At 38.7% G+C, this 72,089-nt stretch overlaps 2 protein-coding genes across 2 annotated transcripts; both read left to right on the top strand.

Annotated features, from left to right (window-relative positions):
* Nucleotides 1-39,761: 39,761 nt before the first annotated feature.
* LOC114823225 (uncharacterized) lies at nt 39,762-44,339 on the top strand. The gene is made up of 3 exons (XM_029098681.2): nt 39,762-42,074; nt 43,438-43,634; nt 44,078-44,339. The coding sequence occupies exons 1-3, from the start codon at nt 39,927-39,929 to the stop codon at nt 44,235-44,237; spliced, it is 2,505 nt and encodes an 834-aa protein (XP_028954514.1). The 5' UTR covers nt 39,762-39,926; the 3' UTR covers nt 44,238-44,339.
* A 6,671-nt stretch (nt 44,340-51,010) lies between these two features.
* On the top strand, nt 51,011-51,690 carry LOC139196261 (uncharacterized). Its single transcript, XM_070821942.1, has 2 exons — nt 51,011-51,578; nt 51,674-51,690. The coding sequence occupies exons 1-2, from the start codon at nt 51,011-51,013 to the stop codon at nt 51,688-51,690; spliced, it is 585 nt and encodes a 194-aa protein (XP_070678043.1).
* The last annotated feature ends 20,399 nt before the right edge of the window (nt 51,691-72,089 follow it).

Genomic DNA, 72,089 nt, shown 5'->3' with positions numbered 1-72,089 from the left:
ACAGTCACCACTTACAAGTTCACATTTAACCAATTAAAACGATGTTTTGAATGTAGTAACATGCCTTAGAGAAATTTCTCAATTCCTTACAAGATACTCTCTATTTTCACACATTTTCTTACTACACACCCTACACTAGTTATATGTGAGAAGATTGATGTAAACATGAAAACGAACACTCACATATATGTATAACAAAGAAAGCAATTTTCTGGAGTTATTAAGCGTGTTTAGATATGATCTCATGAATGGAATGCTACTACTTAGATGCAAGAACCAGTGACACCATATGCTCAAACCAATTCCAAACTCCACATATTGAAACACATAACACTCAAGATAAAGTTAAGGGTTGTAACGGGGTTTAAGGGTAATAGCTAACAAAAAATGGATAAGGATAACAAACGTTCTGAGAGCAATAGCAAGCAAAGTAATGAAATAGACACTTGGAATTCACTTAATAATGCAGAAATTAACTTTTAAACACAAAGGGAAGATTCAAACAACACTTAGGGCCGAATTCAATGTTTTGGACCCTTTCTTCAACAAACAACGCTTTAGAGCTCTTTTTTCACATATTTTTCAACTCTTTTTCACTCTTTTCACAACTTTTCCTCTTTTCATTCTATTTTCCACGAATGTTTCTTTTTTTCTTTATTAAGGACTTTGGCACACACACACACACAAGAATCACTTCCCCCACACTTGTTTTTCTGCAAAAGTTCAACAAAAGGAATTCCTTCTAAATTATGTTTAACTATGCTTCAAGAACAAGGGTATGGATGGTCCTAATCTAGGCTAGGTGAGGATAGTGTGGGTTAACAAAGAACATACGCTACAGAAGGCTCAACGGGGTTAAACTTAAACACATAATGAAATAGGGCTTGGCAATTTGGCTGTGGTGGTCACTACACAACTTCATCTTGAATATGTGTTATGCAAATCAATAGCATGCTTTGAATGAAATAGGCATGAGTTCTAACATTTGGAACTAAATGATGAAATGCCTTCTAAATAGCAACCAAGCAAAGAATAATGAGATCATGCAACGACTTTAGAAAACAATAGTGCACAAATTATTAACTCTCCAAATAAACATTTAGGCTCAAGTCTCACAAGGTTGTAGCGTTCATTTGAGTTCCTTCCTTCAAGCATGTTACAAAAATTGATTTTTCCTTTATGATTGCATGTGAATTCATAAATTATAACCACAACCAAGCATACACCAAAGAGTAAATCAAATTTTCATCCAGATTTATAACTCTCTTTAACAGCCATGTAATTAAAAGCCAAATCCTCATCATTGTGTTGGAAGGTACCCTAAGACACAAATAAACATACAAAAACAACTCATTTAGGGTTTTTCAAAACAATTTTTCAAATTTTTATGAGATTTTCAGATTTTTATGTCAAAACACACTGAAACACTCCAAAACAGCTTAAAAACACTTAAAACAGCAAGGAACAACACTAGAAGTAATGGGTGATAAACTCCTACGAATTTCATGCAAAACAATGGTTACCCCCCCCCCCCCCACACTTAAATCAAACATTGTCCTCAATGTTTCAAGCATAAACTCACACAAAAACAAGCAAATAAACAAACAACGAATAAACATGACAAGTATAGCAAAGTAAAAAAAAAAATACACAGAGTAGAGTTTAAGAACACAAATATGGTTTTGGAGATAGATGATCTTGTTGACTTTCCACAGCTTTGATCTCGAATTGGTTTGGAATTCTGAGCGAGGAATATCAGAGTTCCTTGGTTTCAAATCAGACTCCTTCTGCTGGGTTGATTTGATTGTGCAATCTGCATTCTTCTCTGCTTATTTCCTCTGCACGGTGGGCAGGCACGAGGTAGAGGTGTTGGTCTGTTTCTTTCTTCAATCTTTCCAAGTGCCCACCTCTTGCTTTCTTTCTCCTTATCCCTAGCTGAGGATGAATTGGCAAATTGTCTCCACATGCTTCGAGGTATCATTTTCACTTCCCTTATCTGTTCCCCAGGCAGATGTGGTAGACGAAGAGGAAGCATAAAATGATGAAGATGAGTACTTGAGAGCAGCTAGGTAAGCAATCAGGAAGGGGTTCCAGGCAGTCGGTTCTAGATCGGAAGATTGATACCAAGTGCTGGCTGATTGCTCTCTTTCTCCTTGTCCCAAAACAGCGACAAGGAAAAGGACAGGGAGAAAGCATGATATGAGATACTCTTGCTTTCAAGCTTCATGATATGAAATACTTTTTCTTTGGATGAGTTGTTTGCAGAGGTACCCCAAGGAATAAGGAACACTGAGTGACTCGAGAGGGTTTGTTGGAAAGGCATTCTCGGATAAGAAGAAGGGTTATGTATGTTTGCCTTGCAATGGAGGGTGAAGGGTGACATTTATAGGAATTAATAACGGGTACTATTCTTTCACTCTTGTCAGCAACCGTTGGATAATTTAATAGTAAACTTCATGTGCTTTCTACTTCATAAGAGATTTTCGACAGATTGCCCGTAATTTTCGCAAAGCTGACTGTGCATGTGACAGGCGCTGATACGTCTGGAAAAGCAAGTGCCTCTTCGATATCTGGAATCAGCGCTTCGAAAAACTTCCCGTGATTTCTGCAAAGCTGACTCTGCATGTGACAGATGTTGACACGTCTGGAAAAGTAGATGGTTGGAATCGGCGCTTCGACAAACTGCCCGTGATTTCTTCAAAGCTTACTTTGCATGTGACAGATGCTGACACGTCTGGAAAAGCAGATGCCTCTTCGATATCTGGAATTGCCTCTTCGATCTCTGAAATCCCGTCGAGTGCAGAGGTTGCATGTGACAAGTGCGGACAAATCTGGAAAAGAAGATTGACTGTGGTTTCTGAGCAAGACCAGCTTTTGAGAAAGCTAGTGCCTCTTTGATTTTTGAGTTGGCCTCTTGGATTTCTGAGCTCGCCTCTTCGATCTCTGAAATCCTATCGCGTGCTGATTTTTATAGAGGTACACAGGACGTTCAAAGCACACTTGAATTACTGCCTGTAAAAACTCCCTTCTTGCACTTCTACGATCTTGACTTGTCCGACCTCTTCTTTCTTTAACACCTCTGAAAATGTCTGGCCCCTCCGATCATCGTTTTGACTTGAACCTTGGTGAAGAGGCAGTCCCGCCTTCTCTAGACAACATCTGGCGCCCATCCTTCATATCCCTTACTGGTCCCCTTACCGTTGGGGATTCGGTGATAAAGAATGATATGACAGCTACAGTGGTGGCCAGGAACCTTGTCACTCCCAAAGATAACATACTACTTGCCAAACGGTCTGATGAGTTCGCTGTTAAGGATTCTCTGGCTCTCAGTGTGCAGTGCGCAGGTTCCGTGTCTAATATGGCCCAACGCCTATTTGCCCGAACCCGTCAAGTTGAATCATTGGCGGCTGAAGTGATGAGTCTCAAGCAAGAGATTAGAGGGCTTAAGCATGAGAATAAACAGTTGCACAGGCTCGCACATAACTATGCTACAAACATGAAGAGGAAGATTGACCAGATGCAGGAATCTGATGGTCAGATTTTACTTGATCATCAGAGGTTTGTGGGTTTGTTCGAACAACATTTGCCTTCGTCTTTTGGGGCTGTACCGCGTAATGAAGCTCGAAATGATCAACTTCCGATGCCTCCTCCTTCTGGGGCTCCGCCGACTTCTGAGGCTCTGCCGACTACTGAGACTCTTCCTAAGCAGCCTTTGTGAAGGCTCCCTCTTGTATTTTCTGCTTAATGTTCCTTTTTTTTCATGAAAATGAATGTAAAAATACCTTGCATAACTGTCAGTGTTTCAAAAATAAACCCACACCAAAAACAATTAAACAAGCAACAAATAAAAATGACAATCATGGCAAAATAAAACTGCAGAAAAGGGAAGGTTTTTAGAAATGCAAAACTGATTGTGGAGCAATTCAACAATCTTCCTTATTTGAATACATAGGTTGCCTCCTAAGAAGTGCTTGCTTTAACGTCTTCCAGCCGAACGAAACTTCCTTCTAAACTTGGATAGGGCCCATAGCATGGAAGTGATCCTTGAATGGACGGTGATACTTTATGTGATCGGGCAATGGTTTAAATTCTAGTGTAGGTGCCTGAATCATCAAAATCAGCAAGTTAGTATATACTAAAATCGAAGTTGGAGAAGATGGCTTACTTGCTTGCTCCAACACAAACTCAATTACAAACACCACATCTTTGAAGGTTGCAAGGATATGGGACTTGGCCAGATTTGGTGTTTTGAGAGTTATGACTTGTCCCGTGTCATAAAATCCAACTTATTTGGGAATTTCGTGTCAAGTGTATCTTCTTTGATGAATTCTAGACATTCCCCATCCGCTTCTTGCTCTTGATTCTTTGGAAAGGTTTCGAAGATGCCTTTCTCACCTTCTTCTTCCTTGGATTGCATGATCCTGCAAGGAATAAGGACATTTGGTGAAACGGGGTCAGGACAAATTGAATTTAGGCTTACCTTGGTTGTAGTGGACGATATAGATGGCATATGGGGCTGCGGCAAGGGTGGTTTTTCCCTTGCCGTGGCCTTGTTATTCTCCTCTTTTTCGAGCAGCAGCTGTTCATCAATGTTTTGGCTTGGTTTGGATGTCTTCGGTTCACCTCCAACCTCCATAGCACTTCCTAAAGTGACAGCATCATGGATTTCAAAATCTTCCTTCAAATTTTCAATAATTGAGTTGGAGTGTTCACTTTGCTCTTGAATTTGTGCCATGAACTCCATAATCTGCCCAATTTGCTTATCCAATTCTCCCGTCTTCTTGGCTTGATTTTGCATCTCTTTGTTTCCATTTTCTACTTCCTGGTTCAAAGAGGTGAGTAACTTATTAAACATATCATTATCCAAAGACGTACCTGAATTGAATTGGGCAGATTGTTGTGGTGGCTGCATAGGGCTTGAATAAAATTCCTCTTCTTGCTGCCAATACCCATCTTGTTGGAATTGTTAAGGTTCTCCCCACATGTAATCTAAATAATCTCTCCAATCTGAATTGTAAGCGTTGGAAAACATGTTGTCCCCTGATTGGCTATGGCCTTGATAACCTCAAGCATATTCATTCGCAGTGAATTGAGAACATTGATGAGTTGGATATCCTTGCCCATAGGACACACCATCTGTAGGGACACTTTGCATTGTGGTCCTTTCGGCATATTATGACAATTGAGAAGTAAGTTTTGCCAATTGAGCTTGAATGGTAGCAAAATCCATGTCTTACTTCTCTAGTACTTGAAATCAAGGAAACAAAACTAAATCAAATATTATAAGTAAAAATAAAAGACACAAATAGAAACAAAGTCAGTAACTTCAACAAAAAACATTAAAAAGAAACAACGGGGGATTAGCAAAGTTGCTAATCCCCGGCAATGGCACCAAAAATTTGATGCAATGAAAGTTAAGCACTCAAATTAAACCCTCTTTTGACAATTGTAGTATATGTATAAGTAGGGATCATTCTGGACCGGGGATTAGGAGGGACTGCTAATCTAAACTAAAATGACTTACAAAAAGAAACTTAAAAAACACTTAACTAGACTTTATAGATTCAAAACACTTAAAAAGACAAACTAAAATAGATTCTAACTAATTAGACACACTAAAGTAAAGGGGGATTGGGTTTTGGATGAAAATAAAGTAAAACAAAACAGAAACTAGAACTAAACAAATTTGCACGAAATTGGTTGTTTTGGATGGATGATGGGCTAGCTAGAAGGTCTTTCTCCACACATGACACACTTGCATACAAATCAATCTCCAATTGCTTTTCAATAAACTATGATGCTCAACACCCCAGATTAACCGTGATACACAAATTAACCCTCAGATTTTCCTTTACTCATTGAATTGGATGAATGCATGCGACAACTCAATTCATTCTCTAAAAGTCCCCTATATGAATGCATAATAGAGATACAATTAAAGATCATTACGTTCCATGAAAATCATAAGCGTTGACAAGGCGATTGTAACTATGAATGCATGATACGTTTGCCAAGAATTCAATTAACGCGATTGTGACAAGCAACCTTCACCACTCATGAATATAAACTTGTAACGAATAGGTGAAACTTATTTATGTCCTAGCATCAAATTCATGCATGAAAACTAAGTATGCATCCTTAATAAACATACACAAATCCGTTATGAATAAAATAGATAATTGAATTGCAATCACAACTTATCAAATCACAATTGGAAGAAATCAATTCATATTGCAAATATATTCATGGTTTCGAATTCTCCTCTAGCCAAAAGAGGTTTAGTTCCTCATACTTGCAATTAAACAGAAACAATTGAAATTAAACATTGAAAACCAAAGTAGAATACACCTAGAATGCTCTAGCAATGCAAATTGAATGACTAGCACAACTCCAAGCAATCCTTCTTCCTTGCAAATATGCGGCACCAAGGTGTGAGTGGTGAATGGATGGTCTCTTGTGGTGGTGGATGGATATAGGTGAGTTATGGTGAAGGGTGAAGAGTTGTGTAGATGATGTGGTGTCTTTGGATGATGGGCCCCCTTTAGGAAGGGGAATGGTGAATGTATTTATAGGCTAGGGAGAGGATAGTGTATGTTGTGGTAATGAGTGGATGTAATGGGTGTAGTGGGTGAGTGTTGTGGTAATGAGTGGATGTAATGGGTGTAGTGGGTGAGTGTTTCTAGCCTCTTTTGACTTCAAATTCATCCATCCATCTTGCTCCATGCATAAGCTATCCAATCTTGGCCAAAAACTGCTCCAAATTGCTCTAAATTGCACTTTCTTGCCAACTTTGCCATTAGGACCTACAAACACACGAAAATAGCTTAAAACATTCTTATAAGCAATAACTAACTAAGTAAGTGCAAGAAAACATGTTAACTAAGTCGCATAAATATGCTCCTATCAACGATTCTTAATTCACTCTACTGTACTTGTTTATGCTCTAATGTCACGTGTAAAGTGGGTTCATTCCCGCTCACCAGCTTATTTTGGTATTTACGCACTCTTAGGTTTAAATTTATTCACATTTTTCCACATCATCACACTTTATGGCTTCGTCATCCTCCAGGTGTCGGCCAACACAGCTCGATTCGGAGTCCTAGTAGACCTCTCGGGTCGGGGTGTGTCATCTAGAATTAGAAGATATAGACCATAGTCAATCTAAAGATGATTTAAGTTCTAATTTGTCTTCTTCCAACAAATTGTCAAGTGGTCTATCATCCCCAGATATTAGGATAGGATATACTAATACTTGTTGTAATAACATTTCAGTCCTCAATAAACAAGAAGAACGAGAAGATCTTCTTATTGAATTAATCAGTAAAGTTGATGATCCTGAGTTAAAATCATTCTACCTAAAAAAGCTTAAAAAACTAGTCTCTCAAGAAGAAGCCAGTACTAGTCAACCCCAATCATTTAAAAAAAATAGTCTTAGCACAACATTAAAACTGTTCAATAATCCCAAGAAGGAAATCACAGTGAAGGATTTACAGAGAGAAGTTAATAAAATCAAAGAAGAAATTAGGTTCATAAAATCAGAAAACCTAGAAATACGTACACAACTCAGTAGAGTTCAAACATAAAAGATTACAAACCTTCGTAATGAAGAGCATAATAGTTCTTCTTCAAGTCATAACTCAGACTCCCAGTCTGAAGAAAGTCCACAGAAAATTTAATATTAAGTTTATTAGACAAGATAAGAATCCAAAAATGGTATTCTAAGATCAAAATAATAATTGAAGACTTCCATATAGACACAATTGCTTTGATTGATTCAGGTGCAAACTTGAATTGTATTCAAGAAGGATTAATTCCTACTAAGTATTTTCATAAATCATCAGAAATACTTAGTGCTGCAAACCATTCACCAATGCAGTTGAAATATGAAATTCGGAAAGCCCAGGATTAATTCCTACTAAGTATTTTCATAAATCATCAGAAATACTTAGTGCTGCAAACCATTGACCAATGCAGTTGAAATATGAAATTCCGAAAGCCCATGTTTGTCAAAATAATATTTGTTTTGAAACCCCCTTTGTCTTGATTAAAAACATTTTTGATCCAATCATTTTAGGTCTCCCCTTTCTAGCCCTTCTATATCCTTTTAAGGTTCACCATAATCGCATAACCGCTAGGATGTTAGGACAAAAAATAGCATTTGAATTCTGTACAGAGACAAACCTTAGAAAATTAAGACAACTCCAGAAAGATAGTATATCTAAATCCATCAATCTTATTACCAAAAAATCACAACAAATTAGTTTCTTAAAAGAAGAAATTAATTACAAACGAATTGAAGAACATTTAACAAACAAATCTTTGTTACAAAGCATTGACAATTTTCAAAAGAAACTTGTTAATGAAATTTGTTCAAATATTCCCAATGCCTTTTGGCACAGAAAACAACACATTGTTAAACTTCCTTACATTAAGGAATTTAATGAAAGAAAAATACCAACAAAAGCCAGACCAATCCAAATGAGTCAAGAAGTTATGGAATTTTGCAAAAAAGAAATCCAAGAACTTCTCAATAAAGGAATCATTAGAAAAAGCAAATCACCATGGCCTTGTCCTGCTTTTTATGTCCAGAAAAATGATGAATTAGAAAGAGGAACTCCCAGGTTAGTGATTAATTACAAATCTCTTAATGAAGTCTTGGAATGGATACGGTATCCAATTCCCAACAAAAGAGATTTAATTAAGAGATTTAGTCAAGCTATAATCTTCTCAAAATTTGACATAAAGTCTAGATTTTGGAAAATCCAAATTCATGAGGAGGATAAATAGAAAACAACATTTGTTACTCCTTTTGGTCATTATGAATGGAATGTGATGCCATTCGGTCTTAAAAATGCACCCAGTGAATTTCAGAATATCATGAATGAAATATTTAATCAATACAGTCATTTCTCAATTGTTTACATTGATGATGTTCTCATTTATTCCAAATCGATAGATGAGCATTGGAAACACTTAAACATGTTTGCTAGGATAATTAAGTCAAAAGGATTAGTTGTCTTAGCAACTAAAATTAAGTTATTCCAAACCAAAATTAGGTTTTTAGGATACAATATCCACAGTCAACCATTCAACCAATAGATAGAGTAATTCGATTTGCAGAAAAGTTTCCAAATGAAACCACTGACAAAACTCAATTACAGAGATTTCTAGGATCCTTAAATTATGTTGCAGAATTTTATCCACATCTTAGACAACAATGCAAACGCTTGTTTGATCGTCTAAAAGAAAATCCCTCACCATGGTCCAATACTTTACTTCCATAGTCAAACAAATCAAATCACATGTTAAGACTTTACCCTATCTTGGCATTCCAGCTCCTAATTCCTTCAAAATTGTTGAAACTAATGCTTCTGAAATTGGTTACGGGGGTATTCTCAAACAGTCAATTTCTTCCGGATCTCCTGAACAAATTGTTTGTTTCCATTCAAGAGTATGGAATCCAGCACAAAGTAATTATAATACTATTAAGAAAGAAATATTATCTATAGTAGTATGCATTAGCAAATTTCAAGATGATTTATTAAATCAAAATTTTTTAGTCAGAATCGATTGCAAGTTTGCAAAACATGTTTTACAAAAAGATGTTCAAAACATTGCATCAAAACAGATTTTTGCACGATAGCAAGCCATATTAAGTACTTTTGATTTTGACATTGAATATATTAAAGGCAGCCAAAATTGCATCCCTGATTTCCTAACCAGAGAATTTTTGCAAGGGAAGAATGATAGGAAAAAGAACCGATCAGAGGAGGCTTCTAGCCACTCTACCACCACCACCACTAAAACAAGAATCAAGCCCATATTCTTCATCGGCCTTAGCCATTACAAACCGTTTCACCCCCTTAGGTTCCATAATAGGAAACCTCATACCAAATTACCAAACACCACATCCCAAATACCAAACGGCATTAGTCAGTCAATATGACCCTTATTCAACTCAGCCATATCATTCATCATCATCATCTCAATCAGCTAGCTATACCAAAACATCCCCATATGTTAAGAAAAATCCAGATGAATATCTTTTTAGCATTCCCTTCAACATTCATCAAGAACTAGCCCCAGAAAAAATTGCCAAAACAGTTTTTCCACCCAATTTTCATTATCAACCTACTGAATCTTACAAAAATCTCAAATATTATCAAGCCATCCTCGGTGAAACTGAGTCCATTTAAATCAAATCTCTCTACAGTAAAACCCATGAAAACAAAATCATTTACCATTCTCTTTACATTGGAAAGTTTTTAACTAAATCAGAATGGGGACTCCCCCTTTATCAAACCAAGCCTCTTCATTCACAAAATGCTCTTATTCCCAATAATCATTATAATTATTTCGATTATATCCAAGCATGGACTAACATCTTTCTCCATCAGACAAAAGACTTTAGTCATTCATGGTTTATTAATTTGGACAAAAGTTTTAGACTAAATTTTCCTGCATGGTTCCCAAAATAGTGGTCAGTTCACGGCCCAACAGCCAGTCTCCTACCAGATGAACTTATGCAAGTCCTCTCAGCTAGTTTCCAGCAAAAATTTGACAGAAGTCGATTCAACTACAGGATTACACTTCTTCTATTATTCATGGCCAAGTACAAAGTCCCGTGGATTATAAAGTGGAATTATGAAGTCAAAGCAGGTGAATTTTACCGTTCAAGATCAGTCAAATGGTGGGATAAATTTAACCATCAAAAGATCATCAATTTGGTCCTCTCGGAGTTTTCCATCACTCCAGCTCCAACTATCCGAGCAACTCTAGTTCCAGCAATTCTAGTTCAATAAAAAATGGCACAGCCAATCATCCCATAACAATCTCTATCAGACATTAGTCCTTCATCATCTCTCAAAGGTACAACCAAGTCATCCAAGACATCAAGTTCAAAAAAGAAGGAAAAATCTACCCAGCTAAAAGACCAAACCCAACAATTACTTGCAGAAGCAATGATGCTCCACACAGAAGACTCAGACTTGGAATCTTCAGATGCATCCTCATAGAAACCAGCCAACTCAGCAATTCAGAATGGTAAGTAGGCAGATTATCAGGATTCTCATGACCCATTTGAATTGTAACCAACCCATGTGAACAAACAGTTACTCGGTATGTGATTCCAATAAGAAATGCGTCAAAATCAGCACCGAAAGCAGTAGCAATCATCAACAATCATTCCAGACAAGACACTATTCATGAATAGTAAAATCACTTTTTACTATTCATCCATCATTTGGTTCCCCAATTATGGCCGCATGTTCCTACAGTAATCAACTTTAGCATTTTTCTAGCTACAATGAAGGTGGATTTCCCGCTTTATTCATCAACCATCTTCTGTCTATTTAAGAGAAAGCCTTCATCGGAATGAGGGGAAGTTGAATGATGCGAAAATTAACTAACACATAAATTAAACCCTCTTATTGACAATTATAGTAAAGATGTAAGTAGGGATCGTTCTGGACCGGGGATTAGGAGGGATTGCTAATCTATGCTAAACTGACTTTAAAACCCAAAACTAAACTTGAAAACACTTAACTAGACTCAAAGAATGGAAAACTAGACTCTAATACACTAAAACAACTCAAATGACTCAAAACAGCACAAAACAAGCTAATTGATTCTAAACAGACACTAAGAGTGAATTTGGACGAAAATTGGTTTTACCTTGACTCAAAACACTTAAAAACATAGACTAAAATAGTTTCTAAATAATATGACTCAACAAAGTAAAGGGGGATTTGGTTTTGACGAATTTGAAGCAAACAAACAAATTGTAAAACTAAACAGATTGTAAAATGAATTTTGGGAAATAAGATGGTTGATGGATTAGCTAGAGGTTCATTTTTCACACATGACACTCTTGTACATGAATCGATTTCCAATTGCTTTTCAATAAATTATGAAGCTCAACACCCCAGATTAATCGTGATGCACTAATTCACCCTTAGATTTTCCTTTACTCATTGAATTGGATGAATGCATGCGACAACCCAAATCATTCTCCAAAGGTCCCCTACATGAATGCATAATAGAGATACAATCAGAGATCATTACGTTCCATGAAAATCATAAGTGTTGATAAGACATTCGTAACTATGAATGCATGATACGTTTGCCAAGAATTCAATTAACGCTATTATGACTAGCAACCTTCACTACTCATGAATATAAATCTGTAACGATTAGGTGAAACTCATTTATATTCTAGCATCAAATTCATGCATGAAAACTAAGTATGCATCCTTAATCAACATACAAGAATCAGTTTTGAAGAAAACAGTTAATTGAATTGCATTCACAACTTATCAAATCACAATTGGAAGAAATCAATTCATATCTCAAGGATGTTCATGGCTTCGAACTTCCCCCTAGCTAAGTAGAGGTTTAGCCACTCATAGTTACAACAAAATAAGAGAATAATAAAGTAGACATTGAAAACAAGAACAAAGTACACCTAAAACACTCCAATCCTCAAGCTTGAAGCGTCAAAAGCCCTTCTTCTTCCCCACTTTGTTGCGGCACAAGTGACTATGGATGTTTATGGCTGAATGAAGGGGTGAGAGATGTGTAAAGGTTGAATGGGGTTGCGGCAAGGAAAGGAGAATGGCTGGAATTGTGTAGAATGGTGAATGATCAATGAAATGCATGGCAATGGTATTTATAGGGAGAGGATGGATTAGGTGAGTTAGGTGAGTGCACATTCCATTCAATTTCTGGTAGGTTAGGTGAGTGCACCAACAACTCAAATTTTGGTAGGTTAAATGAGTGCACCATCCATTCAATTTCTGGTAGGTTAAATGAGTGCACCAACAATTCAATTTCTGGTAGGTTAGATGAGTGCACCAACCATTCTTGCAACTTGCATTTGTTTCTCCAGATTTTTAGCATGTTCCTAGCCGCATTTAGGCACCAAAAACATCCATCTAACTTGCACCACATGCATGCACTCCAATTCAGCCCAAAACTACACCAAAATGCATTTTCTTGCCAACTTTGTCATTTGAACCTACAAACACACGAAAATAGCTTAAATCACTATAATAAGTAGAAACTAACTAAATAAATGCCAAAAAACAAGCTAACTGAGTCGCATAAATATGCTCCTATCATTGAACCTTCTGCGTATTCACAAGAACATAAGACAATTTCAACTATCAATTTCCCAGTTAAAAATTATAAACACTTTTAGTTCTAAGTGAAGGAAATTTTGTGAAAAACATGTTCATTTGAGCAACATCTATGGCATGCAATTAACATTTAAAAGGCGAAATCATGTTTGTATGCACTCAAAAACAAAACATTACCCATGAAATTCAAAGCCTAGTAGAAAGGTGAACCAAGACTCAACTCAAGAACAAAGTGAGTTGAGAGATTTTATACCTTTGTTGATTCCTCTTTGCATAAGCAAAGGCTAATCATCCAAGGAGAGGGCCTTCATTCCTTGCTTCTTAGATCCATGGATTTCTTGGATGAGGATGGTTGAAAGGATTCTCCAAGTTCCCAAAGTTGAGAACCTCTAATTTTTCCACACCAAGGATGGACTTGAAGAAGAGATAAGTGACCTTGGAGGATGAGAGATTGCTCACTAATCTCCTCCAAGGGGGCCGGCCTCTTAGAGAGAAAAGGAGAGCATTGTGTTCTCATCCTTTCCCCAAAAGAAAAACCCTAAAGATGAAATGGCTATAAAGTTTCCTTTATACCACCTCACAATGGAGTGGCAAACTTGCAATTAAAGCAAGTTCACTACCCTCCTCTATTTGGTCGGCCTTACGGGTTTATTGGGCTTTCAAGCCCTTTGTTTATTCAAGTTGTCATACAAGTTGAGTTAATGGGCTTGACATTCAAATCCCATTGGGCCTTGCGGCCCAAAACTAACCCGAGGTCTTTAACGAACATTATTCGTTTGATTAATTAACATATTAATTAATCCTTGCCATAAATAATTAAACCATTTAATTATCCTTACTCATTTCCGTTGTTTCTTCAATCTCAACCTTACACGGTGTACGATCCATTAGGTTCCTTTTAGCGAGGTAGTGGGTGATTAGAACTCTTTCAAATCGATTGTGAATTGAAACTTACTTTCAATTCTCCCTTTAGTGATTATACACGTTTAGGGCTTCCACAAACCATGAGTGACACCTAGCAATATGTCATGGTTACCCAAGCAAATCAAAAGAGGTGGAGAACCTATTCAGTTTAGGATTACAATGCAATACAATACTCTTGACCACATTGTTTGGTTTGATAGTTTAATCATGTCTACTATCCAATGTGATTCGTGTGCTTATATGATTACCTTGAATGTGATTTGGAACGACTTGAAGGTTAGAGATCCCTTGTTGCGCATTCACTTGCCTCCATGGCTAAGTGATGAAGGATGATTTTGTGAAAACATGTTCATTTGAATAACATCTATAGCATGCATTTAACAATTAAAAGGCGGAATCATGCTTGCATGCATTCAAAAACAAAACATTACCCATGAAATTCAAAGCCTAGTAGATTGGTGAACCATTAATCAACTCAAAACAAAGTGAGTTGAGATTTATACCTTTGTAGATTCCTCTTTGCATAAGCAAAGGCTAATCACCCAAAGAGAGGGCCTTCATTCCTTGCATCTTAAATCTATGGATTTGGATGGATGAAAAGGTTTCTCCAAGTTCCCAAAATTGAGAACCTCTAAGTCTCTTCACCAAGGTTAGATTGGAGAAGAAATGAGTGACCTTGGAGTAGTGGGATTGCTAGATGCACCCTCCAAGGGGCCGGCCTCTTTAGAGAGAAATGGAGAGACATGTTCTCTCCAATTTTCTCCAAAACAAACCCTTAATGAATTTTGGCTATAAAGTCATATTTATACCTTTATTCATTTGAGTGGCAAACTTGTAAATAAGTCCATGTTCACTACCCTTAACAATATGGCCGGCCTTAGGGTGTATTTGGGTTTTTGGGTCTTAGTGAATTAAGTTGTCATACAACTTAAGTCAATGGACTTGACGTTCGAAGCCCATTGGGCCTTAAGGTCCAAAACTATCCCGAGGTCTTTAACGAACTTATTCGTTTGATTAATTAACATATTAATTAATCCTTGCCATAAATAAATAATTAAACCATTTAATCATTCTTACTCATCTCCATTGTTTCTTCAATCTCCACCTTACACGGTGTGCGATCCATTGGGTTCCTTTTAGCGAGGCAGTGGGCGATTAAAACCATTTCACATCGATTGTGAATTGAAACTTACTTTCAATTCTCCCTTTAGTGATTATACACGTTTAGGGCTTCCACAAACCATGAGTGACACCTAGCAGCATATCACGGTTACCCAATCTAATCAGAAGAGGTGGAGAACCTATTCAGTTTAGGATTACAAATGCAATACGGTCTTTCTCTAATACAATACTCCTGACCACATTGTTTGGTTTGATAGTTTATTTATTCATGTCTACTATCCAATGTGATTCGTGTGCTTATATGATTACCTTGAATGTGATTTGGAACGCTTTCCTAAATCTCATTCATACTTTGGCCAAAGATTCTTAATCATATCATAGAGTATTCTCCCTCAAACGGTTTGAAGGTTAGAGATCCCTTGTTGCGCATTCACTTGTCTCCATGACTAAGTGGCTTAACCCCAATGATGTCGTGGACACCCCGATGGGGTGACTTTGACATAATCAAAGATCAAGGACTTAACCACAAGACAACTGTGATACCTCAGGTCAAAGGACTACTTTGCATTATCCCAACCATGAGTTCTCATGTGACATGAATATGAGAACTCTTCGTTGATCGTGTTCAGTGAACTCATTCTCTATTGAGCACCTACGTACATGTCTTGATGTCACACGCATCAATGACTCGAGACTAGTCACTCTCCCTGAGACAAGACACAGCACGTACTGATCTTAACGGACTGTCAATGCCCAATTGGCAATCCTATGATCAGGAACGTTTAGGATGTGTATACGAAAGAATGGTCTCATGAATCTAACTTCTTTAGATTGCATTCTCCCAATCACATATTCCTTGGACTTTATCGTTTAAGCATATAACATTTATATGAGACGACTCAAACAATAATCTTTGCCCTTTATATTAAACTAGATTAGTTTAACATGTGAAATGTCCGTAAAGTATCATCACATGATTGGTTTTAGGGCACATTTCCAACAAGTGACTTAACCCTAACTATGTCGTGGACACCCTCTGACAGAGTGACTTTGACATAGTCAAAGATCAAGGACCTAACCACAGGACATCTATGATGCCTCAGGTCAAAGGACTACTTTGCATTATCCCAACCATGAGTTCTCATGTGACATGAGTATGAGAACTCCTCGTTGATCATGTTCAGTGGACTCATTCTCTATTGAGCACCTACATATTTGTCTTGGTGTCAATCACACCAATGACTCGAGACCAGTCACTCTCCCTGAGAGAAGACCCAGCACGTACTGATCTTAACGGACTGTCAATGCCCAATTGGCAATCCTATGATCAGGAACGTTTAGGATATGTATACGAAAGAGAATGGTCTCATGAATCTAACTTCTTTAAATTACATTCTCCTAATTACATATTCCTTGGACTTATCATTTAAGCATATAACATTTATATGAGATGGCTTAAAACAATAATCTTTGCCCTTGATATTAAACTAGATTAGTTTAACATGTGAAATGTCTTTAAAGTATCATCATATGATTGGTTTTAGGGCACATTTCCAACAATCTCCCACTTGCACTAGAGCCAATCAGCTTGGTCATCAATGATGATACCTCTTCTGTAGTCATTTCAAAAATGGCTGAGTAGTAGGCTTAGGCAATGGATATCTATATGTTATCCATAGAAGCAACCTTGAGGATAACGACGTCACCATTGTACATGATTCTCAATCATGTGGTTCAGTCTCTCATTTGAGTTCGGATCTTGATGAGACCGTGATTCCCTGGCTTGAGCTATCGCCCCATTAGTGTCGTAGTGTCGGTACACTGGAGACACTTTATGGTTGAAACCGAATAGAGAGTTCATAAATGAACTTTCTCATCCAAACAACATTGTTGTAAGCTTCTATATGGCAATATATTTTGCATTCATAATGGAACACACTAAAGTCATTACTTTTAATGTTTCCATCCAAATATCTCTTTAGTCATAATAAAGAGATATCTGATTATCTCTTCATTTATAATGAAGAAACATCCAATAATGGATTAGATTCATAATCTAATACATTTACCCTTCCATTACGTTACTCTAATTCTTCCTCATTCTTGAGGAATCCATCCTTTATTATTTCTCAAATACTTAAGGATTCACTTGACAGTTGCCATGGTTCTGATCCTGGGCTTGCATTGATATAGTCTTGTACCGATCTTGGTACAACTCATATCAACGTTTTTCATACAATATGAAATACATAAATCACCTTTTTGCGTATACATAAAGGATTCTATTTACGCATTATTTCTTTGGGAGTCAAAGGGTGCGTTCCCTTTGAGAAGAGTTACCTCCTAGTCTCACTAGAGTTGTTCTTCTGATTGAAGTTTATCATCATATGAGAAACTTCCTAGCATCTTTTGTCTATCATTAGGGCTTGATATAATCCAATTATATCCTAAAATCTATCATTATAGATTTCCATCCCATGTTTATAGACTATGTCTCCCATATACATTCTATCATTATAGAATGTTTAAAGTCATAACTTTAACAAAGAAGTATTCTTTTCATTTCCAAAATTAATATATCATGTATGTGTTAAATTTTAGGAACATGATTAACTCCCACTAATCTTTTGTAAACTTAGTAAACAAAAGATTCATTTACATCTTTATGAGAAATCAATTGATTTGATCTTTCTCTCATAAGACGCTTATAGCTCCCACTAGCTTGCCAAGATTCATGATGGATGGATCTCTACAACTTACATGTCTTGTGATTCATAGTTTTAGACATATATTATCAAGACTATCTTAATAATGGTTTCGGAAACCCATATTATGTCCAAACATTGAATCACCATTTAGTTGTAGCTAGCAATCTTCAAATTAATTGAAACCAAGACTACGTTAAAGATGGTTTCTTCAAAGTCAACCAATCTCTTTCATTATTTCGGGTCAAATGGTACTTTACCATTTCCTTGAGTATATGTCGTATATACACTCAATGTAGTCATAAGGATTTTCATTCTTATTTCTTTCGAATTAAGAGGTGTAACTCCATGACATAATCATAAAGTTCAAACCATTCAACTGAGACAGTTTATAAATCCTTCTCGACTACCTTGTGTCACGGGATGACTCTTTAAGCCTTCCGCCCGTGCGGCACTTAGACTTGAATACCTCGACGAACAAGCTAAGTAAGCCTTCGAAGCCTCGCTTCCCCGGATCGAATCACAAAGAAAGCTAAGATAACTTGGAGAATGCTAAGATCACTTAGAAGATGGGAGAAAGGAAGCTTTGTATTGAAAGTTAAGAGAACTTTACAATTGCTTACAATTCTTGGATGGTTTGGCCAAATGGCCTTACCTCCTATTTATAGGCCTAAGTCACCTCCTCAATGGAGGGTTCTAGAATCCCCTACTTACATCCAAAAATATCTAGCATAGTTCTAGATACAACTTGCCTAATCTAGATTATTCTAGGTGAGGCTTAAATATGTACACTTGTGTGGAATGTTCCGGAATGCCCTAGATTATCTTGAATGCTCCGCCACGTTCTTGATTTCTCCGGGACGTTCCAGAAGCTTCCATGAAGACATGGCTTCATGGGCTTAGATATATGATGTCTTGGGCATTTTCTTTGTTTTTAACATGCGGCCCGTGACATCCTCCCCCACTTAAGCCGTCGACGTCCTCGTCGACTCTTGCCTCTCGAATGTCTGAATCAAGTCCTTATATTGCCATAAGGACATCTCCTTCTCCCATGTTGCTTCGGAGTATGGTAGCCCCTTCCATTTGACAAAGTACTCCACATGCTTTGGTTGTCTTGGTCGCACCACGACACGCTTGGCTTCAATGCTCTCCACTTCTTTGTCAAATGCCTCCGTCATCAAAGGGGGTGCTCGATGAGACTCACCTCGGCTTGGTTCCTCATTGTCTGCATGATAAGGCTTCAAGTTGCTTACATGGAACACCGGGTGAAACTTGAGGCGGGGTGGGAGTTCCACAACATACGCGGCTTTGCCAACCTTCTTGATGATAGGGAATGGTCCCTTATATTTCCGCAACAAGCTCTTGTGCAAGCCACGAGTACTCTTGTGCTGAGACGCATTGAGCTTCACAAAGACTTGGTCGCCAGTTTGGAACTCCACATTCCTTTGCTTGCGATCCGCCCATTTCTTCATCTTCTTTGAAGCCTTCTCCAAATGAGCTCGAGCAAGTTCGTGGGCTAATTGCCACTCCTTAGCGGTTTTGAAAGCGGCTGGACTATTCCCCGTGTAGCCAGTCACGACCGTGTTCGGGGTCAAGGGTTGTTGCCCTATAGCCAACTCGAACGGACTTTTCCCCGTCGACTCCGAACGTTGCAAGTTATAAGAGAATTGGGCAACATCAAGTAACTTAGCCCAATCTCGTTGATTGGCACTAACATAGTGCCGCAAATAAGTCTCCAACAATGCATTAACCCGCTCCGTTTGTCCATCAATTTGGGGATGAAAAGCTGTGGAGAAGTCTAACTTCGAGCCAAGTAGTTTGAAGAGCTTCTTCCAAAATCTACCCGTGAAGCGAGCATCTCGATCACTGACTATGCTTCTCGGAACTCCCCAATACTTCACCACGTGCTTTAAAAACAAGCGTGCAGCTACTTCGGCTGTGCACTCCACAGGTGCGGGTATGAAAGTGGCATACTTGGTGAATCTATCGACCACGATGAAGATAGATTCACATCCATCAGACTTGGGCAAATGTGTGATGAAATCCATGGTTAAACATTCCCATGGTCTTGATGGGGTGGGAAGTGGTTCCAACAGTCCTCCCGGTTGCTTTTGTTCCACTTTGTCTTGTTGGCACACAAGACAAGTCTTCACGTATGAATCTACATCATCTCGCATTTGTGGCCAATAATAAGCATCGCTCACCAAAGCCAACGTGCGGTGAGTGCCAGGATGTCCTGCCCACATTGAGTCATGGCACTCCTTAAGGATTTCTTTCCTTAAGCTTCCCCACTTTGGGACATAGATCCGCTTGCCCTTGGTGTATAGCAAGCCGTCCTCAAGCCAAAACCTTCTTGTCTTCCCATCCTTGACAAACTCCACAATGTTCTTGGCTTGGACGTCATGTGATAAACCTTCTCGGACACGGCCCAAGAGATGGCTTTGCGGCTTGAGTACCGTAGCCATTAACTCTACTCGTCTACTCAGAGCATCGGCCACCACGTTCTCCTTTCCTTGCTTGTACTCTAGCTTGTAATCAAACTCCGCTAAGAACTCTTGCCACCTTGCTTGCTTAGGTGTGAGCTTTTGTTGGGTTTGAAAGTAGCTAGTGGCAACGTTGTCCGTCTTGATGACGAATGGGGTACCAAGCAAGTAATGCCTCCAAACTCTAAGGCAATGGACGATGGCGGTCATCTCCTTTTCATGGGTCGTGTACCTCTTCTCGGCATTGTTTAGCTTGCGACTTTCATAGGCTATCGGATGTCCCTCTTGCATCAACACTCCTCCTATGGCAAAGTCGGAAGCATCAGTGTGCAACTCGAATGGCTTACTAAGGTCGGGCAACCTTAGTACAGGCTCCTCCATTAGGGCCTTCTTCAACCTCTCAAAGGCCTCTTGACACCGGTCCGTCCATTCCCATGCCTTGTTTTTCTTAAGAAGGTCTGTTAAGGGTGCCGCTATAGTTGAATACCCTTTTATGAATCTCCGATAGTAGTTGGCTAGCCCCAGAAAGGATCGTAGTGTTGGTACCTTGGTCGGCGGTTCCCACTCTTGAATGGCCTTGATCTTGCCCTTTTCCACCATAAGTTTCCCCTCCTTTATCTTGTGGCCAAGAAATTCTACTTCTTTTGTGGCAAAGGAGCATTTCTCCTTCTTGACATAGAGTTCATGCTCCCGAAGGGTCTTGAACACTATGCGCAAGTGCTTGACGTGCTCCTCCAATGTCTTGCTATAGACAACGATATCATCAATGTAAACCACGACAAACTTGTCAAGATAAGGATGGAATACCTTATTCATCAATGTGCAGAATGTTGCGGGGGCATTGGTTAGACCAAATGGCATGACTTTATACTCGAACGCTCCATATCTGGTCACCATCGCCGTCTTCGATTCGTCTCCAGGGGCTATCCTCACTTGGTAGTATCCCGATCGAAGATCTAATTTTGTGAAGTACCTTGCTTCACCAAGTTGATCGAATAAGTCGGCGATCAACGGAAGTGGATACTTGTTCTTGATGGTAATCTTGTTCAATGCTCTATAGTCGATGCACAACCTTAGGCTACCTTCTTTCTTGAGTTGGAACAAGACAGGTGCACCATATGGGGACTTGGAGGGTTGGATGTAGCCAGCATCAAGCAGCTCGTTGAGTTGCTTCCTCAATTCCTCCAACTCGGGTGGCGACATCCTATAAGGTGATTTGGAGGGAGGCTTAGCACCAGGTGGCAACTTCTTTGGCAGTTCCTTAGGCATCACGTCCGCAAACTCCACAAGGACGTCTTCCACTTGTTTCGGCAAAGGCCCGTGCTTCTCCTCCCCTTCATTCAACATTAGGGTTGCAAGAAATGTGGCCTCGCCTTTCTTCCAAGACTTGGCAAATTGAATTGCCGACAAGTGCTGGGTACACTTCTTGGCTTGCCTTTCCAATGGCACCAGGCAAGGTTGTCTTCCGTCGGATAGGATACAGAAGATATTGTAGAATGGAATAGGAAAGGCTCGTACCTTGTCCATGAACTCTAACCCAATGACTACGCCATAGTCGTCCATCTTGACTACGGTGAAGTCGATTGTTCCCTTCCATGTGCCAATGTCTACGTGTACATTGCGCGCAACTCCAACAATGGGGGTGGCAGCGGAATTTACCGTCTTCACGCTACCGGGCTCCTTGGTGACTCGGAGGCCAAGCCTTGTGGCTTCCTCCGACGTCATGAAGTTGTGTGTTGCTCCCGTGTCCACCAACACACGCGTCGTCTTGTCACCAGTCTTGACGTCGACGAACAATGATCCTCCCCCAACTTGAGCCTTAGGTTGTGGGAGGGTTGTCTGGATGGCATTCAGTAGACGGATGCATCCCATCGTTGCATCGTTACTCTCCTCGGCCTTGTCCTCCTTGAAGGCCATGGCCTTAAGGGCCTTCTTTTGTGGGCAATCTCGCATCATGTGAGGGCCGTCGCATAGGTAACAAGTGGGTTGCCAAGACTTACCTTTGCCTTTGTCATGCTTATCGGCTTTCTTCTCCTTCGGTTTGCTTGTCTCGGCCTTGTCCTTCGGCTTGTGTTCTCCCCCACTTCTCTCATGGTTACCCCTCTTCCCCGTGGACTTGGAATCACCTTGGTGGCTTGATTTAAACTCAATCAAGGATTCGGCAGCGGCAATGGCATCAGACAATGTTTGCACGTGTCTCCTTTGTAGTTCGAGCTTTGCCCAATTTTGTAGTCCACTCATGAAGTACATGAGCTTGTCTTCCTCTAACATGTTGGGCACCTCGAATAACAAGCTCACGAAGGCGTTGACATAGTCTTTGACGCTCCCCGTTTGCTTGAGCCACCTTAGTTTCTCCTTGGCTTCGTACTTGGCATTTTGGGGATAGAAGTGCAACATAAGATCTTTCTTAAATTCATCCCAAGTGGTGAGAGAGAACGTACCTTGCTCAATCTCCATGCTCCGACGACGCCACCACATAAGGGCATTGTCAGCTAAGAACATGGTTGCCGTTGAGATTTTGGACTCGTCATCTTCAAGCTTCAGGTACTTGAAGTATCGCTCCACGTTCCACACGAATGTGTCGAGCTCCTTTGCTTCCCTCTTCCCATTATAGGATTTGGGTTTAAAGGAGTCGATTACCTTGGAGTCCAACGCCTTGATTTCCCTCGACCCTTGCACGAATTGCTTCACGACTGCTTCTTTACAAAACGCCACATCTCCCTTAAGTTCCCTTGTGTCCTTTATCTCTTCTTGAAGCGCCACAAACCTTGCCTCTATGTTGTCAAGGTGAACCTGGACTTCCCTCCGCATCTTGTCTGCCATGGTGTTGAGAGCGCCAAGGAGCTCATCTCGTAGCCCTTCCACCAAGCCACGCAATTCATCCTTACCATTGTCCACCATGGTTTGGATTTCCTCCTTGTCGACAACGTCCTCATCAAGTCGAGTATCGAACTCGAGTATGGTTCGTTCCACCTTCTTGAGTCGCTCTTCCATGGTCTCCATCGATGCTTGCAAGTCCTTTAACTTTGGCTTGCTCTTGGCAACGTCTTGGACCTCGGCAGTACGCTCCCTTAGGTCGGAGACTCCGGACACCATCTCTCCACTTGCCATATCCTACTTTCCTTCAAGTGATTCACGAGCTTGGCTCTGATACCAGCTGTCACGGGATGACTCTTTAAGCCTTCCGCCCGTGCGGCACTTAGACTTGAATACCTCGACGAACAAGCTAAGTAAGCCTTCGAAGCCTCGCTTCCCCGGATCGAATCACAAAGAAAGCTAAGATAACTTGGAGAATGCTAAGATCACTTAGAAGATGGGAGAAAGGAAGCTTTGTATTGAAAGTTAAGAGAACTTTACAATTGCTTACAATTCTTGGATGGTTTGGCCAAATGGCCTTACCTCCTATTTATAGGCCTAAGTCACCTCCTCAATGGAGGGTTCTAGAATCCCCTACTTACATCCAAAAATATCTAGCATAGTTCTAGATACAACTTGCCTAATCTAGATTATTCTAGGTGAGGCTTAAATATGTACACTTGTGTGGAATGTTCCGGAATGCCCTAGATTATCTTGAATGCTCCGCCACGTTCTTGATTTCTCCGGGACGTTCCAGAAGCTTCCATGAAGACATGGCTTCATGGGCTTAGATATATGATGTCTTGGGCATTTTCTTTGTTTTTAACATGCGGCCCGTGACACTTGGAGCTTGTGGTATAGGAACTAGGTTGTTATATTTGTTGATCACTATCTTGTCTCTCAAAGAACCCATTCTTTGAGTTCTATCCCTCGTTCATTTGCTCTATCTTAGGCAAATCCTAGTGTAGGATTACAATGAACTACCCAACAAACAACATTTGTTAGTTGGTTTATAGAAGTGATATCCAAATGTTAATTTAAGGATACCCACAAGATAATTCTTTAAACAAATATTGCTTATTAGAACACAACCCCAAATCTTAACATGATTAAGATTTGTCTTTCTTTCCAACTACATCCTATGGAGTCATGAAAATTTTGGAAGATCTTCTAATTGATAATCATATTGTCTTAGAAGTGTATATCTTATATATGGGTAAATGATAACATCCAACAAACTAAATCTTATTTGAGTTCGTTCTTCTCTTAATGGAGAAATCCATTATCTTATGATGCTTCTTTCCTTAATATCTTTCAAGGAAATTGTTCTAAAGTGTTACCTTTCCTTGGATCAAATCTAAGGAGTTAAATACTTTAGACATCTTACTCATCAACTTACATTTCTTGAATTCTTTGAAACCTTTTGCAAAGTATTCGGACTTGTGTTTATTCAAAATAAATGATAGTCCAACCAAGAGCAATCTTTGGTGAATGTCATACAACATGAGTAGTATTATGTTGTGCCCAAGTGCCACTAACATTTAAGTGAATTAACCTCAACAACTTTGTGATTCTTTCTTCCTTTCCAAAAGAATAAAGATTCAAACATTTTGCCTCTATACAATTTTAACAAGAAGGCATTGGATCCGGATCTAACAATCCAAAGCATCCATCTATGACCAACTTGTAATTTATGTTTTAGAGGTATCACAACTCAGTTGGGATTAGTCACTACCTTGCAACCTTTTGGGTTTTAAGCATCGTTATATTCTAAATAGTTAATACTACCATATCATCTCTACTATAGAGATAATCAATTAGATTACAATAATCTAATCATTCATTAATAAAGAACAATGTTTTGTCAAACAAAACATTCATCCATCTCTCATAGTGACGGAATTAAGTTCCTTAAAATTGGAATGTAAAGACAATATTTGGTTTTTCCAATTTCTTTCGTAGTTCATATGAGGAAGTAAGTACGATCTGCTTTCGCAGAGATCTACATTTGATTCACGTTCCGAATGTGAAGTACTTTCTCTTCTCTCATTAATCTTCTACTTCTTATAAGCCACACTTTGACAACGATTGTAAAACATAGTTACTAATACGGAATCAAGCATTCAAGTAGAAGAACCAACTGTTTTGAACTTTTCAAGAACAATTTACAACACCTTCGAAAGGTGTGTTCTTGACACTTGCAAGACATTTCTTGCAAATACCCCTTCCAATATCCATCCTTTCATAAAGAAAGTTTGTTCCCTTGGAGTTATTTCCCCTTCTTCATTTGACTTCTCCTTTGACTACAATAGTCATGGTCCCTAAACTCCCACTACCTCTCTTGAAACTTATTTCAATTATGTTATACACATCAAACGATCTGGAGAGCGTGTGGTTATTGTTCACTATATAGTTTACAATAAACTTAGTGAACCATTTGGATAGGGACACAAAGGTGAAGTCCTTGCCTAGTTTCCGTCTCTAGAAGTGGTTTAACACTTCAACACTCAATGATTCAAAATCATCATAAGTCCATGTTGATGGACTATTTTTGTCAATCAACCATTATGTTCTAAACATAATTACAAACTTTGAAGAGTTGTTCAAGGCAACTCTCATTTCTTCATACAACAATTTGTAAGTGAAGAATCATGGCACATAAAGTGTCCATGCCCTTGTGCTTACTTCTCAAGTTCCTTGTTCATGTAACAAAGAAACGAGCACTAATGTTTGCGTTAACTAAGGGTTGTTCAAAGCAACTCTTACTTCTTCATACAACAATTTGCAATTGAAGAATTATGACATTAAAAGTGTTCTCCTCTTTATGATAGACTTATCTAACATATTCTTCCAATGATACATTATCAATAGGAAGATTGTGAGGATGAGACTACTTAGGTACATATACAAGCCATTATAGACAATCTATGGGATTGTAGTACCAAGTCTGGAAACTAAAGCTTTCGGCTCTTTCTTTGTCAAGTTTTGGATAATATATTGGTAAATAAATACATAACGAATATAAATTGATTGATTTTAAGCCATTTGATCCGGGTCTTTAAATCAAATAGCACTACCCACTATTTTTGGCAAATTCCATATCCCTCATCAGAATTCGAGAGTTTTGGAGGAAACTCTTAGTAGGGTATGGGAGACTCATCATTACCAAGCCCACCTCACAATGATATGATGTTGGCTAGCATCAATAATAATGAGAGAGTACGCTTACTCATTTGCATCTCTTGCAAGTACCCATCTTATTTGGCCTTTAGAGAATGAAGCCTCACAATGATATGATGTTGGCTCCATTGCACTTAGTTAAGTCATTCCCACCATGCAAGTTTGAGTAGGGGTTCAAGAACAACCTCACAATGATATGATGTTGGTCATTCTCGTTGCCTACCTTCACAACATCATGTATGCATATAGAACTCCTCCTGAGTGTAAGCACGCACTTTGTACTCCCTCATGATAGGGTGAAGTCGGTGTACGAGTCACAAACGATCAGAGCCTACCACAGTGGAAGGCCACGAAAGAGTGTTCAAAGCACTCTCACGCTTATCAACTTAATAATGGTTTGGTTGAGGGTTTTAGGTCTCATCACATATAAGCATGCATTTTAATCTTATTAAAACAATTTGGTCCTATTACAACTATTAGTCCATGTGATTGATTTAGTTGTATATAATACTCCCACTATGCTTGTAAAATGGTTTTTAAAGCAAGAGTATATGGTACTACTAACATAAGGTTTGCATTCATTGATGGACTATATAGTTGCCTTAGGGCCTTAGGATGACTATGAACCTTTGATTAGATCAACCACGAGCCTAGTGTTGAATCTCGGTCTAGGGATGGTGATTGATTTTAGTTACGCGTTTAATCATATTAAGGCGTGTTTTTCCTATTGGGCGTTGGAACCAACTACTCCAATTTCATGCATATCAAATAAAACAAGAAAGGAGTACTTCAAAGTAAAGAAGAGCTTATGCTCTTTTACAACATTTGATCAAAACAAATTACTTTAAAGTAAAGAAGAGCTTATGCTCTTTTATAACATTTGATCATATCAAATTACAACCAAAATCTAATCTACACATTCCCATGGTTCAAACAAATTTGAGACGGCCTTTCACATAGCTCAATTATCGTAGGCTTAGGTTCATAATCACCATTTCTTTAATTAATTAACGCTTTAACTAATTAAACTTGAATGCAACATTTTCATTTGGTTTTTGTTTCCATAGAATTGATTTAAATGGAGCTAAATGAAATGAAAATCCAATTCTCATTTAAAGATACAAAACTATTTTGTTCTCAACTAATTTGGGCCAAATGCAATAACCACAACTTTTTGGGCTATGTTGCAAAACACAAACTTTTGAGGTCACTTTGTAAGAACACAAAAGTCCACTACTTCATGTAATTACAACTAGAACCCAAAATTTCATCAAATACAAAAACTTCATTAAAGGAGCAAAACAATTTGTTCTTTAGTGTTTTTGGGCCTTTACGTAAAAACATAAACTTTCGGGTCAAAGTACAAATACACAAAAGTATCAAAACTTTATGTAATTTCATAAAAGCCCCAAAAGTACCCTATTTTAATAGGGTGGCCGGTTGGTGAGAGTGAAAAAGGAGGGGGGGAAAGGTTTTGGTGAAAAATTCAAAATTTGAAAGTGTTTTGTGCAAGTGGATAGATAGGTAAGGAAAAGTTGATTGGGATGGGTTGTAAGAAAAATGTTTTGTCAAACAATAAAGGCATAAATCATCCATCACCAATCAATAATAAACCAAAACTTTATTCAAAGCAACAAACATATTGAATCAAAACACCAATTGTTCTTGGTAAGAACATCAAGAACATTGAAGAACACACATGAAAACTCATAAGAGCTCCATGAATGTTTTCACTCAATAAAATTCAAAATTTCACTACTAAAAAGGGGGTTAACATCCTAGGGTACTTAGGGGTTCCAAAAGTCACCTTAAAACACTTTTAACAAGACAAACGAGAACCCAAAAAACCACCCTTTGGATTTGGCTGAATTTCCCCAAAAACATGGCACCAAATTTTAGCTCCAAAATTCATGCTCATATGAACTACATCTACAACATTTGAGATGGCAAATTTTCTAACAAAATTTACATTCAAAGAAGCAAGAATAAAACTTGTAACAATTACAACATTCAAATCAAAGACTATGAACTACAAAACCCAAAAGGATTCACCAACTACTAGACCTAGCCTCTTGATACCACTTGAAGGAAATTTTGTGAAAAACATGTTCATTTGAGCAACATCTATGGCATGCAATTAACATTTAAAAGGCGAAATCATGTTTGTATGCACTCAAAAACAAAACATTACCCATGAAATTCAAAGCCTAGTAGAAAGGTGAACCAAGACTCAACTCAAGAACAAAGTGAGTTGAGAGATTTTATACCTTTGTTGATTCCTCTTTGCATAAGCAAAGGCTAATCACCCAAGGAGAGGGCCTTCATTCCTTGCTTCTTAGATCCATGGATTTCTTGGATGAGGATGGTTGAAAGGATTCTCCAAGTTCCCAAAGTTGAGAACCTCTAATTTTTCCACACCAAGGATGGACTTGAAGAAGAGATGAGTGACCTTGGAGGATGAGAGATTGCTCGCTAATCTCCTCCAAGGGGGCCAGCCTCTTAGAGAGAAAAGGAGAGCATTGTGTTCTCATCCTTTCCCCAAAAGAAAAACCCTAAAGATGAAATGGCTATAAAGTTTCCTTTATACCACCTCACAATGGAGTGGCAAACTTGCAATTAAAGCAAGTTCACTACCCTCCTCTATTTGGCCAGCCTTAAGGGTTTATTGGGCTTTCAAGCCCTTTGTTTATTCAAGTTGTCATACAAGTTGAGTTAATGGGCTTGACATTCAAATCTCATTGGGCCTTGCGGCCCAAAACTAACCCGAGGTCTTTAACGAACTTTATTCGTTTGATTAATTAACATATTAATTAATCCTTGCCATAAATAATTAAACCATTTAATTATCCTTACTCATCTCCGTTGTTTCTTCAATCTCAACCTTACACGGTGTACGATCCATTAGGTTCCTTTTAGCGAGGCAGTGGGTGATTAGAATTCTTTCAAAGCGATTGTGAATTGAAACTTACTTTCAATTCTCCCTTTAGTGATTATACACGTTTAGGGCTTCCACAAACCATGAGTGACACTTAGCAGTATGTCATGGTTACCCAAGCTAATCAGAAGAGGTGGAGAACCTATTCAGTTTAGGATTACAATGCAATACGATCTTTCTCTAATACAATACTCTTGACCACATTGTTTGGTTTCATAGTTTAATCATGTCTATTATCCAATGTGATTCATTTACTTATATGATTACCTTGAATGTGATTTGGAACGACTTCCTAAATCTCATTCATACTTTGGCCAGAGATTTTTAATCATATCATAGAGTATTCTCTCTCAAACGGTTTGAAGGTTAGAGATCCCTTGTTGCGCATTCACTTGCCTCCATGGCTAAGTGACTTAACCCCAACTATGTCGTGGACACCCTCTGACAAAGTGACTTTGACATAGTCAAAGATCAAGGACCTAACCACAAGACAACTATGATGCCTCAGGTCAAAGGACTACTTTGCATTATCCCAACCATGAGTTCTCATGCGACATGAGTATGAGAACTCCTCGTTGATCGTGTTCAATGGACTCATTCTCTATTGAGCACCTACATGCTTGTCTTGGTGTCAATCACACCAATGACTCGAGACCAGTCACTTTCCCTGAGATAAGACACAACACATACTGATCTTAACGGACTGTCAATGCCCAATTGGCAATCCTATGATCAGGAACGTGTAGGATATTTATACGAAAGAGAATGGTCTCATGAATCTAACTTCTTTAAATTACATTCTCCTAATCACATATTCCTTGGACTTATCATTTAAGCATATAACATTTATATGAGACGGCTTAAAACAATAATCTTTGCCCTTGATATTAAACTAGATTAGTTTAACATGTGAAATGTCCGTAAAGTATCATCATATGATTGGTTTTAGGGTACATTTCCAACACTAAGATCAAGGATGTCTGCGTTCACCAATATCCTTGCTTTCATTTCAATTTGTTGACTCAATCGTTAGTAAATCAATTGTAAGTCATTGAATAAGTTTTAAATAAAACTTATTTTCAAATATATCTGCATCACTACTTTGAATTCATTATTTTCATTATGAAGAATATTTTTATAACAAATGATTTTGAATGGCATAAAATTCTTACTCACATTCAATTCATCGAATACCTCAAGTTCAAGTTAAACACTGATCAATCATTTGTTTAATTCTTTCTATTTATTTATAACAGTTGGTTTCATGGCATTTTCAATCCTGGTTATCCTCCACATCAAATTCCACATAATTCAACAAACAATTGATTCATCTCATCAATCAACCCTAATCATCATTGCGCTTGGTATAATTGTCCTCATCGTTATTATATATATATATATATATATGCACACACTATAAAAAGGAAAAGACCCACTCACCTAAAGTCCACGCTACAACTCCCTAGCACGATTATTGAGGTGTCACGAATGATCGTCGCCTAGAACAAATATCAAATCATGTCTCATAATTCTGATCGATATAATACATCTTACATAAAACACATCTCCACGGACGTTCTATAATGATTTAAAACCCATTGACCAAAAGTCAATCATCGGTCGAAAGTCGACAGTAGGGTCCACAACACTACGTAACTCGATCTGGAAGATCCACATCTCGAATTTCCAATTTGTAACTTCCCAAGAGTTTCAATAGGTTTCTAGAACAACATCATAAAGTTTTAGAACGATCCAACGGTTGGATCTCCGCCAATTGCTAAAATTAAGTCGCAGGCGACGTTTCGATTTACAAACTTAGAAAACCCATTCGGGAAGATCCGTACATCAGATTCCCAATCCATCAGTTCCTAATATCCTTAAATATTATGTACTATTACGTATTAAATGAAGGATTTATTTTGAAAAACATGTTCATTTGAGCAACATCATATAGCATGCAATTAACAATTAAAGGCGGAATCATGCTTGTATGCACTCAAAAACAAAACATTACCATGAAATTCAAAGCCTAGTAGATTGGTGAACCAATTATCAACTCAAAACAAAGTGAGTTGAAATTAATACCTTTGTAGATTCCTCTTTGCATAAGCAAAGGCTAATCACCCAAAGAGATAGGGCCTTCATTCCTTGCTTCTTAGATCCATGGATTTGGATGGAAGAATAGGTTCTCCAAGTTCCCAAAATTGAGAACCTCTAAGTCTCTTCACCAAGGTTAGATTGTAGAAGAAATGAGTGACCTTGGAGTAGTAGGATTGCTAGATGTACCCTCCAAGGTGTTGGCCTCTTTAGAGAGAAAATGGAGAGACAATTCTCACCCATTTTCACCCAAAATAAACCCTTAATCACATTAATGAATATTTGGCTATAAAGTCATTTATATAGTCCCTTCAAATAAGTGACCTAAAGAACAAAAACCCTAATTCATCTACATGGCCGGCCTACTTTGGGATTTTTGGGCTTTTGGGCCTTTGTGAATCTTTATTCATTAAGTTGTCATACATCTTAAGTCAATGGGCTTGACATTCGAAGCCCATTGGGCCTTAAGGTCCAAAACTATCCCGAGGTCTTTAACGAACTTATTCGTTTGATTAATTAACATATTAATTAATCCTTGCCATAAATAAATGATTAAACCATTTAATCATTCTTACTCATTTCCGTTTAATCTTCAATCTCCACCTTTTATGGTGTGCGATCCATTAGGTTCCTTTTAGCGAGGCAGTGGACGATTAAAACCATTTTACATCGATTGTGAATTGAAACAATTTTCAATTCTCCCTTTAGTGGTTATACACGTATAGGGCTTCCACAAACCATGGTTGATGCCTAGCAGCATGTCATGGTTACCCAAGCTAATCAGAAGAGGTTAGAGAACCTATTCAGTTCGGGATTACAAATGCAATACGGTCCTTCTCTAATCTAATACTCTTGACCACATTGTTTGGTATGATAGTTTATTTACTCATGTCTACTATCCAATGTGAATCGTTTGCTTATATGATTTCCTTGAATGTGATTTGGAACGCATTCCCCAATCTCATTCATACTCTGGCCAGAGATTCCAAATCATATCATAGAGTATTCTCCCTCAACTGTTTGAAGGTTAGAGATCCCTTGTTGCGCATTCACTTGTCTCCATAGCTAAGTGGCTTAACCCCAACGATGCCGTGACACCCCGAGGGGGTGAATTAGACATAATCAAAGATTAAGGACTTAACCACAAGACAACTGTGATGCCTCAGGTCAAAGGACTACTTTGCATTATCCCAACCATGAGTTCTCATGTGACATGGAATATAAGAACTCTTCGTTGATCACGTTCAGTGAACTCATTCTCTTATTGAGCACCTACGTACTTGTCTTGATGTCACACACACCAATGACTCGAGACTAGTCACTCTCCCTGAGAGAAGACACAGTACGTACTGATCTTAACGGACTGTCAATGCCCAATTGGTAATCCTATGATCAGGAACATTTAGGATGTGTCTACGAAAGAATGGTCTCATTAATCTAACTTCATTAGATTGCATTCTCCCAATCACATATTCCTTGGACTTTATCGTTTAAGCATATAACATTTATATGAGACGGCTCAAACAATAATCTTTGCCCTTTATATGTTAAACTAGATTAGTTTAACATTTGAAATGTCCGTAAAGTATCATCATATGATTGGTTTTAGGGCACATTTCCAACATTAAAGTTTGGTGACAATCCAATGGTCGGATCGTCGAATCGTATAATAACCAAGTGGCGGCCCTTAACGAAAATATAACCAAACAACGGAATTTCATCAATCGGATGTCTAATATGAAATTAGGGCATCCAAATTAGCCTAGGAAGGTCCACGCACCGCTGCCACACCGGAAAATTCAACTATTTCCAAAAATTCTAAAATTTTACAGAAATGAAAATCTCAATGAGTAGTGCAAGTTTTATACATGTGGCGAAGTCCAATCTTGCTGGGAAAAGCCCCAATTTAGCTCACACTCATCAGAAACCCTATAATGGGTGAGCTTCAATTCGTTGCCGCCGATGCTCTACCGCCCCTACTATCGGTTGGGTCTTGTTCCTGGGTCCAAGGGGAGTCTAATGGTGGTGGAGATCAAGGGAATTTGCTTCAAAAATTGATGAATTGCCACCAAGAACTTCACAGTGGCGACGCCATCAATTACCATGAAATGGGCTTAATCCCTTCGAATATGTGGTGATCAATGAAGAAGGAGGGGCATGATGATGTTTGTAGGTGTTAGAGTGTCCTAATTTTTCGAAAAAATGGCGGAGATTGTACAAAAAAGGCTCGGGAAGGTCTTGATCGAAGGCTGGGTCACGATTTAGAAATGGGTTAAGGGAAAGGGGTCTTGGTTGTGTGCCTCTCCACTTCCTCCTTTCCCCTCCTTTCTTATGTTTCTGATTTGCCAACCTTCTCTCTCTTCTCCCGATTCAGCCCCTCCCTCCTTTTTCCTCATTCTCCTTCCTCAGGTTGGGTACCAGCCCTTCTCTCCTCTGTTCCTTCTTCTCCTTTCCCATATTTCTCTCAAAAATATTTTTCAGATTCGTAGTTTCGTAAAACCTCCATCGTAGCTCCGATTTCAATTCCACTTGCATCTACGCGTTCGCACCGTCGAGTACTTCTGGAATATGGTAAAGTAATAGTTCATACGTGTCATGAACTAGCGGTCAATGAAAGTCAATAATCTTGCCTCCAGGTCATTTTTGTCAATTCACGCTTTTAAAAATAGGGTGTGCGAATTTTTACTTCTCACACACCCTTTGTTAATTTCTGCCTTTTGATCTTCTTTAATTCAGTGGATCTGATGGCCGCAAATTAAGAGGGTGTGTATGAAGTAAAAAGGGGTGTGTGGATAGCACACCCCATAAAAATTAATAAAACCGTAAAAGTAGGGATGGGTTGTCACACCAGCGCCCCCTCGGCCCAAGCCAAGCCAACACTTGGCATTCGCTAGCCACCCCGTGCTGCACCGCCTAATTGCGGTAGCTAAGCTGTCATGGCAATAGCAACATAGCAGCCCACATCTGCACAATTTCCCAAGTTCTCGACCCCCGTCGAGCCAAAATTCAAGCCCCGAGTCTCCAAAAAATCAAGAAGAAAGAGAAAATTAATTTTTTCTTACCTTGGAGAAGAAGAAAAGCAACGGAACACAATTGTTTGCACGGGCAAGCGAAGAAGATTGCTAGGGGAGGGGAAATATCCTTTGGCTTTCTCTGTTTCTTGTGGAGTTTTAGTTGCACTCCAAATTTATTTAATCCCTTGCTTGACACGGACTTAAATAGGTTTTAGTGGCAATTACATTCACTTTCCTAGAAGAATTTAAATTCCAACAAAGAGGGAATCTACATTAAATTAGGACACAAACTCCATTGAAACTTTGGATTCCTACACCTCTTGCCCTTTCCTGTGAGCAGCCCAGCAGGTGTGGGGCATTTACGGAGCAAATAATAAACCTAAAAATCATGAAGTTGACATGTGGATTTTTTCCCAAGAAAGGTAAGATTGCCCTTATAAAATGAGCAGGGAGCAGCCTCATTCACCATGCGCAGTTAAGGTAGAGCAGGCAGAGATCAATGACTGCTCAAGGCACCCTTGCCTATAGGAAAAGTCAAAGGTATTTATGATAGAATAATTCGTTATTCTTATCATAAATACATTCCTAATCAGAGAAAACCTCTTTAAAGTAAGTCATCCTAATCCCATTTATTTAGGATATTTACCTAATTACTCCAAGATATTTATTTACACAAATATCTTGAAATATTCTCACCCAAAATACCACATAGGGTCGATCACCCCTAAACCCTAGGTCAGCCCATCTCCTCCATTTCTCCTATAAATACCCACTTTATCTCCAAAATCTAGGAAGCTTGAGCTACCCCTAAAGGCGCCTTTTTGCTTCCCACAAACACTCGAACACATTCCTTTCATAATTCTAACTTTGGCATTGAAGATTCTTCAGCTAAAGCCCCCCATTCATCGTGGGCGCGTGAGGCTTTTGACTTTAATTTTAGGTGTTATTATTTTGCAGGTTCATTTTCGTCAAATGAAGAGACGGGAGAAATTTGCATCCACATATATAGTTTCGTTTCAGGTTATCAAATTAAATACACAATACTAAATCGCGTAACGAATGGTTTGGGATCAATTTGGTATTACATCCCAAAATTTTGGAAATTTCGATTTGAGATTGGGATTTTTCGATTTGGTTCAGGATTGTTGGGAATTTTTTTCCAGTCCCAGTTGTTGGTTAAAAAAAAAAAAGGAAAACTACTTAAAATGGCTTGAAAACTTTGAGTTGTAACGAAAATGACAAAATAAAGAGTAAAGTGAATAGTACATGTGGATGCAAATTTCCGCATTCTTCTTCTTGGACAAAATTGCACCCACAAAAAAATCAACACCTTTGGTCAAGGCCAAGAACCTCACACGCCCACGATGAATGGGGGGGGGGGCTTTGGCCGAAGAACCTTTGATGCCAAAGTTAGAATTTAGAGAGAAAAAGTGTTTAGAGGATTTTTGGGAGTTTTGCAAGAGTATAGAACTTAGCTTTTTAGAAGAAATAGAGTCATATATATAGGGAATGGGGTGCGGCCGGCCTTTAAGTGTGTTTTGGGGTGTTATTTGGTGATTCAATTAGCAATTAATATATTAATTAGGTATAAATATATTAATTGGTTAATTATCAAAATAAAAGAAATGTTTTGGGAGGTTTTTGGAGGTTATGGAATGAGGATGGATGAGACACATTTGAACTTGTTACCTATTTTGGGTACTCCTAATTTGGTTGATGGATGATTATCCACTGCTCGCGTGTAGGAGACCCGGTATGCCTCGAGGGTAAATTTGTCATCTTCACCCAAAAATCCACGTGCCGCCTTGTGATTATTTTTGGCTCCACAAATGCCCCCACATCTGCTGGGCTGCTCGTAGGAAAGGGCAGCAGGTGTAGAGATCTTCCTGCTTTTGGAAACGTAAGACTGCTTCCTCTTTTGATGTAGATTCCCTCTTTAATAGGAAATTAGATCCTTCTAGGAAAGAGAAATAAATTTCTCACAAAGCCTATTTATGCCCACCTTAAGTGGGTTGTTAAATCAACTTTGGAGAGAGATTTATTCTACCCTACAAAAGAGAGAAAGCTTATAGGATATTTGTTCCCCCTCCCCTAGCAATCTTCTACACTTGCTCGTGCAAAGGACCGTCTTTCGTTGCTTTCTTCGTCTTCTCTGTGCCGCACCGATGTAAGGAAAACTTAATTCTCCTTGTCTTCTTCTTGGGAGGTGTTGCCACGGGGCAACCGTCGGGGTGGTGCGGCACGTCGGCTGGCAGGGGCCAAGAGTCGGCTTGTTATGGGCCAAGGAGGTGGTGTGGCAGGGGCCATTGCTTGTGTTGCTCGGCTTGATTGAGGCCAAGGATTAGCTCGGCATAGGCCGAGGAAGTGGCATGGCATGGGCAACGGTTTAGGTTGCCATGTCTGGGCTGCTTGCCAAAAATGAGGAAACTACTTGAGTTTCATTTCTTAGCTACCGTAGATGGAGCAGTCAAAAATAAAGTTGCCAAGATCGGAGCTGCTGAAGATCAAGTGTCGGATGAGTGAACTATTAAGTGTAAAAGTGGCTGCTACCCCTGACCATTTGCTGCCTAGTTGATCTTCAAGCATTCGATCTTTTAAGCTATGTGGCCTTCTCGCACTAGAGAGCTTACCCAAATGGGTGTTGGGGAATTAGTTTACCCTCTCGCACTAGAGAGCAATTAGTTTACCCTCTCTCGCGCTGGAGAGCAATTAGTTTACCCTCTCGCGCTGGAGAGCAATTAGTTTACCCTATCGCATTGGAGAGCAATTAGTTTATCATCTCGCATTGGAGAGCAAACCCATATGGGTGTCGAGGAATTGGTTTACCCTCTCGCACTGGAGAGCAATTAGTTTATCCTCTCGCACTGGATAGCAAACCCATATGGGTGTCGGGGAATTTGTTTACCTTCTCGCACTGGAGAGCAATTAGTTTATCCTCTCAGACTGGAGAGCAATTAGTTTATCCTCTCGGACTAGAGAGCAAACCCTTTTGGGTGTCGGGGAATTGGTTTACCCTCTCGCACTGGAGAACAATTAGTTTATCCTCTCGCATTGGAGATCATGGAAGTCGTTGCTGTGAGTGCAGCTGAGGAAAGCTGGACTGCTAGACAACTGAAATAATCCTCATGCTGCGAGGTCTTGTTTGGCAAACTGCTTGAGACTTCGAACTACTTGTGGAACCCACGTAAGGGTGTAAGCGCAGTGAGCTGCTCCCTAAATTATTGCGCCATCATTAGGTGATTCATCTTGTGCCCTTTTAAGGCTTGGTTGGAGCGAGAAATTGCGCAATTGTTTGGTCAAGAACCCTTCTACTTCTTCCTGAATTTTCCTTTGTTAGGGTGGCAGAGCTCTCGACTACTGATGTGCTGGTCTAAGTTGTTCTTCCATATGTTCAGCTCGTCTATGCCACTGCTGCAGTGAGTGTGGTATGTTCCTAGCAGGCTAGCGTGTAACTCACAGGCTGCTGGTTGAACTTAAGCCGGATTAAGTGACTGCTTCTTTCCGTCTGTTGTGCTGTTTGCTCTGATGTGATGTGGAGGATACTTCTTGCGGGCCTAGCCGCGAATGAATACTTCGCTAGAAAGGTTGCTCATGTTGATTATCAGAATGCGTCCTCAACCGTGAGTGTATGCTCGTCCGTGGGCCTAGTCGATAGTACACGCTCATCCGCGCGCTAAGACGAAAGTATACGCTATCTCGGGGGCCCAATCGGGAGTGTACTCTGCTCAAATGCTTGGTTCGTGGATGGTCGAGTGGTTGCTTGCGGGGATGCTACTAGAGAGGTTCTTCATCTGCCATTGTCCTACTTTGGGACACCTCATTTGGGGCACGTCGCATCTTGGTGCGCTGCAAGAGCTGGTTCACCAAGGTCGTCTGCTGTGCAAGGATGCTCGTCAACTCTATGACTTGTCGAGACAAGTGTTGTTCACCATTTAGATTGGAAGAGCTTGGACGGAATGTGCCTCCTTGAGCAGTGGAAGTGTGGTAGGCTCCGGGTGTGAGATTTGAGTTAGGAAATGTCAAATCCGCAAAGAAATGTTGTGAAATTGCCCCCAGCTTGATGGTAGGTCCGGATGGTTGAGATAGTCTTGAGTCGACTTGGGCTGCTTAGGAGGCCACGGGGGCAAGCTGGGCCACGGGAATAGGTTGGGCCATGGGAATAGGCTGCCCGGTTGGAGCAAGCTAGGCCACGAAAGTGGGCTGCTAAGCGGGAGCAGGCTGGGCCACGGGACTAGGCTGGGCCGCGGGAGCATGCAGGGCTGCGGGAGCAGGCTGGGTCACGGGAGCAGGCTGCTCAATGCGTGGCGCATACGAATGAGAGGCTTGGGCTCGGGCCAGTGCAAGCTTGGATGGCAGGGCTTGGGCCATGGTGGAACCTTGTAGTGGTGGTGCCACTCTGCTTACGACCACATTTGGCCTCATGGATCTTCGCGATCCCATTTCTTGAGTATTGGAATTTTCACTTATGGAATTTTCTAAATTTCTAGCCATTATATTTTTCTTATACGTTTTATCAAAGAACCCTTGCAAATAAAAAATTCTAATAATAAGAACGTATGAAAAATATTCAAATGGACTAGAAAATAGAGAAAATAGAGAAAAAAACCTTTTTGTGCGAGAGTCTTCTACGAGTGTGAATCTCAACTCACAATAAAAGCACCAATTTTGTGAATGCAAATTTCTGCCTTCTTCTTCTTGGACAAAATTGCACCTACAAAACAATCAACATCTTTGGTCAAGGCCAAGAACCTCACACGCCCACGATGAATGGGGGAGCTTTGGCCGAAGAACCTCCGATGCCAAAGTTAGAATTTAGAGAGAAAAAGTGTTTAGAGGATTTTTGGGAGTTTTGCAAGAGTATGGAACTTAGCTTTTTAGAAGAAATAGGGTCATATATATAGGGAATGGGGTGTGGCCGGCCTTTAAGTGTGTTTTGGGGTGTTATTTGGTGATTCAGTTAGCAATTAATATATTAATTGGCTAATTATCATAATAAAAGAAATGTTTTGGAATGTTTTTGGAGGTTATGGAATGAGGATGGATGAGACAAATTTGAACTTGTTACTTATTTTGGGTACTCCTGATTTGGTTGATGGATGATTCTCCACTGCTCGAGTGTAGGAGACCCGGTATGCCTTGAGGCTAAATTTGTCATTTTCACCCAAAAATCCACGTGTCGCCTTGTGATTATTTTTGGCTCCACAGTACCAGAATTGACTTTTTAGTGTAAAAATGTGGTTTTTCGTTAAAGTGAACCGAGCTTTTTGTTAAAGTTTCCTATAAAAAATTGATGGACGATGGATGCACATAAGATTGGGGTGGACTGTGCTCTTGTATATTTTGGGCCGAAGTCGAAAACCTAAACTTAAAAAAAAGGGCTGGCGGTGGCAGCCCGATCACAAAGAAGGAGAAACGGCAGAAAAAGGGCATTCGGCTGTGAAACAGTGAATGTGATGATCAGATGAGTATGGGAAATGGAGGAAGGCGAGAGACCATTGTGCCCACAGCAGCAGCAGCAGCAGCCGATTAAGAAGAAGAAAAACCAGCCTCAGCCTCCGCCTCCACCTCCGCCTCCACCAGTAATTGAGACGCCGTCGTTGATTGGAGAAGATAGCGGAGGTAAGCGCAGGAAGAAGAAGAAGAAAGAGGAGGAGGGTTGTGCCAATTTCGCCAGTTTACCTGTCGCCGTTCCTGAAGAAGACAATAAGAGTAAGAATAGCGAGGGGAACAAGAAGAAGAGTAAGGGTAAGAGAAAGAACAATGGCAATTCAGTTGCAGATGACGCCGACTGCAAGAGAAGAAGAAAAACCCCCATACTTGTCGGCGACCGGGTGGTTTCTCCGTATTTTCAGAATCATCATGGAGGAAGAGGCGGCGGAGAAAAAGGTAAGACCTTTAGCAGCAATATTGTAAATATACAAATATGTGAAACTGAAATAAAATTCAAGAAACACAAACACAAGAAGAAAAAGGAACCAGTTAATTGTAATGCGGGTTTACTTGAGGCCGAGGCCAATCCCAATGCCAATGACAATGCCAATTCCAAGCCCACCAACAAAAGAAGAAGAAAACTCTCTGAATCCGATGATGGCCACCGGGTGGTTTCTCCGTATTTCCAGAATTTAGGAAAAGAAAAGGGTAACATCTTGCCAGCATCTGCCATAAGTTCAGAGTTGGTTTTTAGTAATGTGGTAGCTGAAACTGAAAGGTCATCTTATGGAAATCAAACCAAGAAAAACAAGAACTCGGAACAGGGAATTTGTAATGTGGATTCACTCGATGTTAATTCCAATGTCAATTCCGATCATAAAAGTAGATGGATAGTGCCTGTATGTGTTGGAGAGCGAGTGGTTTCTCCGTATTTTCTGAATCAACGAGGAGATATCAAAAAGGGTGAAATGTTAGAAACCTCTCTTGACAATTCGGGCATCAATGTAGTAGCTGAAATTGAAAAGGTTTCTCATGAACATAAAACCAAGAAAAAGGAACATGCAGGTTCCGATGGTATTGGTATCAAGAACACGAGGACAGGGGTAACACAACATGATAATGATAAAAGTAGTGACAGCTATGCTCCCAAGCTCGAGGAGATTATACTAAAAGCCATTCACAAAGATGAAAAAATAGAATCTGCAGGTGTAGCAACTGGTGAAGCAGAGATATTCGGTGATAATTGCATTGAAAAGAAGAAAAAGAAGAGGATTACGAAAGAGAAGAAGATGGAAAACCATGAAAGAAGCACTATCATGAAGGTGGTAAAGGAGAAGGAAAGGGATGTTAAAGAGAAGTCGGGGATCAATCACCAAATAAAGGCTAGTCAAAGTAATAATGTGATTTTGAGCCTTGAGGATGTGCTTGCACAGTTTGCATACAACGCTGGTGCTAGCATGAACAACACACGGATTGACAAATATGAAAAGATGGTCAGAAATGTGCAAACTTATTCTCAGATTAGTAGTGCAAAGAAACAGGTAGTGGAAGAAAAGGAGGAGAAAAAGTATCAAAATGAAAGTGAGACAAAACCTCCTTTCCCATTGAATAACATTACCAATTCTTCCATTCTAGTTAGCGAGAGTGGGAGGAGCACAACTGAGGAGCATGCCACTATGCCAAGCACCTGCAGAACCTTCGGAGATGAGAAAGTGAGTCCAAATAGTGCAGAAAATGGACAGGTTTCTTCCAAGAGAAGGAAGAATAATGAGAAGCACAAAAGAAGAGCACGTGTTGAAGTTCGAAAGGTTTCCCCTTACTTTCAAAAATCAGGAGTGGAAGAAGCAATGGTTAACTGGGGTGATGATACAAAAGCTAAGCCACCTAAACGCTGTTCAAAAACTTGTTCCACGTCTGTGAAGGTCTCTCCCTACTTTCAGAAAGAACACAAAGCAGACGGTAATGTGGTCGGACACTTGTTGGGGAGTAAAAAAAAGCGCAATAGATCTCCAGGAATCAAGACTGCTCTTTCTGCTTCCCAGAAGAAAGACGAAGCATACCTAAGACGAACTCCAGATAACACATGGGTTCCTCCTCGCTCTGAACATGGTCTCATCCAAGAGGATCATTATCATGATCCTTGGAGAGTACTGGTGATATGCATGCTCCTTAATCGCACAAGGGGATTGCAGGTCTCGTATCTTTATACAATATCACTTTGTTCTTGAGCACTCATAATATTATTTCTATATTAGATTCGGATTTACTATAATTGCTTGATCATAAAAGTAATAATTACTGTGGAATTTGCATGATAAAAAGTAATAGTTACTACTGGAATTTGAATGATAAAAAGTAATAGTTACTACTGGAATTTGCATGATCATAACAGTGCATGTATAGAGAGAGTAGGGGTCTAGTAAGTAACCATTATAAGTAATTAAAGTAAGTAGCCAATCATTAACCGTTAAGTCTAGCTTTAAATCTTCTAATTTCTTAATTAAAATACACCTGTATAAGTCTATTAACATTAGCCTTAGAAAGAGTTCAAAACATTCATGATCTGTTTACTTATTTTAGCTACTGATCCTGGAAAGAAATCTAATCTCAACTTATGGCTGTGCCAACTCATTTACAACATAACAGTTTGTATGTTGGTACCACAAAATTCAACCTATGTAACTGAAGCATTTTGTTCAAGTTTTTCAATTTCTAACGGTAGCCACCACTTTTAGGAAATTTGTTTGATGCGTTTTTTTTTTTTTTGTTTTTTTGTTTTTTTAATGTTTAACTAGATACCCAAGCAGGGAATGAATTTCATCATTATTCAAGAAGTATTAACTTTGGGGTATTCATTGGATGATGTTTCTGGTGTAGATTGTTGTTGAAAGCAGGGTGCTTAGTTCTCTAGTCCATTGAACATCTTGTCTGCTGCTTTGTATAATTTTGTTTCCATGAGTGAACTTTGTTTCCTAGCGAAATCCTAGAATCCATCTCAGATTTTTCAAGTCTTGAAAATCACAATCATTGGAATCCGAAATCCAATTTGCGCTTCTTGAAAATATGCAGATCCTATATCGGATACTTTCCAACCCTTGATGCATAAACAATGGACCCTCTGGTTAGCTCAGCTCAATAATTCATTTAAAGCAACCCTTTGTTCTGTTGATTTTGCCAGCATAGACAAGAAAATGGTTGGAATCTACATTTAAACCTAAAATATGGTTCTATGTCACATATTGTCCTTTTGTCAGTATGGTACCAGAGCCTCAAAAGAATTCGGATGGGATTAAGTTGATTTTTTATTTTTTCTTTTTACTCATTATTCGGGTGAATAGGCTTTATGGTTTATAATATATATTGTTTCTGTGAAAACAAAATTATTGGACCTCTAATTTCAAGTAAGTTGACTTTTGGAATTTATTCGGTGTGTATGGTTGCATTTTTAACTGTTCAATGTTATTTGTGAAGGTAGCTGTTTGTAAAAGGTGATGAAATATGTGTAGATTGAATACACTGTTCTTATGTCCTTGTTACTTAATGGACTATTTGCAGGCAAAAAGAGTTATATCTGATCTCTTTACATTGTGTCCGGATGCAAAAGCTGCGACTGAGGTTGCTACAGAGGATATAGAAAAGACTATAAAAACTCTTGGTTTACATAAGAAGAGGGCATTGATGATACAGCATTTGTCTCGTGAGTATTTGGAGGAAAGCTGGACCCATGTTACTCAGTTGCATGGTGTTGGCAAGTACGTTGGCTAATCTATGATTCTTTTGTTTTCTTATATATATTCATCCTCCTGTGTATATTGGTAATGCTTAAGAATACTATGTCTGGTTCCTCTAGGACCAATGTATAAAGTAAAACCATGAACTGCCTAGCCCGAATAAAAGGGGTTTAGATATAACATGCATGGCATGTCAAGATAGTGTTATTTTGTTTTCGTGAGTGACCAAGATGCAGCAATCCAACCATTCATGATGAAGTTTATGTTTCCATGGACCATATTGTCTCACTCTTTTGAGGGTAAAAAAAGTAACAGATTGATGGCATGACGTGGCAGAGTGTAAAATGTTCATTTTCTCATGAATGGTTGAGATTTTGCGGAGTCCAAACTAGCATTTTCCCTTACTCGAGAAGACCAAATTTGTATCTTTATGGAAGCTGAATTTTCATGTTTGTTCGGAGCAGGTATGCAGCTGACGCTTATGCAATATTTTGCACTGGTAGGTGGGAGCGAGTAAAACCTACAGACCACATGCTAAATTTCTACTGGGAATTTCTGCGCAAAACTGTACCGAGGGACGGTGTAAGAGAGAGTTTGGTTGGAGAGCAGATAGTTGCTAGTTGAAGACTTCAACGTGTATGGATCCTATTTTGGGTTTGTCTTGTAGATACTAATTTTGTAATTTTATGAATATTTTGCAACTTAAGGAAGGATTTTCAGCTTGAATCTTAAGCTTAATCCTCAAGTATAAACAACATAGTGTTTAAGTGTTTTTCACTTGGGTTTATTGGAATTATTAGGCTTAATCCTCACATGTCTTAAATAATACTTGTGTCTTTGATCATACGGAAAATAGTCGCAACAATTTTATATAGAAGTTTACCACACACTAGGACATTGAGCTGTTTATTCTCACAACATAGTATAAGTAGTTTCTATAATAAGTAAGGCAATGCCAAACTAGCCCTTAACATTGGTGTAAATTTATGTGTCTAAAATCTTGTTTAAAAAAAGAAATGAAGCAATATAGAAAATTAATTGTATGTGGGACATACATGTATTAGACCGTGTTAGTTTGTGTGTCTTAAAAAAATAGCTTCTTTTGGCACTAACACTAGAGTATTCTTCTCCACTACTGTTGATCCTAAAAACTACCAAGCCTACATGGCGCGTAGGCCGAGTAACTAATGAGCTAACTACATCCTTCGGTTGATGCGAGGCGTGCCAACTCGTCGGCCGAGGAGTAAAATGTATGGATATTGCGTTGAGTGCGCGGTTGACTTCTCGATCTTGCAACTGCAGCCGAGGAAGGAACACATCTCGGCCTTTGGGTTCTAAAGCCTGAAGACAAGGCTGCTAGTTCTACTAAGTTCACAAATTGTCGACGTCGGATTTGGTCACAGTGATTATATTTGTAAAAATATAAGCATGCCAAATCGACATCAGACTATATGGACACAAGTATTCAAAGCAGATGTACGTTTTAATCGTAAATGTGGTTCGGCCGTCAGAATGCCGAACTCTAAATCCAACTTGTGAGTATCCAATCATAAAACAACTCGGCGTTCAATGTGCCGAGCTCTAGTAAATTGTAACACCTCACCTTGTCGAAAAGGCAAATGAGATGACATCTGCCAATAAAGACCTGAAAGTCTTTCTCGACCAAGACTTGGATAGATAACCAGTCGCCTTTGACGCAATGTTGTTTATCCAAAATGAAGGTGCTTCGCGGTCGGCTGATTCTACGGCGACAGTGCTATTTATCCAAACTGAAGATGTTCACCGATTGCCTTCACAGTGTTGTTTATCCAAACTGAAGATGTGTCGGCGAAAAAGAAAATAAAAATATCAAGGTTGTTAAGAGGTTTCGCGTAGAACGAGAATTTGCGCAGGGCAGTTTGTGTGTTGAATTGGAGGGGGCTTGAATGATGCACTCCTCCTTCTATTTGTAGTAGCAAACCTGCTTTTGATCGAATCAAAACTATACTCGAATTAGGACTCCTTACCTCGATCCAATCTTATCTCCGCCAGTCCTACTCCTATTAGGACTTTGAACTCAACCCCTTATCAGGCCGTATTCATTCCCAAGTTTCAGCATCCTCATCTTGCTGAGACTCCTTATTGTATCAGGATTCAACTACCCCATCCTGATAGTACACGGCTGGCCCTTCAGCAACGCTTCCAGGCCGAGAACAATTCCAAACTCAAACCAGTATTTTGGGCCCAAACATTGCCCCCTCGCTTCTGAGGTCATCGATTTACATTCCTTGGTTCAAGCCTCGGCCTTGAAGAAGTGAAACCGACCTAAAACAAACATTGAAACCTCTCGAGAAATACCACCATGCGTATTTATGAGACATGATCTCACGACCTCAATTCTCCCAACCGTCCTACCATGTGTCGGTCCCTTGATTAACCTAGTAGTGCTTAATCATGACCCTCGAAAACGTGTATTAGCCAAAACATCTTTTTTACATTAAACCCCCCGCAACACGCAATCATGCATCCTCAAACCCGAAAACCTCGTTCCTTTCGCCTAGATTCTCTAAATATCCATAATGATTAGCAACTTTCCCGCTCAATTCTATCCCCAATTTTGAAAATCAAACCTTTAACCTTCCTTCCAAAATGCCTATAAATACATGAATCTTTTCCATTCGTACTTTAAACTTTCCAAAACCCTTGAAACCTTCCTGCCATTTCGCTTTCAAAATCCCAGAATACCCTAAGCTCTCAACCCAGAAATCCTCGAGTCTTCATCAATGGCCTCCATCATCTCCAAGCTTTCCGATGAATGCAACAAGTGCAAGGACTTCATCAACCAGAGTGTCGTCAAGACTCTGTGCTTCGAGAGTGATTTAAGCGCCACTCATCAAATCCTGGGATCACTTTGTTGGAGATATGCCCTGAAAGTCAATCTTTGGAAGAAACTTTTCAGGACAATGTCTATATGTATGGAAAAACTCTAATACATGAAAAAGGCAAAGTCACTCATTAGGACTATCTCAATAATTGATATAGGTCCTAAAAGGTGAATCCATGGACAATGGATCGATGGAAGAAGTAATCTAATGATGTTAGACTATAGAGACCTTCTTCTCATAACCATGATGTCCAAAAGAGTTCCTGGTCATAGGATTGTTGGAGGGACACTGACAATACATAGACCAGTACATACTATGTCCCCTTCCAATGGGAAGGATAGAAAGTCTCATGCCATTCGTGTAGTGACACTAAGACAAGTATGTAGGTGCTCATTATGGGAATGAGTTCACTGAACACAATCAAACGAGAGTACTTGCATGGAGGTCTACTCACATGTTAAGCAAGTAACTTTACTGGTTGGAATAATGTAAGTAATCCTTTGACCTAAGACATCATAGTTGTCTTGGGGATACGTTGCTGATCATTTGATAATGAGATGTGACCACATCTCATCTTGGATGTGTTCTATGCATTGTTGGGGTCAGTGATTTATTCTCAAAGGCATGTGAATGATCAACAAGGGATCTCTAATCCTCATTATGAGAGGATGAATACTCTAAGATATGATTCAGGAATCTTCGGCCGAAGTATCGAGCGTAATGATGGAAAGCGTTCCTATACGACTCAATAGAATCATATAACTTGATATAATCACATTAGGGGTTTGACATTAAATATCCATACCCTAGTAATATGATTGTGAGTATTGTATTAGAGAAGGATCGAATTACATTGTAATTCCAACTGAATAGGTTCTCCGAACAAATTCTACATGAGCTTGGGTAGCCATGATATATGGTTAGATGTCACTCATGGTTTGTGGGTTCTTCTAGATGATTAAATAAGTAGTCATCGAAGAAGAAGGAGAATTGAAAGTAAGTTTTAATTCACTAAGTGATTGGATTAATACAAATCAATTGGATTGGTGCCAATCACCTTACTACCTTGCTAATTAGAACCTAAAATGATTGTACACCGAAACACTCTTGTAGTGAGACAACTAAAGGATGATGGAATAAATTAATTGGATTAATTAAGTGTTATGATTAATTAGAAAGTCTAAAGAAATCATAGAAGCGATGAAAGATCGTTTTGGACTTAAAGAAAAGTTCGGGTTCATTTGGGCCCATTAAGCCCAAACCCATTGGGCTTTTATTTAAGCATAGGATGACTTGAAATGATAAAAGCCTAAAGCCCAAACAACACAAAAGGGGCTGGCCAAGGAGAGAGAGAGAGAGGTCAAGTTGTTGACTCACTTCTTAGACATTTATAAAGGAAGTTTAGTGAAAAAAGTTTCATTAGGGTTTTTGAGTGTTCTTTTTCACAAAAGAAGAAAAACAAGTCTCTCTCTCTTAACACTCAAAGGCCGGCCACCAAAAGGGAGAAATAGTTAATCATCTTCTCTCCCTTTTTGGTTATTCCATTATCCATCTCACTACACTAGTGGGTGTGGATCTTTTAGAGGTCTTCTACTTTGGAGACTAAAGGAGAAAGGAGCTCTAAATCTTTCAAGGTGGAGGAAGCTAGGAGGGAGGCTAGACTCAAGGAGTTCCAAGAACAAAGAGTTTTGAGGTGGTCCATCCTTGGTCTCAAGTCTAGATCAAGAGGTATAAAACTATACCTTCACTTTGTTCTTCAATATTTTCTTAGATGCATCATATATGAACCTATGCTTCTTGAAGGGGATTTGCATGACTATAGCTTTGATATTATGTGATAACATGCTTCCGTTGCAAATGTATATAAATTTTGAATTGTATATGCATGCTAGTCACTAGAAATTCCACATAAATCTCATTATTTCCCTTCAAGTGGTATCAAGAGCCAAAGGTTCATATTTGATGTGTCCTTTTGGATTTTATGCTTATGGGTTTTAATTTTATGTTTGACATATTATTTCTTCATTCAAAATATGTTTATCTTTTGTTTTTCAAATGTTGAAAAATTTGTTTCAAGAGTTGAAAAAGATATGTATGCAAAAAGTGTTTTGGATGCATGAATGAAGAGTGAGATTTTTGAACAAAATTTGGGGCTTATGTACCATAGGGGAGGGCACGGTTTTGGGGGGGATTTTTTGGCTTGTGTTTGTATTTTCTTTTAAGTCACACACACACACACTTTGAAGCTAGAAAGTAGAGGACTTGTTACTTTTGTTTTTTGGTTTGAAAAATCACCAAGAAAGTACAAATCTTGAAATTGTTTTCATGGTTTTATTCTTGGTGTTCATGGTTTTGATTTTGGTGTAAAAGGTTTTGGTTTTGTGTTCATACTTTGTTGTTTGAATTTGGGTGATAAACTTGTCATCAATAGCTTTCCATTGATTGACTCCATCCTAGACTTGACTAGGAGACCTTACACCCCTCTTACCTTTTTAAGCCAACTTGCACAAGTGGGTGACAAGGATAGCTAGGCCTTTGCTTTATTTTTAAATTTAGGGAACATGTATGACACACTCCCTCTCCCCCCATCACATAACCAGCCACCCTATTGATAGGTCCTCTATGGGCTATTTTGCAATTTTAAAAGTTGATTATACTTTCTAGTATTTGCGGTTTGACCCCTAACTTTTCATAATTGCATTTCGGCCCCACCTCTTTATGAGATTAAAATGTTATGATTTTAATTTTGTTTGTAGCTTAAACTCATCATATAATTATGCCCATATGTACTAAGTCTAATTGATTATGTTGCATTCCAATTTAATTATTTAATGTGATTAAGTAGTTAGTAAAATCGTTGACTATGGACTTGTGCCTTAAACGATAATTGAGCTATGAGAAAGGCCACTAAATTCAAATGGTTTGAACCTTGGGAATGTGTTTTAATTGCTATTTCAATTGGACCTCAACATGTTAGACATTAATCTTTCTCTCCCTCTTAGTATATGTAATTTGTAGGAATTTGTACAAATCGGTTTGTAATTCTTATTACTTCTTTATCTCTTTCAATTAGTTGATTCCCTCTAGTACTAGACTAGAGTTTCTTTAACAATTGGTAAAGAGACATATTAAAAGGGGTTTTTCACGAGATTAAAGATTTGTTGGGTCCAACGCCCTAATTAGCAATGAATGATTGTCTTTCGTTTCTAATGGCTCAATGAAAAATGTTTTAATTGGATTGAAAGCGTGTAATTAAAACGTTACATTCCTCCCTAGATCTTATTCAACAATGTTGGCTCGTTGTTGAATCAACCTAATAAGTCCATAGTCATCCAAAGAGCCTAAGATAACTATAAAGTCCAAATTTAAAGGAATGCAAAAACCTTGGTAGTAGTAGTTACTTCCAATATTTGAAAAATTCGTTTTTGATATTGATTTGTTTTTCTCAAAAACAAATAGTGGGAGTATCATACGCTACTAAACTAAAATGAACACAATTAGTAGTAATATATATTTCCAATATTTTGAAAATTGTTTTGATATTGATTTGTTTTGCCAAAACGAATAGTGGAGATATCATATGCTACGAATTTCATTTACTTTGGACTAGTAGTTATAATAGGACACAATTTATTTTAATGTGATTAAATAAATAAAATGATGAGACCTTAAAATCCCTCAACCAACATCCAAGATTAAGTTGAAAGCGGAGAGGTGCTTTGAACACTTCTTCGTGGCCTTCCACCATGGTAGGCTCCAATCGTTTATGACTCATACACCGCCTTCACCCTCTCATGGGGGAGTTCAAAGTATGTGCTTATACTCAGGAGGAGTCTATTTCAAAAATTTGATGTGGTGAAGGTAGGCAACGAGTATGGCCAACATCGTATCACTGTGAGGTCGTACTTGAACCCCTATCTAAACCGGCATGGTGGGTCAAAACTTAACTAAGAGAAATGGTGCCAACATCATATCATTGTGAGGCATTGTTCTCTAGAGGCCAACTAGATGGGTAATCACAAGAGGTTGTGAATGGGTAGTTCTACCCTCTCATTATTATTTTTTCTAGCCAACATCATATCATCGTGAGGTGGGCTTGGTAATAGTGAGCCTCCCATAACCCGCTAGGAGCTTTCATTGAAATCTCCCGGATTCCATCTTGAGGAATATGGAATTTGCCAAAAATAGTGGGTGGTGTCATTCGGTTTAAAGACCCGAATCGTTTGACTTAATCAACAATCAAACTAATTTATTTTATTGTTATGTATTTAGAAATGGTTGGAACACACTTGCAAAGATACTCGACAAGCATTGCCTTGAGGGGCACAATTTCCCATCTTGGTATCGTAATGCCAAGATTCTCCTAACTTTGGAGAAAATTGTTTACGTACTAGACAAGGCTCCACCTCACATACCTCTTGGCCCTGAGGCCACTGAGGATGAACGTGCTAAGTATGACAAGCACGTTGAGGATGATACACAAGCCAAGTGCTATCTGTTGGCTTCCATGAATTACAGAGACAGCACGAGGGTATGGACAGTCCATCTTCCATCATACTCCATCTTACGGAGTTATATGGTGAAGGGACGCGCAACCGTCGCTTCAGCACTGTCAATGAACTTGTGAAGACCAAAATGGTCAAGGGAGCCTTAGTACATCAACATGTACTGAAGATGATTAGACTCATTGAACAATTGGAGAACCTAAGTACTCCATTTGACGGGGAATTGGCCCAGGACTTCATCTTGGCTTCTCTTTCTGATTCGTTCTCGCAGTTCGTTATGAACTACAATATGAACAAGATGGATAACACTCTCTTTGAGTTACTAAACATGTTAGTAACCGCTGAGAAGACTATGAAGAAAGAGAACGTTGTGGGGACTGCTGCAGTAGCCTACAACAAGCCGTCCACTTCCAAAGCTAAGCCGAAAGGCAAAGGCAAAGGAAAGGAGAAGAAGTCACCCACTCCTAAGGCACAAGGAGGAGTGAAGAAAAAGAAGGCAAAGGAGCCCAAGGGGACTTGCCACCACTATGGAAAGGACGAGCATTGGAAGAGGAATTGCAGGTTATACCTAGCATCTCTGAAGGACAAGCCACAAGGTATGGCTTTTGTTCTTATCTTCAATTCTAATTGTTAGATCTTCTAATCTTTATATTTGATATAAAATGCTAATCACTTACGCAATTGTATGTAGGTGATGGAGCCAAGTAGAAGATGGATGAGCAAAGAAAAGAATGGAATGAAGGGTTCGGCCATTATATTTTTTGCTAACTACTTAGGAAGTTTGTTAGGCACATTAAAGATAGTCTTTAAACTTTCTTATTTTGCTAAGAACTTATTATGTGGCTTCATATTATGGAAGACCCACTTTTGGTGCCTATATGAAGGTATATAATTAGTCTCTAATGTAGGAGCTAATTCTTTTGTATTAAAACATTATGAATGTTTAACTTATCAAATCAATGTAATGTGATGAATGCCTTCTACGAAATTTGTTCCTCAAAGTAGTATTATGAATTGAAAATTGTCTTGTTGTATTCTAGTTGAGATACAAGAAATGTATCACTTATATAATGCGATATCCAAACCTTGGATTTATCAATTAAGGATAGATCTTACATGTTGGCCATAGATGGATACAATGAATCTTTAGATTTGGTTCCAATTGCCTACATATGAGTTCTATATGAATTGAGAAAGTCTAGAGATTCCTTTCTTGAAGAAAAGGAAGATCACATTATAATGACATAAGTAATACATAAGAAAAACGTTTCTTATATGGTTATCACTTACTTAACCACAATAACCAAGATCACTCTTGGTTCAATTAGTAAGTTTCGAACAACTAATTGGACATTCTTAAATTGTTTTAAGAAATGTCAAATATGTTAGTGATCAAACCAATGATGAAGTGTCTAAATCTATAAAAGGTTTAAAGACTTTAGTCACTTAATAACAAGACATGAACTTAGTGAAGTTGGAATAATAAGCTTAAAAGGTTCTAAGCTACTCCACAATGTCCTCTACCCGTATACTTCATAATTATACACTATGAATGTATAATGCGATTTCTCATTAAGGTCATGAGAAACAGTGGGAGGTGAGAAAAGGATATAAACTTGAATATGATTGGTTTATAGTTGTCTAAAATTAATAGTACTTTACTACTATTAATGAGCTTGTAATTTTAATTGTTAAAAGGTCTCAAGCTCTTTGAAACGTTAAAATTCTATGTTGTGTAACATTCTAAGAATAACCTATGAATGTTGGTTTCACCAACCTAGCACAAAATCGTTATGTGTTGGGAGTTGTCCATCATTCTCTTTTATGAGAACATGCTAAGTACAAAGCAAATGGACAAGTTGATGAAACAAAAGGGAATAGTTTCAAAATGAGTCACAACATATAGTTTAACAACAAGACAATCCGATTTCAACACCTCATGTAACTATAATGCTCTATGTAGTTTTAACAAGGAATTAAATCAACCACCTAGTTGGAATGGTTGAACTCCTATATCATTAGTAGGAGCCATGCTTCCACTAATGATTTGGATAATTCTTATATGACTACTTTAAAAGGTTTTAGTATGAATAAAACTTGAAATATGATGTTTGACACCATATAATTTAAATGAATGGACTTGATAAAACAAGTCACACATTTCAAATGAAATTACTTGAGAAGGAATTCTTTTGTGTATGTTTGTTTAAATAACTTGTGTTAGCTAGAGTTGTTGATTGTCCAAAATTGTTGAGACATCATCAATAAGCTAATGGATCTTAAAGATTGTCAATGGATCCAGGACAAGTTAGTGGGAGCTATATGCATTCAAATCAAGAAAATATAAGTGTTATGTTTTTCTTAAGGTTTCAATTGAATGCTTAGTTACAACAAGGTCAGTGGGAGTGATGTCATACTTTTGAGCAACATATTATGATGAAGTCTATTTGATAGACGTAATAAATATTGATGTTACTCAAAATGACAAATTGTGACAAGGTCAATTTTGAAATACGGACTTAAAATGGACTTATTGATACAACAAGGCTGTCTCAAGAAAGTTGTATAAGGAGATTGAATCTCAAACGTTGAAGATTTGAGAAAGTATTTCTACATATTTTAGAGAAATTGCTTTCATGACCCTTATAAAGACTATGTCACAAAATCACAAAAGGGACACATGTATGGACTTGTGAGTTGATATCCAAAAGTGAAAAAAACCATAAGGGTTGTCACTTTAAGATATTAATATGGCCTAGGATCAGAACCATAGCAACTGATAGAAAATTATTACCTTTGAGAAAGGAACATCAGAGTGAGACTCTGGAAGCGTGCATTCACTTAGGTTATAAACCAAAGTGACAATAACCCATTTTAACAAATGGAACTTCATGGTGGATGAAGTACTAATCATATGAAAGTATTGTTAGTATGGTACTACAATGGTCTCGAGGTTGGAGCAAAGTTTGTATAAAGTATACAAACGAAATATATGTTGATATATAATAAAGTTTTAGAAACTGCTTCAAAAGGTGTTTCGAATAGACAAGGTTCATAATGAACCAATGATTGAATCCAAACCATAAGGTCGTTAGTAGGATACTACGACGTAATGGGGCGATAGCTCAAGCCATGGAATCAAGGTCTCATCAAAGTATTTGAACACAAAGAAGAGACAACATTAAATGATTTGGAAACATTTAATAAGTAAATCCTTTTAAGTTAAAAGGATTAATGTATAACCTAGTTAACCTACGAGCTCAAGTTCACTCGACTAGCATCTATAAGATGCAATACTAATTGACTTTAGTGCAAGTGGGAGATTGTTGGAGATATGCCCTGAAACTCATTCTTTGGAAGAAACCTTTCAGGACAATGTCTATATGTATGGAAAAACTCTAATACATCAAAAAGGCAAAGTCACTCATTAGGACTATCTCAATAATCGATATAGTTCCAAAAAGGTGAATCCATGGACAATGGATCGATGGAAGAAGTAATCTAATGATGTTAGACTACAGAGACCTTCTTCTCATAACCATGATGTCCAAAAGAGTTCCTGGTCATAGAATTGTCGGAGGGACACTGACAATACATATACCAGTACATACTATGTCCCCTTCCAATGGGAAGAATGGAAAGTCTCATGCCATTCATGTAGTGACACTAAGACAAGTATGTAGGTGCTCATTATGGGAATGAGTTCACTGAACACAATCAAACGAGAGTACTTGCATGAAGGTCTACTCACATGTCAAGAAAGTTGTTGGAAATGTGCCTTAAAGCCAATCATATGATGATACTTTACGGACATTTCACATGTTAAACTAATCTAGTTTAACTATAAAGGGCAAAGATTATTGTTTGAGCCGTCTCATATAAATGTTATATGCTTAAACGATAAAATCCAAGGAATATGTGATTGGGAGAATGCGATCTAATGAAGTTAGATTCATGAGACCATTCTTTCGTAGACACATCCTAAATGTTCCTGATCATAGGATTGTCAATTGGGCATTGACAGTCCATTAAGATCGGTACGTACTGTGTCTTCTCTCAGGGAGAGTGACTAGTCTTGAGTCATTGGTGTGTGTGACATCAAGTCAAGTACATAGGTGCTCAATAGAGAATGAGTTCACTGAACATGATCAACGAAGAGTTCTCATATTCATGTCACATGAGAACTCATGGTTGGGATAATGCAAAGTAGTCCTTTGACCTGAGGCATCACAGTTGTCTTGTGGTTAAGTACTTGATCTTTGATTATGTCAAAGTCACCCCATCGGGGTGTCCACGACATCATTGGGGTTAAGCCACTTAGTCATGGAGACAAGTGAATGCGCAACAAGGGATCTCTAACCTTCAAACCGTTGGGGGAGAATACTCTATGATATGATTTAGAATCTCTGGCCAGAGTATGAATGAGATTTAGAAAAGTCGTTCTAAATCACAGTCAAGGTAATCATATAAGCACACAAATCACATTGGATAGTAGACATGAATAAATAAACTATCAAACCAAACAATGTGGTCAAGAGTATTGTATTAGAGAAAGACCGTATTGCATTTGTAATCCTAAACTGAATAGGTTCTCCACCTCTTCTCATTAGCTTGGGTAACCATGATATGCTGCTAGGTGTCACTCATGGTTTGTGGAAGCCCTAAACGTGTGTAATTACTAAAGGGAGCATTGAAAGTAAGTTTCAATTCACAATCGATGTAAAATGGTTTTAATCGCCCACTGCCTCGCTAAAAGGAACCTAATGGATCGTACACCGTGTAAGGTGGAGATTGAAGAAACAATGGAGATGAGTAAGAATAATTAAATGGTTTAATTATTTATGGCAAGGATTAATTAATATGTTAATTAATCAAACGAACAAAGTTCGTTAAAGACCTCGGGATAGTTTTGGACCTCAAGGCCCAATGGGCTTCGAACGTCAAGTCCATTGACTTAAGTTGTATGACAACTTAATGAATAATGATTCACAAAGGCCCAATTAGGCCAATAATATCCCATGGCCGGCCATTTGGTTTTTGAGTGGGTTTTGGACTTATTTACAAGTTTGCCACTCCAATGAATTAAGGTATAAATATGACTTTATAGCCAAAAATTCATTTAGGGTTTGTTTTGGAGAAAATTGGAGAGAACATGTCTCTCCATTTCTCTCTAAAGAGGCCGGCCCCTTGGAGGGTGTATCTAGCCATACTAACTACTCCAAGGTCACTCATTTCTTCTCCAATCTAACCTTGGTGAAGATACTTAGAGGTTCTCAATTTTGGGAACTTGGAGAAACCTTTTCATCCATCCAAATCCATAGATTTAAGATGCAAGGAATGAAGGCCATCTCTTTGGGTGATTAGCCTTTGCTTATGCAAAGAGGAATCTACAAAGGTATATTTCTCAACTCACTTTGATTTGAGTTGAGTCTTGGTTCACCAATCTACTAGGCTTTGAATTTCATGGTTAATGTTTTGTTTTTAAGTGCATGCAAGCATGATTCCGCCTTTAATTGTTAATTGCATGCTTATAGATGTTGCTTAAATGAACATTTTTTCACAAAATATTCCTTCACAAGTAACTCTATTGGTTGGAATAATGTAAGTAATCCTTTGACCTGAGACATCATAATTGTCTTGGGGATACGTTGCTGATCATTTGATAATGAGAAGTGACCACATCTCATCTTGGATGTGTTCTATGCATTGTTGGGGTCAGTGATTTATTCTCAGAGGCATGTGAATGATCAATAAGGGATCTCTAATCCTCGTTATGAGAGGGTAAATACTCTAAGATATGATTCAGGAATCTTCGGCCGAAGTATCGAGCGTAATGATGGAAAACGTTCCTATACAACTCAATAGAATCATATAACTTGATATAATCACATTAGGGGTTTGACATTAAATATCCATACCCTAGTAATATGATTGTGAGTATTGTATTAGAGAAGGATCGAATTACATTGTAATTCCAACTGAATAGGTTCTCTGAACAAATTCTACATTAGCTTGGGTAGCCATGATATATGGTTAGATGTCACTCATGGCTTGTGGGTTCTTCTAGATGATTAAATAAGTAGTCATCAAAGAAGAAGGAGAATTGAAAGTAAGTTTTAATTCACTAAGTGATTGGATTAATACAAATCAATTGGATTGGTGCCAATCACCTCACTGCCTTGCTAATTAGAACCTAAAATGATTGTACATCGAAACACTCTTGTAGTGAGACAACTAAAGGATGATGGAATAAATTAATTGGATTAATTAAGTGTTATGATTAATTAGAAAGTCTAAAGAAATCATAGAAGCGATGAAAGATCGTTTTGGACTTAAAGAAAAGTTCGAGTTCATTTGGGCCCATTAAGCCCAAACCCATTGGGCTTTTATTTAAGCATAGGATGACTTGAAATGATAAAAGCCCAAAGCCCAAACAACACAAAAGGGGCCGGCCAAGGAGAGAGAGAGAGAGTCAAGTTGTTGACTCACTTCTTAGACATTTAGAAAGGAAGTTTAGTGAAAAAGTTTCATTAGGGTTTTTGTGTGTTATTTTTTCACAAAAGAAGAAAAACAAGTCTCTCTCTCTCAACACTCAAAGGCCGGCCACTATAAGGGAGAAATAGCTAATCATCTTCTCTCCCTTTTTGGTTATTCCATTATCCATCTCACTACACTAGTGGGTGTGGATCTTTTAGAGGTCTTCTACTTTGGAGACTAAAGGAGAAAGGAGCTCTAAATCTTTCAAGGTGGAGGAAGCTAGGAGGGAGGCTAGACTTAAGGAGTTCCAAGAACAAAGAGCTTGGAGGTGGTCCATCCTTGGTCTCAAGTCTAGATCAAGAGGTATAAAACTATACCTTCACTTTGTTCTTCAATATTTTCTTAGATGCATCATATATGAACCTATGCTTCTTGAAGGGGATTTGCATGACTATAGCTTTGATATTATGTGATAACATGCTTCCGTTGCAAATGTATATAAATTTTGAATTGTATATGCATGCTAGTCACTAGAAATCCCACATAAATCTCATTATTTCCCTTCACACTTTTCAAGGATGCAGTGCCATCGTCCATCACCAACCTCTTCAAAGACCACTGCCTGACACCCTTGCTACAAGGGTTTGATTGGCCGAAGTGGTGCCTGACGAAGGCCCAAGGAGCTTGACCTTCAACCAATGCGACCGGGGCGGCCTAAATCGAACAGATGGAAAATTTTTTCGACAAAGAATGGGAGGCTCTTGGCATCCACGACTCCATTAAACTTTCGGCCTTGGAGATTGCCATGGATAAAGAACTCCTTATGGCAGCTCTGAGCTTCTGGTGCTCAGCCACCAACACCATGATCATTCCCTTCGGCCCTATCACTCCCATCATCCTCGACATCTCAGCTATCCTTGGGACTTCTCCCTCTGGCATCCCAGTAGATGCCGCCGTTTTTGGGTGCCCGTCGAATCTCGACCTTAAAGCACTATTCGATAAACAGGTCGTCGAGATGCTGAGCCAAGAAAGTCAAAAGCCTTCAAAAGAAGAAGTTCAGAAGTTGCACAAGAACTTCTTCAACTACAACACCTTTATCCTCCGTTTTGTTGGCCGAAGGGAGGAGAGTCTGTGGAAGGGAGAGCACGAAGCTTTCCTATTTTATTGGTACAACAAGTTTATCTGTTGTACCAAGTCAAATAAGTGCTTGGTCGAAAATATGTCGGTGGTTGAAGCTCTGGCTAGTGGTCATTCCCTGGTGCTTAGTCCGACTATCCTCGCCAACCTCCTACGCTGTCTGGCCAAAATGACCATCAACAAGATTGACCCACACCAGAACGGATATCTCTGGGTATTCCAACTCTGGCTGCAGGTCTATTTTTCAACACTTCAGCCAAAGATCCCCAACTTTCAGTTTACTACAGCGCTTGACCTTCAGTTGGCCACTCGACCGATGCCTCATCACCAGGCTGAAGAAGTCTTCAAATAATTCTTAGGCCGAGATGTCCTCTTAGACGATGAATTTTTGATATGTCATTGTCAAAAGTACCCTTTTTCTATCAGGCTTCCAACATCAACATGGAGTGAAAGTGATGATGCTGGTCTTCGTCAAAACTGGGGGTCGTTCGTGATAACAAGTGACCTTCGCCTTGGCTGCAACGCTCGTTGAGCGAGCAAGGAGGTCTACCACCCCCATTTCGCTGCCCGACAGCTGGGCTACCTCCAAGGTTGCCCGGTGCCTCTACTTACTTCCCGCTTTCTCCTAAGACAAGGACGCATCTCTGGCTCTTCAGAGAGGGAGTGCAGAAATACAGAGAAAGAGTTTCAGGAACAGTGTAAAAAATTTCATCTCCAACCAACTGTTCTTGAATCACTCGGCACTGACACCTTCATCGACTGGTTGGAAGGATACACTCATGACTTTTTTGGTGTTTCGGTCGAAGACGTGGTCAACAAAATTTTTGGCGACCGACCCAAAAAAACCCTTGCCCCTCAATCCAAAGAGACGACCCAAGGTATAGGTGACACACCCCGACCGAGATCAAGGCATGCTAGCCGTCACGTGAGGGTGACGTAGCCATGTGCACAGTGCGGAGCAATTAAGATAAGAAATATACGAATATTTAAAAAACCGAAACTACTAGAGTGCACTAGAAAACAAGAAGTGTTAGGAGTCAGTTACAAAATTAAATATTCCTAATCAGAGCATAATAAGTCTAGGTGCAGTCCAGTAAGACAACTACTAGTTATACAGTAGTAGGAATGTCCTACTATTATTTAGATATGTCAAAACCGCCGAAATCCTCAAGGCCACCGACAACAAGCTTACCTAAAACCTGGAGGGGCGTAAAACAGAAAACGTGAATGGGCAAAAACAAATGTTTTACAAAACCATTTCATTTATCAACATTTCTAACCCCTCGCTGTAAAACATGTATATTTTTTCCCAAAATCAAAAGATAAGCATATACATAAATATATATGTAAATATATTAATTGAAATCATGCTTCACAATATCATATTCGTATGTATGCCATGCCAAGATATAACAGAGTAAGCAATTCAGGTGAGAATAATTTCATATAAATATAACATGTTAGCCGGAACCCCTGTGGTAGTCTGTAAGGCTGAATTCATAGCTCAAAAGTCAATCTAGTCGGAGTCACTACAATGACCTAGACGAAATTATACTGCACAAGAGTGGAACCAAATGAATAGGTCTGTATGACAATAATGGGTGCAATATAATCATGCTCATTACTACTCACACATAATAGCTAGGCGATAAATCGCTAGCCACCTACGAGTCGAAACCACCTAAGATGGTCTATACGACAGGACTGTGCACTTAAATTGGATCCAATATGAGCATATGGTGTGGGAGGTGACATAATAAACAGGTATGTGCCATATCTCTGGCTAAATCACAATCACCCTAGGTGCAGTTTTATGATCTCAGCATTATTCAACCACATATCGCACCATTGATAATTCACATAACCAAACATAACTGACCTGAGCTTACCTGAGCGTCCACAACACCACACACACACACACATATATATATATATATATATATATAATGCATCATATACAAATTCATATACGAATTATATACTTATATGAGTGGCATTCAAGGCATAATCTCATTTAAACACATTTTCTGGGAAAATATCAAGTATATAAATATATACTGAAAACCAAAAGCCCATTCACTGGTATGTCGAAGGGTCGTAGCCCCCGAGTTGCCCTTGAACGCACTCATCCTCGGGATAAGTCTCACCTATATGCGAATTAACTATAAAAACGTTATGTAAAGCACATAGGCAAAACTAGCTAATAACTTCTCATACAATGCTCAATTTTGGTATTTGAATATACCATAGTGACCTACACAACCTCAGGATCATCCCCAAATTTTTAGAATAATTTTTGGACCACCCACGCGCCACCACGCGCCGGCCAAGGCACGGCTAGACCCGCCGCCCACGCGCGGGTATATGCCAGGCACGCTGACAGCGTCAGTTAACGCCGTCAGGAATATTCTATCAAATCCCAACATATACCGTTAGATTCTTAACGGCATCAGCTAACGCCGTTATCATATTCCATAAAAACTGACGGAATATGCCATCTTCTTCTCCGATGAGTCACCGGACGCCGGCGACTTCGCCGGTTTCTGGGTAAATCTTTAAAACGCTTATTCTTCTTCGTTTCTTCACCATTTTTCATGAAACTTGAACCATTGGAAAGCTGGAGATGAGAGGAACGACGTTATACCTATTTGAAGCCTCGAAAACCACTGAATCACGTCTGAGCAAGCTCGATAATTCCGGCCAAACTTGTAGTGCTTTGATCTCAGTCCTCCGACGTCCAATTCACTCCATTTTCTTCTCTGAGCCTCACAAGGACGTCCTAAAGCTTCCTATGTCGTTAAAATTCCCTGAAACACAAGATTTTATGTCCACATGAACAGTGACCAAAATCGGAGCTAGGGTTTCCACGTGAAATCGAAGGTTTCCACGTGAAATCGAAGGTTTCCTTACCTAAAAATGGTACCAATCGATTCGTCTGAGCTTCACGAAGACAATGGTGTGCTTAAGTCCCTCGATCTATCACATTTCAAAGGGTTTTAGGTGTCGTCCATACAAGAGAGAAGAGAGAGAGAGCCTGAAAGAGAGAGAGCATGGGAGGAAAGAAAGAGGGATAATGTGTGTGTGTATATGTGTGGTCCACCTAGGTCACTAATCCAAACTACAAAAATTAACATCTAAGTCTCCAAAATAAGTCTCACACACACTACAAGGTTCAACATCCAAGGTTAAAACTGTCATTTTACATCGCCGATAATAGAAATTTGGGACGGGCTGTGACAATCCACCCACCTTATAAAATTTCATCCTCGAAATTACATACAACCACTACATCCACTAATAATCATAAAATAAGCATGGATACATCTCTCTCATCCGATCCTCTGTCTCCCAAGTAGCTTCTTCTACTGAATGATTTCTCCATAATACTTTCACCAAGCGCACGGTCTTATACCTTAGTTCTTTATCCTTCGAATCCAAAAGAGTCACTGGTTCCTCATCATAAGTCAAATCAGGATTAATTTCCAAAGGTTGAGGAGGAATCACATGTGAAGGATTTGAAACATAATGTCGAAGCATCGAAACATGAAAGACATCGTGCACCTTGGACAACTCTGGAGGCAACTAAAGCCTGTAAGCAACCTCATCGACTCATTCGGTGATCATATATGGTCCAATGTACCTAAGACTCAACCTTCCTTTCTTTCCAAATCGTACAACACCTTTCCAAGGTGATAGCTTTAGAAATACCCAATCACCTACATTATACTTCTGATCAGTGGCATGCTTGTCTGCTAAGCTCTTTTGTCGATCCTGGATGGCTTTCAGGTTAGATTTAATTACCTGAACATTTTGAGTAGTCTCATCCACAATCTCAGGGCCCACTAAAACTCTTTCGGCAACCTCTGACCAAGATAGAGGCGTACGACAAGATTTCCAGTAAAGTGCCTCAAATGGTGCCATACCAATACTTGAATGATAACTGTTGTTGTAGGCGATCTCCATCAAATCCAAACAATCATGCCAACTATCTCCAAACTGCAGCACTGAAGATCGCAACATATCCTTTAATGTCTGAATGGTCCTCTCATATTGTCCATTTGTCTAAGGGTGATATGTCGTACTATAAAGTAATCTTGTACCAAGAGCTTCCTGAAATGCTACCCAGAACTTGGAAGTAAATCTAGGATCTCGATCCAAGATAATATTAACTGGAAAGCCATGATACTTCACAATCCGTGATATGAACAACTTAGCTAATTGACTTAATGAATACTTTTTTCTCACTGGAATAAAATGTACTAACTTAGTAAGCCAATCAACTATCACCCAAATGCCATCATAACCATTTTATGTACGAGGAAGCTTGTACACAAAATCCATAGTAATATTTTCCCATTTCCACTGTGGAACGGGAAGTGGCTGCATCAACCTAAACGACTTGTTCCTTTCAGCTTTAACCTGTTGGCAAATGGCACACCTACTCACATATTCCGCAATTTCTCTTTTCATACCCGGCCAATAATAAAATGGTCTAATGGTGTGATACATCTTAGTGCCTCCTGGATGCATTGCATATGCCGAAATATGTGCTTCATCCAAAATTTCTTTCTTTAACTCTGCATTATTCGGCACATACATTATGCTTTCCTGCATAAGCATACCATCAGTTTCTCAAATCCTGAAATCTTTCTTTTTGCCTTGATTCCTTGCTTGAATTATTTCCTGGGTCTCTTCATCATTCATCTGAGCCTCGAGCACACGATCAATTAAAATTGGCCTAACTTGAAAATTAGCAAGCAAGGCTTCTTCTCGATCTTCCACTCCTAACTCCACTCCAATGGACCTCAAATCTGCTAAGAGAGGAACATGACATTCATAGATGGCATTAAGTCTAGCTGGAGTCTTCCTACTAAGTGCATCCGCCACTACATTTGCACGACCAGGATGATACTCAATCGTGCATTCATAGTCACTAAGTAACTTAATCAACCTCTGCTGTCGAAGATTAAGATCTCTCTGAGTAAATAGATACTCAAGACTCTTATGATCCGTGAAGATCTTACATTTGTTGCCATAAAGATAATGTCTCCAAATCTTCAAAGTGAAGATGATAACTGCTAACTCCAAATTATGAGTACGGTAATTCTTCTCATAAGGTTCAACTGTCTCGAAGTATAAGCAATTACCCTACCATGTTGCATCAATACATAATGCAGGCCATTCAAGGAAGCATCACTATAAACCTCAAAATTTCCGCTATCATCTGGGAGTGCTAGAATAGGTGCATGAGTGAGATAATACTTCAACTGCTGAAAACTTTGTTCACAATTATCATCCCACTCAAACTTAACATCCTTTCGAGTCAACCTCATCAATGGCAAAGCAATCACTGAAAAATCCTTAATGAACTACCTATAATAACCTGCTAGGCCAAGAAAACTCCGTACCTCGGTGACGGTTCAACGTTGCTCCCAATTTTCCACAGCTGCCACTTTTTGAGAATCCACTTGAATGCCTTGAGTAGAAATAACATGTCCCATAAATGCCACTTGATTCAACCAAAATTCACATTTGCTAAATTTGGCATATAACTTGTGTTCCCTCAAACTGCTCAATACCAATTTCAAATGTCTAGCATGCTCAGCCTTAGACTTAGAGTATACCAGAATATTGTCAATAAAGACAATAACAAACCTATTCAAATATGGCTGGAATACTCGATTCATTAAATCCATAAAAGCTGCTGGTGCATTAGTTAACCCGAATGGCATCACAAGAAACTCATAATGACCATATCGAGTCCTGAATGCGGTTTTAGGGACATATTCATTTTTAATCTTCAATTGGTAGTAACCCGACCTCTAGTGAATCTTAGAAAATACACAGGCACCTCTGAGTTGATCAAATAAATCATCAATACAAGGTAATGGATAACGGTTCTTAGTGGTTACCCGATTCAATTGCTTGTAATCAATGCACAACCTCAAAGTTCCATCTTTCTTCCTCACCAATAAGACTGGAGCTCCCCAAGGTGAAGTACTAGGCTGAATAAAACCATTATCCACTAATTCTTGCAACTGAACTTTCAATTCCCCTAATTCAGTAGGAGCCATTCTATAAGGAGTCAAAGATATAGGATTCGTACCTGGAAGCAGGTCAATAACAAACTCCACATCTCTATCTGGTAGCAATCCAGGAAAATCCTCAGGGAATACATCCGAAAAATATCTGACCACACGTACATCCTCCACACTACTAGGAGCATCATCATTCAACACCACATGAGCCAAATATCCCTGACAACATTTTGACAACAATCTTTTGGCTTTCATGGCAGAAATAACACCATAGCTCACCCCACTAGGCTCTCCTACAAATGTAACTTCAGGTAATCCAGGACAATGAAATGTGACTATCTTTCCATAACAATCTATCTTGGCACGATTATAGTGTAACCAATCAGTGCCCAAAATCACATCAAAATCCATAATATCCAATGGCATAAGATTAGCTGGCATAACAACATCCTCTACTATCACTAGACATCCTAGATATACCCAGTCCACAAAACATCTATCCCATTTAGGCATAGAAAACTCTAAATCATATCCTAGAGGTGTAGGATGGGGTTGCATCACTTCAGCAAATGTATGAGAAATAACAGAATGTGTAGCACCACAATCAATACTCTAGCAAAATGACCAAGAATATTTAACATACCCATGATTAAATCAGGATTGTTCTGAGCATCTTGCAGTGACATGTTATGAATACGTCTCTGGTTCTGCTGTCGTCCACCACGACCTCTGTTAGCATGAACACTACATCCATGTCTCAGCTGACCACACTGCCTCGAAGATCCTGTACTGCCAGCAGTAATATCTGAAGGAAAAATTTTGTCCTAGCTAAGAACAAGTATGAACATTTGAATACACATGCAAGCTATTAACACTTTAAAGTAGGCATGCATCCAAAAACAATTCATAAAACCCATGACTTTCAAAGCCTAGTATATGGTGAACCAAAATAAACTCTTTAACAACATTAAAGATAAGTAAAGATTTAGTGATTCTTTACCCTTGAAGCTCATCCTTGATTACACAAGGGATTCACCCAAGTGGAGGGCCTTCAAGTCACCTCCAAGCTCCTTGAATCCTCCTTGTGTTTTCCTCCCTTTAGTGCTCCTTTGAAGATTTGAGGAAATAAGGATTTGTTCTCCAAAACACCAAAAGCTTGATGTCTCTAAGTCTCTTCACCAAGGTTGTATCTTGTGAAGATGAAATGAATGACTAAGGGAAGAAGAGATTGCTAGATGTCCCTTCCCTTAGTGGCCAGCCTCCTTAGAAGAAAATGGAGAAAATGTTTCACCCAATTTCAACAAGAAAAAACCCTAATGAGAAAATAGCTATAAAGTTGCTTTTATAACCTTTTCTTTGGTGAGTGGCAAACTTGTAATTAAGCAAACTTTGCCCATCCACCCTAATGGCCGGCCATCCTTTGTTATTGGGCTAATTTGCCCATTTTGTTTTAGTTGTCATACAACTTAAACATAATGGGCCTTTTGGACCAAAACGCTTTTGGGCCCCGAAACCCAAAACCAACATATAAGCCCAATACGAACCTTTCGTAAAATTAATTAACTAATTAATTAATCTTGACCATTCTTCAATTAAACCATTTAATTGCTTATCCATTTCATATAATTTCTTCACATACATCCTTACTCGGTGTACGATCCATTAGGTTCCAATTAGCGAGGCAGTGGGCGATGTTACTCTTGACGATCGATTGTGAATTGAAGCCACATTTCAATTCTCCCTTAAGATTAGTGTTTGCTAATCTTCAGGGCTTCCACAAACCATGAGTGACACCTAGCAGCATATCATGGTTACCCAAGCTAAGTAGAATTGGTTGGAGAACCTATCCAGTTACAACTACAATGCAATACGGTCCTTCTCTAATACAATACTCTTAATCACATTGTTTAAGTGATAGTTTGTTTCATGTCTACTATCCAATGTGATACTTTCCTATATGATTCCTTTGAATATGATTTGGAACAAACTTCCTAAGTCATATTCATATGCTTTGGCCAAAGACTTTAGAATCATATCTTAGAGTATTCTCCTTCCACCATGGAAGGTTAGAGATCCCTTGTTGTGCATTCATATGCCTACATGACTAGATAGCTTGACCCCAACAATGCCGTGGACAATCCGAAGGAATGCCATTGACATGATCAAAGATCAAGGACCTAACCATTAGACATCTATGATGCCTCAGGTCAAAGGACTACTTTGCATATTGCAACTTTAGAGTTCATACATGACATGTATGTTCGAACTCTCTTTTGATCGTCGTTCAGTGTACTCGATTACCTTTTTCGAGCACCTATGTGTTTGTCTTAGTGTCCAACACCAAATGACTTGAGACTAGTTCATACTCACGTTTGAGTCAACATAACACACACTAACCTTAGCGGATTGTCAATGCCCAATTGGCAATCCTATGGCTAGGAACGTTTTAGGAATGAACATAAGAGAATGGTCTCGATAATCTAACTCACTTAGATCACTTGTCTCTTAGATCAAATACATCCATTGGATTCCCTTATTGCTTAAACACATGATACAATAAATAGTGATTAACAATAAGCTTTGCCCTTCATTAAACATATAAAAGTTTAATACAATAAGTATTCCAAAAGCTATTACATCAAATGAGTGGCTTTGTGGGCATACTTCCAACAATATCGACCTGCTGAGACTGTCCCCCTTGGTACCACTGTGATCCACTAGCTGAACGTGGCTGATACGACATAAAACCTCCCTGATACTGAGGGTCCTGAGAGTACTGATACTACCCTGAAGTATAAGGAGTGGCGTTGCCCTGATAATGAAAGGCACCTCTTTGTCCAGTCTGGGCATAACCACTAGATCCTGAAGCTTGCTGGGTCGGTGCAGGTGGTGGAAAAGAAGACTGCTAGGGTCTCTGCTGTTTCTGAGGGCATTGAGCAGCCCTATCACCCATCTGTCCACAAGTGTATCATCCACCGCTGCCTCTCCTACACTCCCCAAAATGCCTATTATTGCACCTGCGGCATAAAGGAGCACCAGAACCACTTGAACCACCAAATGAAGGAAGATTTTGTGAAAACATGTTCATTTAAGCAACATCTATAGCATGCTATTAACAATTAAAAGGTGGAATCATGCTTGCATGCACTTAAAAACAAAACATTAACCATGAAATTCAAAGCCTAGTAGATTGGTTAACCAAGGCTCAACTGATATCAAAGTGAGTTGAGAAATTTATACCTTTGTAGATTCCTCTTTGCATAAGCAAAGGCTAATCACCCAAAGAGAGGGCCTTCATTCCTTGCTTCTTAGATCCATGGTTTTGGACAGAAGAATAGATTCTCCAAGTTCCCAAAATTGAGAACCTTTAAGTTTCCACACCAAGGATGGATTGATGAAGAAATGAGTGACCTAGAGGAAGCAAGATTGCTAGTTAATTTCCTCTAGGGTGGCCGGCCTCTTTAGAGAGAAAAGAGAGCTTTGTGTTCTCATCTTTTCTCCAAAAGAAACCCTAAATGAATTTTGGCTATAAAGTCATATTTATACCTTAATTCATTGGAGTGGCAAACTTGTAAATAAGTCCAAAACCCACTCCATCTCTAAATGGCCGGCCATTGGGTTTCATTGGGCTTTTAGGGCCTTTGTGAATTATTAGTCATTAAGTTGTCATACAACTTAAGTCAATGAGCTTGACGTTCGAAGCCCATTGGGCCTTGAGGCCCAAAACTAACCCGTGGTCTTTTAACGAACTTATTCGTTTGATTAATTAACATATTAATTAATCCTTGCCATAAATAATTAAACCATTTAATTATTCTTACTCATCTACGTTGTTTCTTCAATCTTTACCTTACACGGTGTATGATCCATTAGGTTCCTTTTAGTGAGGCAGTGGGCGATTAGAACTCTTTCAAACCGATTGTGAATTGAAACTTAATTTCAATTCTCCCTTTAGTGATTATACACGTTTAGGGCTTCCACAAACCATGAGTGACACCTAGCAGCATATCATGGTTACCCAAGCTAATCAGAAGAGGTGGAGAACCTATTCAGTTTAGGATTACAAATGCAATACGGTCTTTCTCTAATACAATACTCTTGACCACATTGTTTGGTTTGATAGTTTATTCATGTGTACTATCCAATGTAATTCGTTTACTTATATGATTACCTTGAATGTGATTTGGAACGCCTTCCTAAATCTCATTCATACTCTGATCAGAGATTTTCAATCATATCATAGAGTATTCTCCCCCAAACGGTTTGAAGGTTAGAGATTCCTTGTTGCGCATTCAATTGCCTCCATGGCTAAGTGGCTTAACCCCAACGATGCCGTGGACACCCGCGGATGGGGTGACTTTGATATAATCAAAGATCAAGGACTTAACCACATGACAACTGTGATGCCTCAGGTCAAAGGACTACTTTGCATTATCCCAACCATGAGTTCTCATGTGACATGAATATGAGAACTCTTCGTTGATCGTGTTCAGTGAACTCATTCTCTATTGAGCACCTACGTACTTGTCTTGATGTCACACACATCAATGACTCGAGACTAGTCACTCTCCCTGAGAGAAGACACATCACGTACTGATCTTAACGGACTGTCAATGCCCAATTGGCAATCCTATGATCAGGAACGTTTAGGATGTGTCTACGAAAGAATGGTCTCATGAATCTAACTTCTTTTGATTGCATTCTCCCAATCACATATTCCTTGGACTTATCGTTTAAGCATATAACATTTATATGAGACGGCTCAAACAATAATCTTTGCCCTTTATATTTAAACTACATTAGTTTAACTTTGTGAAATGTCCGTAAAGTATCATCATATGATTGGTTTTAGGGCACATTTCCAACAATCTCCCACTTGCACTAGAGCCAATCAGCTTGGTCATCAGTGATGATACCTCTTCTGTAGTCATTTCATAAATGGCTGAGTAGTAGGCCTAGACAATGGATATCTATATGTTATCCATAGAAGCAACCTTGAGAATAACGACGTCACAATTATACATAATTCTCAATCATGTGGTTCAGTCTCTCATATGAGTTCGGATCTTGATGAGACATTAGTGTCATAGTGTCGATACACTAGATACACTTTCTGGTTGAAACCGAATAGAGAGTTCATAAATGAACTTTCCCATCCAAACAACATTGTTGTAAGCTTCTATACGGCAATATATTTTGCATTCATAATGGAACACATTAAAGTCATTACTTTAATGTTTCCATCCAAATATCTCTTTAGTCATAATAAAAAGATATCTGTTTATCTCTTCATTCATAATGAAGAAACATCCAATGATGGATTAGATTTATAATCTAATACATTTACGCTTCCATTACGTTACTCTAATTCTTCCTCAATTATTGAGGAATCTATCATTTAGTATTTCTTAAATACTTAAGGACTCACTTGACAGTTGCCATGGTTCTGATCCTGGGCTTGTACTGATATCGTCTTGTACCTTTCTAGGTACAACTCATATCAATGTTTTTCATACAATATGAAATACATAAATCACCTTTCTGCTTACGCATAAAGGATTCTATTTACGCATTATTTCTTTGGGAGTCAAAGAGTACGTTTTCTTTGAGAAGAGCAACTTCTTAGTCTCACTAGAGTTGTCCTTTTGATTGAAGTTCATCATCATATGAGAAACTTCCTATCATCTTTTGTCTAGGTTTAGGGCTTGATATAATCCAATTATATCCTAAAATCTATCAATATAGATTTCCATCCCATGTATATAGACTATGTCTCCCATATACATTCTATCTTCATATAATGTTTTAAAGTCATAACTTTAGCGAAGAAGAATTCTTTTCATTTCCAAAATTAATATATCAAATATATATTTAAATTTTAGGAACATGATTAACTCCCACTAATCTTTTGTAAACCTAGTAAACAAAAGATTCATTTACATCTTTATGAGAAATCAAACGATTTGATCCTTTTCTCATAAAATGCTCATAGCTCCCACTAGCTTGCTTAGATTCATGATGGATGGATCTCTACAAATTACATGTCTTGTGATTCATAGTTTTAGACATATATTATTAAGACTATCTTAATAATGGTTTCGGAAACCCATATTATGTTCAAACATTGAATCACCATTTAGTTGTAGCTAGCTATCTTCGAATTAATTGAAACCAAGACTACGTCAAAGATGGTTTCTTCAAAGTCAACCATTCCTTTGATTGTAGTTACCTTAAGCTACCAATTAGCTTATGAAGGTTTCATTATTTCGGGTCAAATGGTACTTTACCATTTCCTTGAGTATATATCGTATATACACTCAATGTAGTCATAAGGATTTTCATTCTTATTTCTTTCGAATTAAGAGGTGCAACTCTATGACATAGTCATAAAGTTCAAACCATTCAACTGAGATGGTTTATAAATCCTTCTTGACTACATTGGAGCTTTTGGTATAGGAACTAGGTTGTTATATTTGTTGATTATTATCTTGTCTCTCAAAGAACCCATTCTTTGAGTTCTATCTCTCGTTCATTTGCTCTTAGGCAAATCACATTGTAGGATTACAATGAACTACCCAACAAAACAACATTTGTTAGTTGGTTTATAGAAGTGAGATCCAAAAGTTAATTTAAGGATATCCCACAAGATTGTTATCAAACAAATATTGCTTATTAGCACACAACCCCAAATCTTAACATGCTTAAGATTTGTCTTTCTTTCCAACTACATCTTATGGAGTTATGAAAATTTTGGAAGATCTTCTAATTGACAATCATATTGTTTTAGAAGTATATATATCATATATATGGGTAATAGATAACATCCAACGAACTAAATCTTATTCGAATTCGTTCTTCTCCTAATGGAGAAATTCATTATCTTATGATGCTTCTTTCCTTGATATCTTTCAAGAAAACTATTCTAAAGTGTTACCATTCCTTGGATCAAATCTAAGGATGTAAATACTTTAGACGTCTTACTCATCAACTTACATTTCTTGAATTCTTTGAAACCTTTTGCAAAGTATTCGGACTTGTGTTTATTTAAAATAAACTATAGTCCAACCGAGGGTGATCTTCGGTGAATGTCATACAACATGAGTAGTATTATGTTGTGGAAAAGTGCCACTAACATCTAAGTGAATTAACCTCAACAACTTTGTGATTCTTTATTCTTTCCAAAAGAATAAAGATTCAGACATTTTGCCTCTATACAATTTTAACAAGAAGGTATTGGATTCGGATCTAACGATCCAAAGCATCCATCTATGACCAACTCGTAATTTATGTTTTAGAGGTATCACAACTCAGTTGGGATTAGTCACTACCTTGCAACCTTTTGGGTTTTAAGCATCATTATTTTCTAAATAGTTAACACTACCATATCATCTCTACTATAGAGACAATCAATTAGATTATAATAATCCAATCATTGATTAATAAAGAACAATGTTT

This window comes from Malus domestica, chromosome 01, assembly GCF_042453785.1.
Source record: "Malus domestica chromosome 01, GDT2T_hap1".
NCBI lineage: Eukaryota > Viridiplantae > Streptophyta > Magnoliopsida > Rosales > Rosaceae > Malus > Malus domestica.
This window is presented reverse-complemented; position numbering and strand designations above follow the sequence as displayed.

What these genes read in the sequence shown, in the direction of transcription:
- LOC139196261 (XM_070821942.1), top strand. Translation starts at nt 51,011, where the DNA reads ATGGACAGTCCATCTTCCATCATACTCCATCTTACGGAGTTATATGGT.
- LOC114823225 (XM_029098681.2), top strand. Translation starts at nt 39,927, where the DNA reads ATGGAGGAAGGCGAGAGACCATTGTGCCCACAGCAGCAGCAGCAGCAG. An exon ending in ATCGCACAAGGGGATTGCAG is followed by an intron (nt 42,075 to 43,437) that starts GTCTCGTATCTT and finishes GACTATTTGCAG; the next exon opens with GCAAAAAGAGTTATATCTGA. An exon ending in CAGTTGCATGGTGTTGGCAA is followed by an intron (nt 43,635 to 44,077) that starts GTACGTTGGCTA and finishes TGTTCGGAGCAG; the next exon opens with GTATGCAGCTGACGCTTATG.